The 69,759-nt window shown below is 54.2% G+C and overlaps 2 protein-coding genes across 2 annotated transcripts; both read right to left on the bottom strand.

The window, feature by feature from the left end:
* Nucleotides 1-13,814: 13,814 nt before the first annotated feature.
* LOC142076196 (olfactory receptor 14A16-like) lies at nucleotides 13,815-22,304 on the bottom strand. The gene is made up of 2 exons (XM_075138576.1): nucleotides 22,211-22,304; nucleotides 13,815-14,770 (listed from the first exon to the last, which is right to left on the bottom strand). The coding sequence occupies exons 1-2, from the start codon at nucleotides 22,302-22,304 to the stop codon at nucleotides 13,815-13,817; spliced, it is 1,050 nt and encodes a 349-aa protein (XP_074994677.1).
* Nucleotides 22,305-29,073: 6,769 nt separating this feature from the next.
* LOC142076197 (olfactory receptor 14I1-like) lies at nucleotides 29,074-42,710 on the bottom strand. The gene is made up of 4 exons (XM_075138577.1): nucleotides 42,266-42,710; nucleotides 32,226-32,332; nucleotides 29,210-29,297; nucleotides 29,074-29,156 (listed from the first exon to the last, which is right to left on the bottom strand). The coding sequence occupies exons 1-4, from the start codon at nucleotides 42,708-42,710 to the stop codon at nucleotides 29,074-29,076; spliced, it is 723 nt and encodes a 240-aa protein (XP_074994678.1).
* Nucleotides 42,711-69,759: the final 27,049 nt, after the last annotated feature.

The raw sequence follows: 69,759 nt of genomic DNA on the forward strand, positions 1-69,759 counted from the left end.
AGATTTGGCCCTCTCAAAAAAAGGGACGACAGGAGGGAAGTGCTAGCAGGTGGGGCCACTGCTTGGCAGCAAAGAGATAAAGGCAGGATCTATCCCACTTCCCAACCTTCATTGCTCCCAGCTCCATTTAGATATGCAATGTAGATGTGAAATGTATGAAAATAAACACGTCCTCCAAACACAGCTTCTCCATTCAAAGTGTTGGGACAAAATGTGGTTTTGGAAATGGCTGCATAAATCTATATTTACAAAGGAGGTGAGAAAGTTGTCATCAGCTTGCTGGTCCATGTCCACGTCCTATGAAAAAATTCATGAGAATTTACACCCCAGCGTCAAAAATCTGAAAATGAAGACTTCCTGACCACTTATTACACCGAGGCCTTTTCTGCACATGTTTCAACTTCTGCCTAACATCTTCATCCAGGGGCTGATTCAGTTGCTCACACAGAGGGGGCAACTTCCTCCAGGATACATGGGGGCAGCTGAAGCCTCCACAAGGGACTGGGAAATGTGACCCAGGAGCAACACGAGCCTTTCTGGAGCAGGAGCTGGTGGACAGACAGGGTAGGCCAGGGCATCTCAGTTGAGACAACTGATTTCTCTCCTCTGACTAGAAAGGGAAGCCTGGGCGATTGTACCCAAGGTGTCCAATGTTGTAGCAGATCACTCTCATCCCTGTCTTCACCTACAATGGAATCCCATGTAATTTACCCTGCAGCGAATGAAAGGTGAGTGGCGCTAGATGTTGCGGAGTCTACCTGAAGATGCTCCTGAAACCCTGACGTTTTGGGATTAGTGCAGTTTTAGCTGTCCAAAAGAGAGCATCTCATTCACTCTTGTGACTTCAACATGTGACTCACTGTGTGCAAAGAGCGAATATGGACAGAGTGCAGGGCAGGGCGTGTTTTGGGGGGTCTTGGGATCTGGGCTTGACGCACAAATGTGTTTTGTTTTAGTCTAAGGCCATCCAGAATGGAGAGTGCACTTCAGTGGAGGTAATGTGGACTTAACCTCCAGCTGAGGAATGTCTTTTGTTTCTTGAACTCTGCCTTCCTTTGTTTCTCTGTGTTGGCTATTAAGAAACATCCTTCTGTGTCAGCTCGTTCTCCAAGTAAAGCCCCAGGTGGGAACTGGTGCCAACGCGCAGAACCATGCAGCTACAGACTTCAGTGGAGAAAGCTCAGATTTGAACCGGCTGCTAAGTCCTAGTTGCCTGATGAGAGAAATGGTGGGGCTGGGACAAAGACTGTCCGTAGAGTGTCTGACATAAAGGGTTTTGACTTCTATATTCAGACTCCATGAGGAGACATTCAGGATCAATATTGTCTGGAGACTGCTGACATCACTTAATGTGTAAGAAGACAAATGAAGAAAAAATTAAAAAAGAAGGAATCCTATCTTGTTGCTGTTTAGTATTGAAATCTATTGACTTCTGAAATCTAATTAACCACATAAGAAGTGAGGAATTAAGGAAAACTATGCACAGAGACTTGGCTTGTTGGGGTGTTTTGCATGTTAATGAGCCCTCTAGTGCCAAGATCCTGCAGATCCTGAAAGACTGAACAAGCCTCTAGAGAAGTAAAAGTCAGCAGCAAACCTCCAAGTTTCTAAGGGTGTTAGCAGGCCCCACTGATGTCCATCACTGGAGAGACCTCGGAGGGAATGACCAGACAAGATTCCCGTCCCTGGGGACTGGTGAAGCAGGAAGTCAGAACCACTGGTTCCAGGTGGAAAATCAAAAGTGGAGGTGCCTCTGATGCACCTGTGATGCATTTCATCAATCAAGAGAGCAAAGCCCTGACCCCTGTTCCCTGGGAAAGGGGATTCTTCCCTCCTGGGAGTCTCAGGGCTTTTCCTGGGGGCAGTGAGAGGTGGGGGTGTGCCATGTGGAGTGCAGGACAGCGGTAGGACACCCCCAGCCTCCATGGAGGTGAGGAGGCAACAAGGCACTGGGAACATCAGGAACTGCTGTCCTCTCATGGGCCCCAGCGGAAGAGACAGCAGCCATAGCCGAGAGGACAAGGATCTCAGTTCTGTTGGGGGGGTGTCCCCGCCCCCCCATGGCCCTTGGTTGTCCCCACCACCGGCTGTCCTACACTGTCTTCTACCTGTGCTTGTTTCCTTGAAAACTTTAACCACCCCGTTGGTCGCCTGCGTCACTCTGACCCAGGATCTCCCAAGATTTACTGGTATTCCTCTATCCTCACTGGTTGTGTCTTCAAACGCAAAGTTTTCTGAGGATTTGCCAGTGCCTCTGAGTTTCTAACAACTCGCCCAGCTTCTTCCAAAGTTCTGCTAATGCTCCTCTGGCACCCAAGCTGTCCTAGCCCCCAGACTTGCTTGAATCTTCACTCCATATGCCAGCACTGATCTGTACATCCTCCTTCTTCTGCTGCCTCAAATTAAAAAAATCAACCTCTTTCAATTCAGCACGACACCCCCCCGCCCCTTGCCCATGCTGTTTCAGGTCTGCTTCGTACCTGTAGCACACTTATTGCTACACATACACCGCTCTGTTACCTGCACCCCCATGTGTCTCACAAGTCCTTCCCTCTTCCCCTGCAGTGATGGAACCTCATCCCAGGAGGTCTGTGCATTCTCCAGGCTCATGGATGTTTCCTGAGGTCCATCCAAGCGTGAGGAGTGAAGGAGGAAAAGACAGCAAGGTCCTTCTTGCCATATTCCCAGGACAAACATTCTTCTCGTCTCCTCTGCCAGCAGATGTCAACTGCCTTCCCTTTCTGGGCTCTGACATGCTTGTAAGGATTTGCTAAAGCCATCAGCCATCACTTTGATTCTCACTGGTGTGCCCCAACTCTCTCTCCCAGACCTCCACAGGGGCAATCACTGCTGCTCAAGGCTGCTTACTCTTCAGAAGAGGCCTTGAGCTTCCTGGATCTTCCTGGTGCTTATTAACTATCTTCCTGGCTCCCTCCAGAGCTCATGGTGAGCTTTCTTGTCCATAACAGGGCCCTTATGACCAGCTTTTATGAAATCATTTCCTTTTATGAACTGCTGTGCACAAAGAGTAGTCACAGAAAAGCATCAAATACACCAAAAGGGATGCCAGGTGAAGTGCCAGTAAGAACCAGGTGAGCAACACCCATGGCTGTGGCTTCCTTGCAGGGAGTCCTTGCTCAGAAGGGGACCCAGCCTCTGCCAATCTGGGGAGGGAAATCAGCAGTGGCCGTGCCACCTGGGAACACAAAGGGTGACTTTTGCAAGACCGCCCTTCAGCTGAACCGCTTTAGATGTGTACTTTTGGATTGGGTATCATGCTGTACAACGCAAATACTGATTCAATTGGCATTGCCCAAAGTGGCTACCACAGGTGCAGAGTGCTCCTCTGCAGGTGTTTATATTTAGGCAGATTAATGCTTTTGTGGTGGTGGTGGTTGTTGCAGATACTGATATTCTTGGGGAAATCAAACAAACACTTGAAGGATAATGGAAGGATTACCAACTTAGTGGCCCCCTGGTGAAGTGGTTCCTGTTTGCCAATGTCTCACTGTCACTGCACAGGGTCCAAACCTGGGCAAGTATTGTGGATGTGGTGTAAAAAGTGCTGAGCAGAGGGGGATAATCACTTCTTCTGGCTGTGGTCCTGCTCATAGGCCCAGGATTCTCTGCTGGGTCATGTTTTGCCTAATGAAACTCAAGGACCACCAGAGCCATTTCCACAGAGCTGCTGCCCAGCCACGCAGCCCCTGGCCTCTGTCACTGCCGCCTATAATTCCCCTGCTCAGGGCTTGGGTCTTTTTAGAAGACGTACGCAAGATTTGCCTTGTGCTTGCTCCAGTCATGATGACCTTCCAAAATGTATCAGAGCAGCCTTGCTATGACATTGGCCTGCTCTCTCAACATCCTTGGGTTCATCCCATCTGGTCCAATGCACTATTAAAGGTTGGCCTTACCTAAGAAACCCCTGACTTGATCTCCATCCACTGCTGGATTTCACCTGGGGTTCTCCCTCTTAGGCACATGGAACTGGGAGACCTTGCTGGTGAAGACAAAGGCCAAGAGAATCTCACACCTATCTACACCTACTCTTACTAAAGTCAGCAGTGGCCACACATTGTCTTCATTTCTTCTTTAACTGTTCCTGAAGTAGGAACATTGTGCCCTTGAACTCCCTTGCAAGTGTCAACTCTACGGGAGCTCTGGCTTTCCTAAAACCAATCGTATTTCTGAGTTCCTCCTTTGTTTCAATCCTTGCATCCACCTCTTGTACGCTTCCTTTTTTCCATGGAGCGTCCCCAGGAGTTTCCTGTTTCCCCAAGCTTCTGTTTCCCCAAGCTTCTCTCCTGACATCTCTGCTTGTTTTCCTGACTATTGGTATGCACACTCTCGCGCTTGAAAGACACTGTCCTTGAAGACCAGCTGTACTGAGCTCTGCTGCTCTTCTGTGTGCTCACATGGGGTCCCCCACTTAAAGTCGCAAGACTTGGCCAAAGTCTGCTCCTCTGCGGTCTAGCATCTGCACTCTTCTCTTCTCCTTTCCCTTGGGAGGTGAGACCCACTATTTCATGGTCACGACAGCCAAGGCTGACACTGCTTTTCCCATCCGTGTCCAGCTCTTCCTTCTTTGAGAGTAACAGATGCAGATCAGTGTCCTCAGTTTTGGCCAATCTGGCAGCTGTGCTATAAAGGCCTGTGTTCCAAGCTGTGTCCTAAGCCCCTCCAGAAACCTCCAGGACTGTTTGCACGCTGTTGTGGTCTCTGTCCTGTGAATGCCAGGGTAATTTATGTCCGCAAGGGGACTTCAGTGAGTTGTCTCCCACCATAAGGTCACCCTTACCAGTCTCTCCTCTGACCCTCACCCACAAGGGCTCACCCAATTCGTTCATCCCGAAGAGGAACTTAACACATCTAAGCAGCTTCTTCACATTGAGGACACCTCCCTCCTGATCCTGGCCTGTCTCTCTTGATGATCCTGTACCCACCCAGCACAGCACCCCAATCATGTGAGCTGTCCCAACACACCTCAGCTGTTATTCCCTGTCCCAACACACCTCAGCTGTTATTCCCTCAAAGTGGAATGAAGAGATTGCACGCAGAGCTCCAGCTCCTCCTGTCTGTGCCCCAGGCTGAGGGCATCGGTGCAGGTCTGGGCTGCAGCACCTCAGCTGTGGCACATTTGGGCTGAGAGCAGACTTGCAACAAGGAAACCTGCTACCAAGCCCCCAAGACCTCAGGTGTGCGGAGGCTTTGCTTCAGAGCAGAGACATGGTGGAGTGCACAGCAGATGGCAATGTAAAGAAGAAATGAGGTGCCCACAAGGAAGGCAAACCCTGCTCTCTGCAAGGCCAAAGAGAAACAGAGCTGGACTGTGCAGTCTGAGCAGGAGATGGGTTTGCTGTCTGTGGTGTCTCTGCATCCTCTGAGGGCTTGTGGTGGAGGTGAAGCTGATCTAGGAAGGAAGAGATGATGTTGCAAATGTTCTTGGGTGCGGACACCCTGTGGTACCGGCACGAAGAAAATCACTGGCCTGATGCATGATTGTGACATCGAGGGGATGGTTAAACAATGGTGGAGAGAAGAACTAGCAGCGATTGAGGGGGAATGCACACGAGTGGGGACCCAGGTGTGATGTGCTTGGTATTCATGCACTGCCCAGCATCTCCTGGGTAGAGAAGGGACAGACCTCATGTCACTGCAGTGGTGGGATTCAGTCATTGGCCCAAAGGCACCAAATCTGTGGTGCCTGTCACACAACCAGTCTGAGTGGGAATGGGGTTCTTGTATAGGACCTGTGCTGTCCATGTCAGCTGCACGCAGTTGTGCTGGAGCACCCTGGCATCTCACATAGCACAACAGGCCTGTACTTGGATATTAAATTAAGATTCAGCTGCCCTAAATTAGTTTAGACAATTAAAGTGCAAGGGATGCGCGTGACAAAACTGCCATTATACTCGAAGGACATGTAGGAAATACAGCTGATGGAGAACAGAAAGAGAGAGTGATGCCCCAAGAGTCGGGCCACTGAAGAACATCAAAACAACCAGCAGGTGGACCAGGCTGCTAAGATGGAAGTGGTTCAGGTGGATCTGGACTGGCAACATAAGGGTGAATTATTTATAGGTTGGTGGGCCCATGACGCGTCAGGCCATCAAGGAAGAGATGCAACATATAGATGGGCTCGTGATCAAGGGGTGGACTTGACCATGGACGCTATTGCACAGGTTATTCATGAATGTGAAACATGCGCTGCAATCAAGCAAGCCAAGCGAGTAAAGCCTCTTTGGTATGGAGGACGATGGTTGAAATACAAATATGGGGAGGCCTGGCAGATTGATTATATCACACTCCCACAAACCCACCACGGCAAGCACCATGTGCTCACCATGGTGGAAGCAACCACCGGATGGCTAGAAACATACCCTGTGCCTCATGCCACTGCCCGGAACACCATCCTGGGCCTTGAAAAGCAAGTCCTATGGCGACATGGCACCCCAGAAAGAATTGAGTCAGACAATGGGACTCATTTCCGAAACACCCTCATAGACACCTGGGCCAAAGAGCACGGCATTGAGTGGGTCTATCACATCCCCTACCATGCACCAGCCTCCGGGAAAATCGAACGATACAACGGGCTGCTAAAGACAACACTGAGGGCAATGGGTGGTGGGACATTCAAGCATTGGGACACACATTTAGCAAAAGCCACCTGGTTAGTCAACACTAGGGGGTCTGTTAATCGAGCTGGCCCTGCCCAATCAAGACTCTTACGTACTGTAGATGGGGATAAAGTCCCTGTCGTGGACATAAGAAATATGCTGGGGAAGACAGTCTGGGTTACTCCTGCCTCTGGCAAGGGAAAACCCATCCGTGGGATTGCTTTTGCTCAAGGACCTGGGTGCACTTGGTGGGTGATGCGAAAGGATGGGGAGGTCCGGTGTGTACCTCAAGGGGATTTGATTTTGGGTGAAAACAGCCAATGAACTGAATTGCATGATGTTAATTGTTATATGATATTGTATATCATTATTTCTATGGTTGCTATCAATGGTGTAGCAGTAAAAATCACCCAGATTAGTGAAGAATGAGCTAACTCCGATGAAACCGAGCAAAGTGCAACGATGATAGAACTGGATGAGCGCAGCAATACTGGAATCAGAACTGGCTTCAGGATGCAACAGCCCAACACCACACACCATCTCTCCGGCTCTGAAAGACTGTTATGACAGATGGAGCCCAAAGTCATGGACTAAATGAACTCAATGGACATTTTAGAGGGATGGCCCACAGACCAAGGGAATGATATCTGTGCGTGCATATATATATATGTGTGTATATATAAAGAAAGATAGTGGTGGTTAATTGAAATGTATTAAAAAAAGATGTGAGACCTAAGCACGACGTAAATGGTATAGAATAAGGGGTGGATACTGTCCTGGTTTCGGCTGGGATAGGGTTAAATTTCTTCCTAGTGCTGTGTTTTGGATCTAGTACGAGGAGAATGTTGATAACACACTGATGTTTTCAGTTGTTGCTAAGTGCCCTCCTAGTCCAAGGACAGCTCCCATGCCTACTGACTGAGCTAGGTACACAAGATGGGAGGGAACATAATCAGGACAGCCAGCCCCGCTGGCCAATGGGGTATTCCATACCATGTGACGTCATACTCAGTATATGAACGGTAGGCGTGATCCAGGAAGTACCGATCGCTACTTGGTTATTGGTCAGCACGAGTGGTGAGCAATTGCATTGTGCATCACTCATTTTGTATATTCTATCATTATCATTATTATTTTCCCTTTTTCTGTTCTATTAAACTGTTTTTATCTCAACACATGAGTTTTTCTCACTCTTACCCTTCCGATTCTCTCCCCGTCCCGCTGAGGGGCGGGGGGAGTGAGTGAGGGGCTGCGTGGTATTTGGCTGCCTGCCAGGTTAAACCACGACAAGGAGGAAAAGAGAGCAAGGTCAGCTCCTGGGGCATGACCGAGGATGGCCGCCCCCAGCAGCAGGCGTTCCCCGTCTCTAGGCTGAGGCGTGCACACAACATCATAGAAATGTCTTTGTCACCCCTGATTTGCACAAGAGGGCCTTCCCTCCTGACACCTTCCCAGGACAAACCTCCTCCTCTTCCCCACCCACAGACACCCACTGCTTTCCATTTGGGGCTCAGATGTGGTTTCACAATTTGCTAAAGCCATCAGGCATCACTTTGCTTCTCACTGACATCCCCCACCCTCTCTCCCAGACCTACCCAGGGCCAATCCCTGCTGCTCGGGGCCACTCATCTTCAGAAGAGGCCTTGAGCTTCCTGGTGCTTATTAACTACCTTCCTGTCTCCATCTAGAGCTCATGGCAAACTTTTTTGTCTATAGCAGGGCCTTTATGACCATCACTTCTGAAACAGTTGTCTTCTTATGATCTTCTGTGCAGAAAGAAGAGTCACGGAAAAGCATCAAACACACCAAAAGCGGTGCCAAGTGAAGTGCCAGTAAGAACCAGCGAGCAACAGCCAGGGCTGTGGCTTCCTGGCAAGGAGTCTGTCCTGAGAAGGGGATCCAGCCTCTGCCACCTGGGGACACAGAAGGTGGCTCTTGCAAGATCTCCCTTCATCTGAACTGCCCTGGGTATGTCACTGAGGGTGCAGTGTCATGACTTACATGGCAAATACTGACTCAGTTGGCACTGCCCGGTGTTGCTACCACAGATACAGGGTGTTCTGTTCCAGACGTTTATGCTGAGGCAGAATAATGTTTATTTTTGGTAAATAATGATACTCTTGGGGAAATAGAAAAAAAAAAAAAAACGCACCTGAAGAATTATTGTAAGATTATTGACAGAAGGCCCAGCAGATTTGATTCTCAAGAAATGGGACGCCAGAGCCCAAGGGAAGGATGCTTTTGACTCTTTCCTTGCATTTGGGAAAGTGAAACGTGCTGCCCTCTCCCCAACTCCCTGTTCTCCTCAGCGAGCTGTGTGAGAAACTCTGCCAACTAGGTCTGAACTCACAGATGTGTCAAGTAGTTTATGTCTAACTTCAGCCAATGTTGTCCCAACAGCTCAGGATCTGAGCTTCCATTTGAGTCCAAATAATTTCAGGTCACACTACCTGCAGCCTCCCTCTGAGGGTGGCTGTTGTGTGACACAACCGTCCTGGATCTCCAGGCAGGACGGGCAAAAATTTGATGCCTGAACCTTACTGGAAATGTGAATGCAGCAGGCTGTATTCAGAAACCAACCTTCCCACAGGACCAGCTAATAAAACATCCCACAGGCTGTGGGACTTTCTCTTTACTGACAGAGAGTTTGTGAGTCCAGGCGATACAGCTTCACCTGTTTTTTCCTCTCTCTTTGTAACTTGTCTCTCAGCATTTATGGATTTCAGCTGCTTTGCCACTTTGCAACACTCTCTGAAATGTTCTGTTTTTTTTTTTTTTTTCATCCCAAATGTATATGCAGCACAGAAGTGGGTTTCCATGTATGGAGCAGCTTTGCACACCGCGTGCTCCAAGAGGGGAAATATCTCAGCCTGCAATGGGAAATGGGTGAAGCTGTGGGGGATAAATGTGCTGCTTCAGAGTGTATTTGGTATGCATACAATACAAAAAGGTTGTGAAGGTGAATGTGCATGAAAGAAACAGGAAAACTGCCCATCCAATGGAGATTTGCTGAAGGGAGATGGAACAGTACATAGCATGAGGTGATACAAGTGTGATCAGAGAAGACTCTCGATGGGATGGCTGTGCGAAGGAGCACCCTGACTTCACCCGGCTGAGAAAATAGAGACTGGGCAGTGTGCTGAAGTGACGGGGAGAAGTGGCCTGGCACTGGAAAAGAGCGTGGATGAGAGAAGGTTGGAGAGACTTGGGTTGCGGAGATTTGAGGTAGTCCTTTCATGATCTGAGCAGGCTGAGCTTTGGATCTGAGGAAAAATAAGGAATCTCTCAAGGGTGTTTTGGAATTAGTGGTGCTATCACTGATGACAGTAACAGGACAGTGCCCTAAGGGAATTCTTTCTTATTCTCAGTGATGATGAAATAAAGGTCTTAAATTTCATCCCCAACTGTCATTCTTACTTGACAAAACAGCTGGATGTTTCCCAGTAGCTCACCTCCAGCATGAATTTTTTAGAACAATGTGTTTTCTCTCACTGCTAACGCTTTGTTATCATTTAAAGATTACCCCTCTTACACAGAATTGCCCTTACATCATCCCTCCTCCATATTTTTTCTCCCTATTTTGTGGAGGAGAGGGAGGTGGAATAGGGGGTTGTTTTGGTTTTAGCAAAGAAGACCAAGGGACATATCCCAGCGTATTGGGAAGGTACAAAGGAAGGCAAAACTTCCATGTGGGGTAGCCTGACCCAGCCCCTTTACCTGCATTTCCAGTCTCTGAAGTGCTAACTCTGCAGCAGGGATCGAGGAAGCTCTGAGCTCCCTTCACCTGCCCTGCATGTCCGCATGCAACATGAACCTCACCTCCTCAAAGAGTTGGTGTGGATTCTCTGCAGAGCCTAAAGCACCACACAGGCCAGGGGACAGGCCAGGCATCAGAAGAGGACTCACTCTTCTCTGCACATAAAGCTCAGGTGTTCCCAGGAACGTCAGGGGGCATGGCATGCCGATTCCTGGTTTCCAGGAGCCGGTCAAGTGCCTCCTTTCTATTTCTGTAATGGTGGCTTTGATCCCTGGCTCATGCTGACATCCATCGTAACTCCATGCCCTTCTCCCCAGGACTCTCCTCAGCCACTCAGGTCCCAGCCTGTCCTGATGCACGGGGTTATTCTGCCCCCAGTGCAGACCTTGACCCCTTCGCCTTGTAGAACTCCAGGGGGTTTCTCTTGGCCAAATCCACAAGTGTGTCAAGGTCCCTCCAGACTGAAACTCCAACACATCAGCAGTTAAGGTTTGTGGGCAGTGCCTCAAGCAAGATAAGAATATGGGGAATTGCAGGACACTACAGGGAAAGAAAGAAAATGATCTGCTGAATGGAATTGCTACCCAAGGTGGAAAATACCACAGAAACTATCTCAGAAATGCCATCAGAGGTCACAAAACAAGAACTGCATGGCCAATGGGGAAAGAATTAAGAGGGTAGGATGTTCTTTTTGGAGGGCATTACAACAGTAAGAGAGGAGATCTTGGGTAGGGGGAAATAAAAACAGAAGCAAAGGATGTGGTCAGGGCTGTTTGGGGGCACCTGTGAAGCAGCCCTGTGCCTGATATGCATTACTGCTCTGGTCAGGGAGAACCTGAGAGCTTTGCCTAATTTGAAACCATGAAGAGGAAGGAAGGACTGCATCATTGAGGCTGGAAGGGACCTCGGGAGGTGTCTGCACCAACCTCCTGCTCAAAGCAGGGTCAGACCAGATTACTCAGGGCTTTATCCAAACATGTCGTGGTCACTTTCTGGGATAGAGCCGATGCACACTCCCTGGGAAACAGCTTCCAGCATTTGACTATCCTCCTGTTGGAAAACTTTCTCCCTATAGGTAGCCTGACTCTCTCTTGTTTCAGCCCATTGCCTCTTGGCCTTGTGTCTTCTGTCACGGACATGAGCCTGACTCAGCCTTCCTGAAACAGTGCAACGCTGCTGCATGTTCCCCCCAAGATCTTCCTTCCTCCAGGCTGGACAAGCCCAGCTCCCTCAGCCTCTCCTCACAGGCACAGTGCTCCAGCCCTGACCATCTTGGAGGCCCTTTGCTAAACCTCTTCCAGTCTGGAGATCTGGACACGGTAACCTGCATCATCCCTTCCCTCCATCTCCTGGCCGTGCTCCTGGTCGTGCAGCCCAGGGCCCTGCTGTCCTCCCTTGTGCCAGGGCACACGGCTGCCTCCTGTCCAGCTCCCTGCCCACCAAGACCTTTCCCACAGGGCTGCTCCCAGCCAGGCAGCCCCCAGCCTGTGCCATTGCCAGGGTGAGTCCCCTGCCGGGGCAGACACTGGCATCTGTCCTTGTGGGACTTGATGAGGTTCCTGCCAATACGTGCTCTCCTCCTCCTTGAACCCCTTCATTGAGCACAGAGGCCTGGAGACCTTTTCAGTGAAGACTCAGGCAAAGAAGGCATTGAGTCCCTCAGCCCCACCTGTGTCTGCTGTTATTAAATCACCCTCCCCACTCAGCAGCAGCCCTGCATTTTCCTTGGTCAGCCTTGGTTTCTAACGCAGCAATCAAATTTCTCTTTTTGCGCTTGACATTCCTTGCAGGCACCAACAGCAAATGTCCTTTGCCTTTCCTTCAAAAGTGCCTCTACCACACAGGCAATATATAGAAGTTCCTTCTTTGCAGCCCGTCCTTGTTGTCACCTCCTGGCAGCTGCTTCATGGCCCCTGTAAACCCCCTCTCCTTGTGCTGACCCAGCCCTATGCCCCACACATGGTCCCACAGCCCCTCTGTGCAGGCACAGCGTGGGAAAGGGTACATTCCGGGGTGCGGAAAGTTCCCCCAGTTATGATTCCAAAGACAGCCTTCAGTTCAATGTCCCCCCAGAACCCCAACAAAGCATAACCCCATCACATAACTTTTGCAGCCTCCCCCAGTACCCGACCCTCTCCCAGCCCCAGCTATGTCCCACGTGGGGCTTTGCAGACAGCCCTGCCCTGGGGTCTTCTGGGGCATGGGCCAGGGGAGAGGCTGGGCAGGGCTGGCTGTTCCCCTGAACTGGCACTGAGCCCAGCAGGAGGATGGAGGTGGCTTTGCAGCAAGACTCACCCATGAACGTGAGGGGAGCAGCCAGTGCTGGACAGAGCTGCTGAGAGAGGCTGGGGGGTGACAGAGGTCCTGGGCCACCTCCCCAGCCTGTCCATGCCACCGAGAGCACAGACCGGCACCCTCTCTCCTGCGCCTGCATGTCTTTGGTCCCTTCCATGAGCCCTGGCTCTGCACCAGAAACCCCCTGGTGTCAGTGCTCACCCTGCATGCTCATGCAGCACAAGCTCTACACTGGTGATTTTCTCTCCCAGACACTTTCCTGCCCAGCCCAGCTCCTCCCCAGCTCTCCCCACCTCCACCGCCCCCTCCCCAGCCCCGCAGAGCAGCCGAGCCTGGGCTGGTCCCACGGCAGTGCCCACCGCAGGGTGCTGCAGAGCTCTGGGCACTCACCCCACGGCCCCAGCTCCTCTGAGGGGCACAGCAGCTCCTGGGGCAGAGAGGGGTCTCAGCCTCCGCATCAGCCCCAGGCCTGGGGCCAGCCATGGCACGAGGAGACGGAGGCCAGTGGCTCCCTGTGTCTGCTGCTCTTCTCTCAAAGAGATCCTTATTGCCCAATGGTGGCAGCCCCTCTGTGCCAGTCCCTCTACCGAGCACAAGACCCCTGGCCTGGGGTCTCCCCAGGCAGCTCCTGCTGCACCAGTGAGAGAAAAGCCTGCCCCAACCGGTGCATGCAGAAATAGCTCTGATCTTGTCCAGGGATGTCACCTCGGGCCATCCCTGAGCTGGCAGGGCTGCTCTGCAGGGCAGTGGTGCCTGAAAGCCACAGGGACACAGTCCCAGGTCAATCCCTGCGGATCATCCATCATTTCCATTGGCACTGGGCACCCACATGTGAAGGGTCAGCACAGGCCCATTCCCTAAGACATCGCCCCATGCCCTCCTGCCCTGAGCCCATGGAGAACCCAAGCACAGCATCACGGCTTCGTGGGGGCAATTTCTTCAGCCTATTCCTGACCTCAGCTTTGGAAGAAGAGCCCAAGCTCCAGACACAAGCACTGAGGAAATCCATTTTATTACAGAGATGCGACACAGGAGGCCAGCTGGGCCATCCTGCCAGACAGACGGACAAAGGCCCCTAGGTCAGACAGGCTGGGTCTGACCTTTGGTCTGACCTGGGTCTCTCACCTTTGGAGAAGTGGAGGGGCTTATTGCTGCTGAAAGACAAGTGATTGAATCAGCTTCTTCAGTGCGTCCTTGAGCTCCTGGTTCCTCATGCTGTAGATGAGGGGGTTCACTGCTGGAGGCACCACCGAGTACAGCACTGCCACCACTAGATCCAGGGATGGGGAGGAGATGGAGGGGGGCTTCAGGTAGGCAAATATGCCAGTGCTGAGAAAGAGGGAGACCACAGCCAGGTGAGGGAGGCACGTGGAAAAGGCTTTGTGCCGTCCCTGCTCAGAGGGGATCCTCAGCACGGCCCTGAAGATCTCCACGTAGGACACCACAATGAAAACAAAACATCCAAATAGTAAACAGGCACTAAGCACGAGAAGCCCAACCTCCCTGAGGTAGGAGTGTGAGCAGGAGAGCTTGAGGATCTGGGGGATTTCACAGAAGAACTGGTCCACAGCATTGCCGTGGCAGAGGGGTAGTGACAATGTATTGGCCGTGTGCAGGAGAGAAGTGAGAAACCCACTGGCCCAGGCAGCTGCTGCCATGTGGACACAAGCTCTGCTGCCCAGGAGGGTCCCATAGTGCAGGGGTTGGCAGATGGCAACGTAGCGGTCGTAGGCCATGACAGTGAGGAGAAAATACTCTGCTGAAATGAAACAGGCTAAAAGAAAGAGCTGTGCAGCACATCCTGCGTAGGAGATGTCCCTGGTGTCCCAGAGGGAATTGGCCATGGCTTTGGGGAGAGTGGTGGAGATGGAGCCCAGGTCGAGGAGGGAGAGGTTGAGGAGGAAGAAGTACATGGGGGTGTGCAGGCGGTGGTCGCAGGCTATGGCGGTGATGATGAGGCCGTTGCCCAGGAGGGCAGCCAGGTAGATGCCCAGGAAGAGCCAGAAGTGCAAGAGCTGCAGCTCCCGCGTGTCTGCGAAGGCCAGGAGGAGGAACTGGGTGATGGAGCTGCTGTTTCTTGGCATAGGGGTACTGTTCAAAACTGGAATAGACAAGGAAAAAGTATGACAGACTTCTTCGAGCAAAGCCACTCCTTTTTTCATAGAAATCCAGCCCCCCTAAAATCGAAATGCATTTCCTTCTCTGGTTTGTGCTGGCTGAGTGTGCTGTGAGGAGCTGGACCTCCGTCCACGGCCAAGGAGCCAGCTTTTCTCTGCTGCAGTGGGTACCTGGCAGCTGGTTTGTGACAGCTCCAATGTTCCCAAGGGATGTCACATGTCATCCGCCCTTAATGGAAAAGATCAGTATCTGCACTCATGACTCTCAAGAGCGTGGGCTGCAGAAGAGAGGCTTAGCGTGTCCTTATAAGAATTTTGTCTCTGTTTTTTATTTTCCACCATCACATCTGCTGAGTGTTCTTTTTAGGGGTAGAAATGCTCATTTCTATGACTGAAAATGTGAAGAGTCTTGAGACAGGAGAGGCAAAAGGGCTCAGCTCTCTGTGGCTTAGTGCAGTCAGGTGAGCTGCAGTGTCCATCAGTCTGTTACCCAGCTGCCCTGCTCTTTCCCTTGTGCTGCCTCAAAGATGACTTCACACACAAATTACTCATTAAAAGAAACCAAACCAAACCACTGGACTCTGATGAAAGCAGGGGAGCACTGTTGCAGAGGGCAGGTCTGCACACTCTTCTCTTCCCCACCCCAGAGGTGGAGTTGTGATGGAGAAGGACACCGTCCCACACAAGAGAAGCAAAGGACCCTGAGCGGAGAGTACTGACCTCCAAGGGAAAGCTCAGCCCTCCCTAGGATCCTGCAGGAGAGCTGTGCCTTTCTGGAGGGCAGCTCGCAAGCCCGGCAGGACAGGCAAAGCAGAGGGTCAGGGGTCCTGAAGATGGGATGTCCTAAAGGGAGAGTCAGCTCATTGCCCAGCAGACAATGCCCAGAAGACATCCACAGTGAAGGACCGAATGAGAGCTGCCTTAACGGAGCCTACGCCGGTGCTTGTTTGCAGCTTCCTCCCACCCCCTGCCCAGGTCTCTGCTGCCTGGAGCTGTCCCTGCCGAGAGCTGGTTCCCTGTCCCCACCTCTCCTCCCTGTCGGTGCTCACAGACCCCATCCCACCCGCTGTGTGCTCAGCTCTGCCCTGCAGACCCCTCCTGGCAGCCGGGCACTGCGCAATGTCTTCTCTGTCCATGCAGGCTCTGATGGGATCATCAGACCAACCCTGATGAGCCTGGAGAAGTTGTACTGCTGCTGTCTGTAAGCCATGGTGTGTTGATTTCTCATACTCCCTGCTTTATTCACCTCCAAGAGTAACAGATTTGGAAATTCAGTGCCTCCTCTTGACATGAAACATTAATTTCTATGTCCCATTGCCCACCCAGAAATCCCAGAGTAGAAGATAGAAAGAACAGGATACTTGCTTTTCAGGTAGCCCCTGCCTTGCTGTTCTTCTTTAAAAGTCTTCTGGGAATGTCCTGTAGTGATCTGAAGATGTGAGCAGGGCTGACCCAGGCAGCAGCCTCTCGACAGCCGAAGGACCCTGCCCTGCTGGGGCTCGCTCCTTCCACCCACAGCTTCTCCCCACAGCGCCGTGGGGAGCTCCCCGGGCAGGCTGAGTGCTGACCCTGGCAGGCGGCAGAGTCCCTGCCCCAGCACACAGCCCCTGGGGTGCAGGGACCCTGCTCGCAAGGACAGCCCTGGGCACCCCTGCCTGCACACCCCTGCAGTCCCCCCCAGCAGAAGGCAGCCCTCATGCCCTGTCCCTCTGACTGTGCAGCAGGGAAGCCCTGCTCTGCAACATGTCCTCCTCCTCCACACCAGAGAAGGTGGGAGAGACCTCCGGAAATGTCCCACAGGCTGTGGCATGTGCCAGCTTTTGGAGATCTCTCCAGGCACTGCAGCTTCTTTGCCCTGCACCCGGAGACTTACCGTGTCAAGGGCTGTGAAGGTGTCTCCTCCCGTTCATTCTCAGCATCCTCCCAGCCCAGGCTGCCTCTAACCTCTCTCTGCCTCGCTCCTCTCCCCTCGGTGCCTGCAGGCAGTGCCCCCAGCCCTGCTCCTGGGCAGAGCTGTCTCTCTGCAGCGCTGCCCGCTTGCCAGGAGCTCCCTCCATCCCAGGAGCCCAGCCCAGCTCAGCAGCAGAGGACCAGCCCAAGGCACCACTTGCTCTGCCCCCTCGGGGCTCCCTCCACGTGTCCCTGCGCCTCCAGGGAACCTGCTGGGAACAGCCTGAAGCCATCACTGATGGTCCCTCCCTCAGCTGCGGAGAGACACTTCTTTCCAGCAGGGGCATTTCTCCCATCTGAAGAAGAGTCAGCTCCAGGAATCACCTTTTCTTTGGCCCATCTGTAGACAGGACACCCGGACAGGAACAGGGAAGGACCTCATTTAGCAGTGCCGAGGGAAGGGATTCAGCCCCCATTCCATGGTTGTGGCCCTGGGGCTAGAAGTGGGCTCAGCTGCCCCCCACGCACAGCACAAGCCCACAGGAGGTGGGATTCCTCTGGCCTCAGCTCAGGTGTGCACACAGCAGACACCTGCATGTCAGCTCCTTCTCTCAGCTCCCTGCTAATTAATGGAGATGGAGGCCAGGGCTGACGTGGTCACATGCAAAGACCTGGGGACATCTGGAGTGCCAGAGGTGGTCCAAGATACCTGGAGCTAGCTGCAAGCTCTAGTGGAGCAATGCTGAGAGACAGGGCAGCATCGGGGGGCATCTTCTTGGAGGCTGGAGGTGAATCTTTCTGGCCAGTGGAAATGGCATCAGATGCCCACATTTAGGATGATGGAGCCTGTCTCTCTTCTTTATGTTCTGGGCAGCCTACGCAGGGATTCATCTGATGGAGTCATGTACCACAGGGAGAGCTCAGTTCCTCTCTGTCTTTCCCATCCGCCAGGTTGACTAGATCTCCATTGACTCTAATGGCGGTGGTGTCCTGAACATTCTCCCATTGCCCAATCAACTTCAGGGCAGTTATTCCATGTAAGGCCAGTTACAGGCCTGTAATGGTAGGTGAGGTGCCAAGGCTCTCACACACAGCGACATGCAGTTGGCAGGGACAGCGATGGTCCTACACAGGAAAGCCATCCCCATGCAGAGCGAGGGTGGGACAGACACCCAGACAGCATTGCGACAGATCCAGGGCCTTTGGGCCAGAAACTGATTGCCACCCCTGCAGCGTGGCAAGGTCCGTCCCTTCTCTCTCCAGTAGAGGTAGGGCACTCCATGGATAGGAAGCCCATCACACCAGGGCCACCACGCGTGTGCCTACACCTTCAGACTTCTGGTTTTTCTCTCCACCAACCTTCCCTCACCCCCTGGAGAACACAGTCAGGGACCAGACCAACAGTTGTCACAGTGGGCCTGTCAGGAGCACCTTGTCATTCCTGGAGATCAGCTTCACCTCCACCAAAGGCCCTCGGGGACAGCAGAGACCCCACCGACAGCAAAGCCATGTCTTGCCAGGGCTGCCCTTCCCAGCCCTGGTCCTCTCTGCCCTTGGGGACAGCAGGGTTTGCTCACCCTCTTGGCACCCAGGTTCAGCTTTATGTTTCCACCTGCTCTCCACTCTGGCATGTCTCTGCTGTGAAGCAAAGCCTTTGCACACAGAGGGGCTTAGACACTTGGTCCCAGGTTTGCCTAAGACAAGTGAGAGCTTGGCCTGGGGCTGCACCTGCAGTGCTACAGCCCGAATGTGCACTGATGGCCTCAGCCAGGGGCACAGCCAGGACGAGCTGGAGCCTGTGCTTTTTGACATGCATGGAGGAAGTGCCATGGCATGGTGGGACAAGTGACACAGCTTGGAGTGCTGCAATGGCTGGGTAGAGGCTTTTCAGGAGAGCCAGGCTGGAAGGGTCAGGAGTGGGATTCCCTCAAAGAGAAGAAGTTGTTTGGATGTCTGGAGGTCCTTTATGTGTCCAGTGAGATGTTGGGTGAGCCCTTCTGAGTGTGGGTCAGAGGAGAGGCCAGTAAAGGTGACATCGTTGTTGGAGATAAGGAACCCACAGTCAGGGTGGGGAAGTTGGCATAGTCTTTTCTAAGCACCCCAAGGAAGTCTCTGGCTGCAGAAGCCTGGGTCTCGTGGGGGACTTGAATGGCCTTGGCATCTTCTGGAAGGGGAACACAGCAGGATGCAAACAGTCCAGGCGGTTTATGTCTGGGGAACCACTTCTCAGCACAGCTGCCAGATGGGCCAACAAGGGCAATCCAAACCCGGATTTGAGACTCACAAGCAGTACAGAGCTGGTCAGGGATGTGAAGGTCGATGTAAGCCTTGGCCGTTGTGACCCTGAAATAGTGGAGTCCCAGCTCCCGAGGGGTGTGCGGAAGGAGAGTTAAAGACTGCACATGGTGGACATGGAGGAGAAGACTTTGGCCTGTTCCGGGGAGTTTTCGTGGGGATCCAATGGTCAGCAGCACCGAAGGGCAGCAGAGCTCAGTGCAGCTGGTCTTCAAGGACAGCATCCTCCAAGCTCGGCAATGGTCCATATCAAAACTCCGTTGAAACTTGAACGGGATTTCAAGGGCACCACGATGAGCTGTGACTACTTCAGGGGCAGGTCAAGAAGAATATGTGTGGCCACTGCTCCATTGAGTAAAGCAGGTGTGGATGGAGCTGAGATACTTGATGTCCTCTGTGCCTCAGTCTTCACCAGCAAGGTCTCCCAGGCCTCTGTGCCTCGAGGCAGGACTCTGGAGGGGAACAGTCAGGGCTGGATAGGAATCAAGTCCTGGCTTGCTTGAGCAACCTCAAACGTTACCAGTCCATGAGAATGGAGGGGCTGCATCCAAGGGTGCTGAGAGAGCAAGATGATGTCAGAGCGAGGCCAGTCTCCATCATCTTTGACAGGTCATGAAGACTGGGGGGACTCCCTGACGACTGGCAAAAGCAAAAGTTGCATGCCTGTTTCAAAGAGTCCCAGAGGATGAACTGGGGAGGGAAAGGCTGGTTAGCTTCGCTTTGGGTGAATAACATGTCCCAGAGGTTGTTCTGGATTGCATTTCTGGGGCGGACGAGCCCCTCCAAGTGACACAGCTTCAGGACTCCCTGGATGTCTTGCAGCTCTGCAGAATAATTTCTTCATTCAAAGCGTTGGGAGGAAATGTATTTTTGGAAATGGCTGTAGCAATCTATATTTCCATAGAGGGAGAAAAAGGGTCGTCGTCTTGCTTGTCCATGGCCATGGCCATGGCCTATGACAAAAGTCATGAGAATTTATAGACCAACCTCAAAGTTCTGAAAATGAAGACTTCTCAACAGTCAGTACACAGACCTCTTCTCTGTACATGTTTCAACTTTTGCCTAACATCTTCTTTCAGGGATTGATGCAGCTGCCAGCACAGAGGTGGCCACTGCCTCCAAGGTACATGGGGGTAGCTGAAGCCCTTCCGTGGGACAGGGAAATGTGACCCAGGACCTACAGGAGCCTTTCTGAAGCAGGAGCTGGTGGCCAGGCAGAGAAGGCCAAGGCACCTCGGTTGAGACACCTCATTCTCTCTCTGGACTAGAAAGGGACCTCTCAGCAGTTGCACTCGAGGTGTCCAACATTAGAGATCACTCTCATCCCTCTCTTCACCTGCAGTGAAGTCATATGTAATTTACCTGCAGGCAATGAAAACTGAGTGGGTCTAGATGCTGCAGAGTCTACTTGAAGATGCTCCTGTAAGCATTACAGGTTCAGATTTATGCCGATTTCCATGTTCAGAACAAAGCTTTTCATTCGCTTTGTCTCTCTGCTTCTCCCTGTGGCTCGAGGGAGTTTGTGACTCCAGTGTGTGACTGACGGGGTGCAAAGAGCAAATATGGGCAGAGTCAGGGGCAGGGAGTGCTTTGAGGTGTCTTGGGATGTGTGCTGGAGACAATAATGTGTTTTCCACTGGTGTATGGTCATCCACAGTGGGAAGTGGACTTCAGTGGAGGTAACATGGACTTGATATACAGCTGAGGAATGTCTTTTGGGTTTTTAATGAGCTGTGCTTGACTTTGGTTCTGCTTGTTGGCAATTAAGAAACACCTTTCTGTGCCTGTGTGCAGGTCGTTCTCCAAGCAAAGCGGGTGGGAATTGGTGCCAACGGGCTGAAACGCGCAGCTACAGACTGTAGTGGAGAAAGGTCTGATTTGAACAAGGCTGCTCTAAATCTCAGGTGGGTGATGGGAGAAATGGGGGGGGTTGGGGTAGGGACAAACACTTCCCATGGAGTGTCTGACATAAAGGGCCTTGGCTTCCCTGTATGTCCATACTCAATTAGGAGATGCTCAGGACCAGTATCAATTGGGACTGCTGATATCCCTTAATGTGGAAGCAGAAAAAGGAAGAAAAGTTGAAAAAGAAGAAGTCCTTTCTTATTGTGATTTTTTATAAAAATCTTTTTACTTTGACAACCCTTCTGAAATCTCTCTGATTAACCACATAAAAATTGAGGAATGAAGGAAAATTATGCCCAGAGACTTGGCTTGTTAGGGAATTTTGCATGTTCAGGAGCCCTCTTGTGCCAAGTTCCTGAACTGCAGATATTGAAAGCAGATTGAACAAGGCTCTCGAGATCTAAAAGTCAGCACCAAGCCTCCAAGTTTCTGAGGGTGTTAGCGGGCCCCACTGAGGGCCATCACTGAAGAGACCATGGAGGGAACGACCAGACGAGGTGACTGTCCCTGGGGGCTGGTGAAGCAGGAACTCAGAGGCCCTGGATACAGGTAGAAAAATGAACGTGTAAGTGGCTGTGAAAGGCCTTGATGTGTTTCCTTAAGGAGGATGGCCAAGGCCTGAGCCCAGTGCCCTAGGAATGGGGATTCTTCCCTCATGGGTGTCTCAGGGCGTTTTCTGGGGGCAGTGAGATGCGAGGGTTTGCGATGCTGAGTGCAGGTCAGTGGTAGGACCCCTCCCAGGCTCTACCAAGGGTGAGGAGGCAAGAAAGCACAGGGGCTGTATGGAACTGGTGTCCTCCCGTGGGCCTCAGCGGAAGAGACAACAGCCATAGCCAAGAGGACACGGACCTCAGTTCTGTTGGGGGTCCCAGCCCTACCAAAGTCCTCAGCCATGCCCACCACAGACTCTTTTACACTGTCCTATGGCTGTGCCAGGGTCCCTGCAGATTTCAGCCACCCTCCTGATCCCCTGACTCCCTCTGACCCCATGATGTCCCAAACTTTCCCAATTACTCTCTGTCCTCACTGACTATTTCTTCAAACACAAAGCTGTGGTTTTCCGAGGATTTGCCAATGTCTGTGAGTTCCCCACAACCCATCCGGCTACTTCCAAAGCCCTATTGTTCCTCTAGCACCCAAGACAACCTACCCCAGACTTGCTTGAATCCACGATTTCTCTTCATATCCCAGCACGGAAACGCACATCCTCTTGCTTCTGCGTCCTTCAAAGTCAACACTCAACCTTCTCCACCTCAGCATGACAGCCCCCCCACACCCAGCTGCTATTTCAGGCCTTGGTCCTGCCTTTGACACACTCACTGCCACACACGCACCGCTATCGCCCTGCACGCCCACGTGTCTCACAAAGCCTTCCCTCTTCCCCTGCAGTGATGGGACCTCACCCCAGGAGGTCTGTGTGTCCTCCATGCTCACGGGTGTTTCCTGAGGTCCATCAAAGTTTGGGGAGTGAAGGAGGAAAAGAGAGCGAGGTCAGCTCTGAGGTCCCTTCACCTGCCCTGCATGTCAGCATGGAACATGAAACTCACCTCCTCAAAGAGTTGGTGCGGATTCTCTGCAGAGCCTAAAGCACCACACAGGCCAGGGGACAGGCCAGGCATCAGAAGAGGACTCACTCTTCTCTGCACATAAAGCTCAGGTGTTCCCAGGAACGTCAGGGGGCATGGCATGCCGATTCCTGGTTTCCAGGAGCCGGTCAAGTGCCCCGTTTCTATTTCTGTAATGGTGGCTTCGACGCCTGGCTCATGTGCAGACTCTGCACATGGATGCTGACACTTATTGAGCAACGTGCTCAAACCTTATGGCTGGCCCTTCTTGGAACCAAAGGGAGGACTAGGGACCTCCTGAGCATGCACAATTGCTCCCGGAATCGTCCCCTGTGTCTCTGCTGTAGCTCCCCTCACCTCCAGCTGAACCCCTTCTCCTGGGGCACACTGCAAGGCACACGCTCGTGGAAGGTTTGTGGGAAAGGGTCTGCTGGGGTCTGCGGTCCAGCCTGCCAGCAAAGGATGGGGAATAACCAACCCTAGAGTCTGGCTGGCTGCGACTTTGTGGAGCTGCAATCTGAAAACCTCCAAAGACGGAGATCAAAGATCCTCTCTCAGTGTCTACCTGCAGTGCAGCACCACCCTCCTAGGCAGTTTTCCCTAATGCCCAGGGTGAAGCTCCCAGGAGGACGTTGGTGGCCGTTGCCTCTTCCATACCATCTGCCACCTCTCCAGGTGGGTGCCACCTGCTTTTAGAGTGCCCTGTGCCTCCCCTTCAGCAGACTAACGAGGCCCGGCTCCCTCAGCCTCTCCACACAGCTCATGTGCTTTAGGCTCCTAACCCCATCATGACAGACTTCCTCTGGGCCTTTCCAGTCTCCACATCCTCCTTTCAAAATGGGAAACCCACTGACTCATGTGACATCCATCGTAACTCCATGCCCTTCTCCCCAGGACTCTCCTCAGCCACTCAGGTCCCAGCCTGTCCTGATGCACGGGGTTATTCTGCCCCCAGTGCAGACCTTGACCCTTTCGCCTTGTAGAACTCCAGGAGGTTTCTCTTGGCCAAATCCACAAGTGTGTCAAGGTCCCTCCAGAGTGAAACTCCAACACATCAGCAGTTAAGGTTTGTGGGCAGTGCCTCAAGCAAGATAAAAATATGGGGAATTGCAAGACACTACAGGGAAAGAAAGAAAATGATGTGCTGAATGGAATTGCTACCCAAGGTGGAAAATACCACAGAAACTATCTCAGAAATGCCATCAGAGGTCACAAAACAAGAACTGCATGGCCAATGGGGAAAGAATTAAGAGGGTAGGATGTTCTTTTTGGAGAGCATTACAACAGTAAGAGAGGAGATCTTGGGTAGGGGGAAATAAAAACAGAAGCAAAGGATGTGGTCAGGGCTGTTTGGGGGCACCTGTGAAGCAGCCCTGTGCCTGATATGCATCACTGCTCTGGTCAGGGAGAACCTGAGAGCTTTGCCTAATTTGAAACCATGAAGAGGAAGGAAGGACAGCATCATTGAGGCTGGAAGGGACCTCGGGAGGTGTCTGCACCAACCTCCTGCTCAAAGCAGGGTCAGACCAGATTACTCAGGGCTTTATCCAAACATGTCGTGGTCACTTTCTGGGATAGAGCCGATGCACACTCCCTGGGAAACAGCTTCCAGCATTTGACTATCCTCCTGTTGGAAAACTTTCTGCCTGTATGCAGCCTGACCCTCTCTTGTTTCAGCCCATTGCCTCTTGGCCTTGTGTCTTCTGTCACGGACATGAGCCTGACTCAGCCTTCCTGAAACAGTGCAACGCTGCTGCATGTTCCCCCCAAGATCTTCCTTTCTCCAGGCTGGACAAGCCCAGCTCCCTCAGCCTCTCCTCACAGGCACAGTGCTCCAGCCCTGACCATCTTGGAGGCCCTTTGCTAAACCTGTTGCAGTCTGGAAACCTGGACACGGTAACCTGCATCATCCCTTCCCTCCATCTCCTGGCCGTGCTCCTGGTCGTCCAGCCCAGGGCCCTGCTGTCCTCCCTTGTGCCAGGGCACACGGCTGCCTCCTGTCCAGCTCCCTGCCCACCAAGACCTTTCCCACAGGGCTGCTCCCAGCCAGGCAGCCCCCAGCCTGTGCCATTGCCAGAGTGAGTCCCCTGCCGGGGCAGACACTGGCATCTGTCCTTGTGGACTTCATGAGGTTCCTGCCAATACGTGCTCTCCTCCTCCTGCAGCTCTTTCACCGAGCAGAGGCCTGGGAGACCTTTTTAGCAAAGACCCGGGCACTGAAGGCATGGAGCGCCTCAGCCTCATCTGGGTCTGCTGCTATGACCCCTCCCTCATCACTCACCAGCGTGTTCCTTGTTCAGCCTTTTACTGCAAACCCAGGGATTGAAGGTCTTCATTTTGCTCTTGGTGTTGCCTGCAGCCCCCATCAGCTCCAGGTGAGCTCTGGCTTTCCTAAACACATCCCCGCATGCTCAGGTCATGTTCCTGAATCCCCCCTGCATAGCCTGTCCTTGCTTCCACCTCCTGATGGCTGTGCTGGAGCTCCCACCTGTGCCTGAGCCAGTGCAGCCCCACTGCCCAGCACGTGCCCCCACATCCCCCTCAGCAGACACAGCACAACACAGGGTACGTTTGGGGTGGGGAAACGTTCCCCACCACAAGTCCCCGTGCCAGACCTCAGGGTCCATCCCCACCAGCCCTCCTTCTTTTGCAGCCCACCAGTGTCCAGCCCCAGCCGTGGCCCACGCAAGGCTTTGCAGAGAGCCCCACTCTGGGCTCTGCCAAGGTCTGGGCAAGAAGAGAGCCTGGGGCAGGGCTGGCGCTTCCCCCAACACAGGTACCAAGACCAACAGGAGGGAGGAGGTGGCCACAGAGCAAAAACACCCGTAAACTGGGATGAGTGGCCAGTGCTGGAAATGGCCAAGGGAAGAGGCTGGGATGGGGATGTGATAAATGCCCTGGGACACCTTGTTGCTCTGTCCTTGCCACCAAGGACACAGAGCAGCCTCCTCTCTCCTTCACCTGCCTGTCTCAGTTCCCTGCCAGGAGACCGGGTTCTACACCACACACCCACTGGAGCATGTCCCTGTCCTGCATGGTCACACAGCTCAGCTAACATCGGTGTTGTCCTCTCCCAGGCACTTCCCAGCCCAGCCCAGCCCTTTCCCAGCTCTTCCCATCTCCCCTGCCCTCTCCCCAGCCCAGCCCAGCAGAGCAGCCCAGCCTGGGCTGGCCCCACGGCAGTGCCCACCGCAGGGTGCTGCAGAGCTCTGGGCACTCACCCCACGGCCCCAGCCCCTCTGAGGGGCACAGCAGCTGCTGCGGGGCAGAGAAGGGTCAGCCTCCCCATCAGCCCCAGGGCTAGAGGCTCACCATGCCATGAGGAAATGGAGGTCAGCGAAACCGAAGAGCTCCTGGTCTTAGGTGCAGGAGATCCCCAGCCCAGGCTGCCTCTGGAGCTCAGTGCCAGCCCCTCTCCCCAGGCCAGCATCAGAGTCCTGGTCAGGGGACAGAGCAGCCTGCCCCGAGTGGGTGCCTGCAGAAAGACCTTTCTCTTTCTCAGGGATTCCTCCCTGCAGCACAGAAATGCTCCCTTGCTCTTCTCCCTGGATGTCCCTTGCCCCACGTGAGCATGTCCATGCTGGCCTGGCCAGCCTGTCTTGGTTACCACCCCATGCTCTCCACAGGGCCCTGAGCTGGCAGTGCTGCTCTGGAAAGACCAAGTCCTGCTGTCGTCCACGGCCATGGCTCCAGGCAAGCAGCAGCCCCATGTGAAGGTGGCAGCAAGGATGTGTCCACTGAGGCAGCGAGGGGCAGCCCCGAGGCCCACAAGTGCCTGCTCCTCCATGTGGCAGGGGGGCTCGTGGCTCCTTGAGCCCTCCTGTGTGCTGGGGCTGCACCCCCAGCTCCAGAGGAGATGGAAGAGATGGGAGCAGAGACAAATAATTTTCTGCTGCATTCTTTATTCCCAGCTCCTTTACCTGCACAGGGAGCCTGGCTCCATATGTACATGAGGTCTTTTGGGTCCAAAAAGACTGGTGGGGGTGGGAAAGACTAATATTATTTAAGTGGAAGTAATATATGATGTATAAGAAACAAAGAGAAAAACAAGACACACATGATCAAAAGAACATCTGAGCTTTTCCTGAGGAGGATGGACACCTTATTGATGCTGCAGTAATGCGTCTTCAAATAGTTTCCTCAGGGCATCCTTGAGCTCCTTGTTTCTCACGCTGTAGATGAGGGGGTTCACTGCTGGAGGCACCACTGAGTACAGCACTGCCACCACCAGATCTAGAGCTGAGGAGGAGATGGAGGGGGGCTTCAGGTGGGCAAACATGATGGTGCTGACAAAGAGGGAGACGACGGCCAGGTGAGGGAGGCACGTGGAAAAGGCTTTGTGCCGTCCCTGCTCAGAGGGGATCCTCAGCACGGCCCTGAAGATCTCCACATAGGACACCACAATGAAAACAAAACACCCAAATACAAAACCGACACTAACCACAAGAAGCCCAACCTCCCTGAGGTAGGAGTGTGAGCAGGAGAGCTTGAGGAGTGGGGGGATTTCACAGAAGAACTGGTCCACAGCATTGCCGTGGCAGAGGGGTAGTGAAAATGTATTGACCGTGTGCAGGAGAGAATGGAGAAACCCAGTTCCCCAGGCAGCTGCTGCCATGTGGACACAAGCTCTGCTGCCCAGGAGGGTCTCGTAGTGCAGGGGTTGGCAGATGGCAACGTAGCGGTCGTAGGCCATGACAGTGAGAAGACAATACTCTGCTGTGATGAAAAAGGCTAACAGAAAGAGCTGTGCAGCACATCCTGCGTAGGAGATGGCCCTGGTGTCCCAGAGGGAATTGGCCATGGCTTTGGGAACAGTGGTGGAGATGGAGCCCAGGTCGAGGAGGGAGAGGTTGAGGAGGAAGAAGTACATGGGGGTGTGCAGGTGGTGGTCGCAGGCTATGGCGGTGATGATGAGGCCGTTGCCCAGGAGGGCAGCCAGGTAGATGCCCAGGAAGAGCCAGAAGTGCAAGAGCTGCAGCTCCCGCGTGTCTGCGAAGGCCAGGAGGAGGAACTGGGTGATGGAGCTGCCATTGGACATCTGCTGCTTCTGGGCATGGGTACTGTCAAAGGAGAGAAAACAGAAAAATTCAGAGAAGCTTCTCTGAGCAAAATTTGATTCATTCATCGTGAATACCTCCGGGTGCTTTTCTTTCCTGGGGGACTGTTACGCAGCTCGGAGGCTTCAGCTCTGGTGGGTGCCGGCTGAGTGCGCTGTGCAGGGCTGTGCCCTCTACCCACGGGCTCCTGAAGGGTCAGCCCTGCTTTACAGCACTGACACATGGAAGGAGCAATAGCCCCGTGTGTTTGGGGGGAGGGTTCCTGGGGAGCAGTTCCCTGTGCTGCACTATAGCGGAGGGTAAAAAGCTTGAAAGGACGCTGCCTTCCACAGGGAAGGTGGGAAGTGAGGTGCAGCAAATGTGTCTCGTTACGCTGTGGTTAGTATTCAGACACCCCCACCCCAACTTGGGAAATGTTCTTGAAAGGGTAAAATTGCCCCCTTGCCCCGTTGCTCTCAGTGTAAACCTGCGTCAGTGCTGGCACCCAGGAGGGCTGCTCTGTCCCTCAGCCTGGTGCCCAGCTGCTCTGTGCTTGCACTGCTCTTGGCTGGAGGAGGGCTACACACAGAGGTTGCTCTGAAAAGGCACTGGGCTGGACTGGGAGCAGAGGGGTCCCGTTCAACGTGCAGATTTAAAACCACCTCTCCTTTCCAGCACAGCTCTGCAGAGTATGATGAAGAGGAGAGGACAAGGATGGTGATTCGCATGGGCAGATGAGGTGCTCTCGGACATCACAAAGGTCCTACAGGAGAGCTATGCCCTTCTGGAGTGATGCTCACAGCCCCGCAGGACTCCCTGTCCAGCATCATCAGGTGACGTCTGCTGAGGGTCTCATTGCCCAGCCACTGAGTGCAGTGTCTCGAGGCTGGAAAATTCAGAGAGGGCTTGGGCACCTTGGTTGCATGGAAACACCTCCAGGGCAGCACCTCCAGGGCAGTGTCAGAGCAGGCACTCAACACCCCCACCCCTTGCGCCACACCACAGCGGTTCTTGCCAGGGACCCCAGGAGCAGGAAGAAGAGCAGCACAACCAGGTGGGGAAACAAAGAAAAGCTCTGTGACTCTCCTCCTAAGGGAAGCAAGGAGAGGAGAGGCGGCCAGGCACTCAGGAAAGCCTTCTCCTCACCCAGCAGAGCACAGCACCTCCCAGTGAGCAAAATCCCAGGGCAGTGGCTCTCAGCCCCTTTGCCCTGCAGAGGGAAGTGGCCACGTGTCGGGAGAGACGCACCTCTGCTGCGCTAGAGCTCGGGCTGCAGAGGAGGCAGCTCCTGCCCTGGACCACACCGCCTTGAGGGCAGAGGCTCTGCTGGGTGGGAGACGAGACCCGGGGTCTTGCTCAGAGGAAAGGGTCTGCATTGGAGGGGATGACAGGGAGCTTCCCAAATTCTCCCTCCCATGCCAGTTCTGGTTGGAGCTCCGTATAGCTCTCTGCCCATGTCTCTGCTGCCTGGAGCTATCCCTGCCGGGAACTGTTTCTCTGCCCTCAAATGGTTCCCGGTCAGGGATCACAGCCCCCATCACCGACTCCCCTCTGCTCAGCTCTGACCTGAAGAAACCTCCCACTTCCAGGCACTCTCTAGAGGTACTCCCCCTTTGCAGGCAGTAAGGAGCAGGTCAGACAAACCCCGATGAGGACAACAAAGGTGATGCTGGTGCTTTCTGGAGCCAGAGGAGTAGATGAAAGCAGTTTACTTGGCTCCTACCAGACCTACTGATCTCTCGGTGGAGCAGCTCAGGACTCTCAGTCTCCCTCTCCAAAGGCAGCAGCGCCTTTACCCTTTTTCCTGAAACAGCAGGAACCTGAAAGCAGAGACTGAGGAAAGCTCTTTACCTTTAAGGTATCCCCTGCCTTGGTCTTCCTCTGGAAGAGTCCCCTCTGAAATGCCCTGGGCAGCTCTGGGTGCACAGCCTGGCTTCACCCCTTCACGCTTGTCTAACAGGAGCCCCTGGCCTGGGAGTCCTCGTGCCAGATCTTGCAGGCTGGAGGCTGGGATAGCTTTAGGAGACCCCTCCAGGAACCGCAGCTGCATTGCCCTGCACCAAGAGACTTACCGTGTCAGGGGCTGTCAAGCTTTCCTCCCTTCGAGCTCTCCTCTGTCCTCCCACTGCAGACTGCCTGGAACCTCTCTCTGCCCTACTCCTTCTCCCAGAGCCCTGCTGCGCTTTGCAGAGGAGTCGTTCCTGGGCAGAGCTGTCTCTCTGCAGCGCTGCCTGCTCCCCGTGAGCTCCCTCCATCCCAGGAGCCTGTCTCAGCCCAGGAGTAGAGGACCCGCCCAAGACGTCACTTCCTCTGCCCCCCACCCCGCCCTGCGCTCCCTCCAGGTGTCCCTGGGGCTCTCCAGGGACCTGCTTGGAAAGAGACTGAAGTCATCCCCAGTGTTGCCTGTCTCACCTCTGCAGAGACATGTCTTTCCAGCAGCGGCCTTTCTCCTCTCAGAGACACAGCTGGGTCTGAGAATCACCTTCCTTGTCCCACCATTGGTCAGGACCCCTGGACGCTGGCAGGGAGGGATCTCCTTTACCTCCTTTGCTGAGGGAAGGGAATCGGCTGAGTCAACGGAGGCATCTCACCCTGGGTCTGTAGTCCTGGGGCTGGAAGGGACCTCAGCTCCCTCCCACGCCTGCCACAAACCCACAGGAGGTGAGATTCCTCTTGCTTCAGGGGTGGTGTCTGTTAGAAATAGGCACCCGCACTCTTTTCCATGGTGCCGTGGTCATCGATGGAGATCATAGAATCATAGAATCATAGAATGGTTTGGGTTGGAAGGGACCTTTAAAGGTCATCTAGTCCAACCCCCCTGCCATGGGCAGGGACATCTTCAACTAGATCAGGTTGCTCAGAGCCCTGTCCAACCGGACCTTGAATGTTTCCAGGGATGGGGCATCTACCACCTCTCTGGGCAATCTGGTCCAGTGATTCACCACGCTCAGTGTAAAAAAGTTCTTCCTTAGATCTAGTCTAAATCTCCCCTCTTTTAGTTTAAAACCATTCCCCCTTGTTCTGTTGCAACAGGCCCTGCTAAAAAGTTTGCTGCCATCTTTTTTATAAGCCCCCTTTAAGTACTGAAAGGCCGCAAGAAGGTTTCCCAAAGCCTTCTCTTCTCCAGGCTGAAGAACCCCAACTCTCTCAGCCTTTCTTCATGGAAGAGAGTTCACACACAAACACCTGGTGACATTTGGGGTGCCAGATGTTGTCCACAATAATGGAGCAGAACTCAGAGACTGGGAAACATCTGGGGGCATCATCCTGCAGCCTGGTGAGGATGCCAGCTGAAATGACGGCAGATGCCCACGTTTAGGACATCACCACCTGCCCCTACTCACGCTGTTCAGGGCCACCTATAGAGGTGTTCAGCTGGCCAAACGGAGTTATGTGCCAGAGGGAGAGCGAAGTCTGTCTCTTTCTCCCCTCCGGTACCTGTATTTCCTAGCTGTCCATTGGCTGTAACAATAGGTGTCTCACACGTCCCCACGTAGCCAAACCTCCTTCAGGGCAGCTGCTCATTTCATGGCCAAACACAGGCCTGTAGTGCCATGTGAGACGCCAAGGCTCTCCACCAAAACTGCACGTGGCTGGCAGGGACAGCCCAGGCCCTGCAGGAAAGCCATGTCCACTCAGAGTGGGTGCGTGGCAGACACCCCAGGCGGCATCTCAGAGTAATTGGGTGCTTGTGTGAAAGTGGCTGATTCCCATCTCTCTCCAGTAGATGCAAGGCACTGCATGAATAAGCAGCACATTGCGCTGGGGTCTCCACTTGTGGGCCTACGTTCTCAGCTTCTTCTGGTTCTCCCTCCCCATCCTTCACTCACCCTCTTGATGATACGGTCTTCAAAGAGTCCAATGACTTCAGAGTGTGCCTGGATCGCAGGATATGCACCCCCAAGGACAATTTCAGCAGCACCTTGTCCTTCCAGGAGATCAGTGCCTCTCTCCACCAAAGGCCCTCCAGGGCTGCAGAGACGCCGCAGCCAGCAATGCCCTCTCCTGCCAGGGCTGCCCAGCCCAGCCCTCTTTCTCTCTGACCTTGGGGACAGCAGGGATTGCTCTCTTTCTGGGCACCTCATGTCTTTCTTACAACGCCATCTGCCATCCGCTCCAGCATGTCTCACGTACACGGGCTCTTGGGTGCTTGGTATCCCTGTTCACCATGACAGCTCTGAGCTTGGCCCTGGAGCCACAACTCAGGGGCTGCAGCCCAGATGTGCAACACTGTCCTCTGACTGGGAACGGACAGGAGGAGCTGGACCCCGTGGTCTGTCACAAGCTGTGACCCTGGTGGAATAACTTCCGAGGCACAGTGGGACACCTCACACAACTTGCTGCAATGGATGGATAAAGGTTCTTCACGAGAGACGGGCTCGGAGCATCAGAAGAGGAATACGTTCTGTGGGAAGGAGTTGCTGGGATGTATGGAGCTCCTTGCTGGGAGAGTCACCAGGTTGGGTGAGCCCTTGTGGGTGAGGATCAGAGGAAAGGCCAGTGAGGGCAACATTGTGGTGGGAGATAAAGAACCTGCAAACAAGGGGAGGAGGTGGCCAAGCTCTTACTTAAGCAACGCAAGGAAATCTCCAGATGAGCGACCTGGGGCTCCTTCTGGGGACTTTCATTACCCTGACATTCATTGGAGGGGGAACACAGCACTGTGAAAATAGACCAATAGGTTTCTGGAGGATGTTGGAGCAATTTCTTAGGAAAGCCACCAGAGGACCAACATGGATGATGCTCACCTGGGTCAGGTCCTTGCAAACCATGAAGAGCTGGTCAGGGAGGTGAAAACCAGTGTCATCCTTGGCTGTAGTGACCATGAAATAGGGGGGTCCAGCTCTTGAGCAGACTGAGGAAGGAGAGGAGCAGGGTGCAGGTGTCAGACCTCAGAGGGGAAGACTTTGGCCTATTCAGGGGGCTTCTAGTGGGGATCCCGTGGGCACAGCGAAGGGCAGCACAACTCAGTACAGCTTGTCTTTAACGACAGAATCGCCCACGAAGAGCAGGGGTGAGTACATAGCTCACAAGACCGGCTTGGGTGAAGAGGGAACTCACGAGGAAGCTCCATAGGTAATGGAAGCCTCCAGGAGGTGGATGCAGAGACCCACTTCAGATGGAGGGCTTTAGAAATAGGAACGGCTTTAGGAAACCCGTAGCTTCCCTAGAGATGACCCTTGCAAGGGAGTCCAAGGGGACCACAATGAGCTGCTACTACTTCAGTGACAGTTAAAGGATAAACACAGAAAACGCGGGGCCACCTCTGACTTCAGGGAGAGTAGATGCAGAGAGCTCTGACATCCTCTGTGTCCTCTTTCTCTCAGTCTTTCCCAGCAAGGTCTTCAAGGCCTTTGGACCTCGCGGCAGAACCCAAGGACAACAACCAGCAGTGGATGGGGGATGGAGTCAGGGGTTACTTGGGCAAACTGAGCCCTTCACAGTCAAGGGCACCAGAGGGGCTGCCTCCGCGGGTGAGGAGAGAGCAGGCCGATGTCACAGTGGCATCACTCATCATCACCTTTGAGAGGTTAAGGAGGTCAGGGGAACTTCCTGAAGACTGACAAAAAGGAAATGTTGCGAGCATCTTTCAAAAAGGCCCAAAAGATGAGCTGGGGAGCTAAAGGCTGCTTAGCCTCCCTTTGGTTGAGGAGTGCGTCCCTTCGCGTGTCCTCTTGGATCACAAGTTAGGACGTTGCATTCTGCATGGTTGAATAAGTTGATGGGTAAAGAAATGATTGGCTGGTTGGGCCTGGAGGGACGTGGTGACCTGGAAACTGAGCACACAGAAAAAGAAAAGAAATATAAAAAAATAAAGCAAAATAATTGTATTATTGCACTTTACAGATTTTAGAACTCCTTATGCCCTTATCCTCCCTCTTTCCAAACATTTGTCCTGTGGTGGGGCAGGAGGGCTGGTTTGTTTTGGGGTTGGTTTGTTTTTTGTTTTTTTTTAAGAACAATTTTGGACATCAGGGTGGCTTGAGTTACAGGAGCGCAGAGGCCTGGTGTCGCCCTCCATCTGCAGTCTCAGTTGGAGGGTCCTGGTCTCCCACAGCCCCCTGTGGTCACTACCAGTCCCAGGTGAGTGTGTCAGGCACACCAGGACCTCCTCAATTGGCACTGGAGGCTTCTGGTCAAGAACGGAGCTCGGCTTGCAAAGATGAGGACATTTTCTCAACATTTACGTAGTACGGGAACATTTTCACTTTTGAATACTTTTAATGGAGAGAGAGTGTTTCCCTGTGTTGCCATCAAGAAGTTTTCCAGGATGTGTACTGCTCTCAGGAGAAGAAACCTTGATCTTCCCAGCACTTGCTTGACCACTGCTCTGCCCAGTACAGAATGTACGGAATCTCACTAATCTTTTTGGTATTGCCACATGTCCTGATTACACTGACCATTTCTCAAGTCATCTCCTCAGCGGACTGTCTGCACCTTTGCATTTTCGAGTGTCCATCCCCTTTTCCCCCTCCGATTACTCTCCATTCACTCAGACCCCTCCCAAGTACCCAGGTGGGGATTGGGGGTGGGGGTGGGATGAAGAGCGTCTCTAGAACGTCTGACAGAAAGGGTCTTGCTTTTCCTACGTACTCATACCTCCTCGTGAGACACTCTGGATCAGTATGAATTAGAGATTTTTTATATTGTTTATTCTGTAAGCAGGAAAATAAAGAAAACTGGAAAAAGCATAAACCTTTATAAACCGTTATTTCTTTTTGAAATCTTCTCATTTAGACTATACTCCTGAAATCTCTCTAACGAACTACACAAGAATAGAGGAATTAAAGAAAACTGCGGAGAGCCCTGGCACGTTCGGGTCTTTGCATTTCAGTGAGCCCTCTGGTGCCGAGTTCCTGAACTGCAGATCCTGAAAGAAGATTGAACAAGTCGCTGAAGAAGTATTTAAAACCTGATTAAACTCTCCAAGGTTCTGAGGGTGTCAGTGGGCCCCCTGAGGACCATCACAGATGAAGCCATGAAGGGAAGCACGGGTGGAGGTACCCCTCCCTGGGGGCTGCCTTAAACTGGAAAGAGGTAAGCACTGGTTACAGGTGACAAAGGCAATGTGCAGGCGGCTCTGATGCCACGTGAGCCCTTGATGTGTTCCATCAAGAAGGATGGGCCAGCTCTGATCCCTGGGAAGGGAGATTCTTTCTCTCCTGCGTTGCTCAGGGCTCGTCATGGAGCAGTGTGATGTGGGGGGGGTGCGATGCCGAGTGCAGGACAACCCTAGGACTGCCTGAACTCCATGGAGGGATGAGGAGGCCACAAGGGCATGGGGCTGTAAGGAAATGATGTCCCCTCATGCTTCTTGGTGGCAGTGACGATATTCATAGCTGAGAGGACAGAGATCTTGGTTGTGTTGGGGAAGTCCCAGCCCCACCAAGGCTCTCAGTCATCCCCACCACAGGCTCTCCCATGCTGTCCCATGCCTGCAGCAGTTCTCCTGCAGACTTTGGCCACCCCCCACTACTTCCCCACCTCACTCTGAACCTAGGATCTCCCAGGCTTTACCAATGGCTTTTTGTCCTCCCTGCCTTTTCCTTCTAACACAAAGCTCTGGTTTGCTGGGGCTTTGCCAAACCTGTGAATCCCCAAGCAACACATCCAGCTTCTTTCAAAGCTAATGCTCCTCAATCACCTAAGATGTCCCAGCACCATACTTACTCATCATCGAATCATAGAATGGTTTGGGTTGGAAGGTGTCCTGGTTTTGGCTGGGATAGAGATAATTTTCTTCCTAGCAGTTGGTAAATAGTGCTATGGTTTGGATTTAGTCTGAGAATAACGTTGACAACACACTGATGTTTGAGTTGTTGCTGAGTAGTGTTTACCCTGGTCAAGGACTTTTCAGCTTTCCACTCTCTGCCAGGTGCACAAGAAGCTGGAGGGGGCATAGCCAGGACAGCTGACCCAACCGGCCAACGGGGTATTCCATACCATATGACATCATGCTCAGCATATAAGGCTGGGGGAAGAAGAAGAAAGAGGGGGATGTTTGGAGCGATGACGTTTGTCTTCCCCAGTAACCGCTATGCGTGATGGAGCCCTGCTTTCCTGGAGGTGGCTGCACACCTGCGCCTGGGATAGACTGACAGCCTGCAGTGGCAGGGGAAGGGGACTGCCTGGCTGGGGAGCAGCTCTGTGGAAAAGGCCCTGGTGGTGCTGCGGAACAGAAGGTAAAACAAAACCCAGTAGTGTGAGCTGGTGGCAGAGGCGGCCATCAGTATCCTGGAGTGTGTAAAGAGAAGCCTCACCAAAAGAGTGAGGGAAGTGATTGTCTCCCCCTGCTCATCACTCATTAGACCACCAGTGCACTACTGTGTCCACTTCTGGGCCCCTGGTTCAAGTGTACTGGTCTGGCTGGGATGGGGTTAACGTCCTCTGTGGCGCTGTCTTTGGCATTTGTGCCTAAACCAGTGTTGATAACACACCAGTGTTTTGGCTGTTGCTGAACAGTGTTTGCACAGCGTCAAGGGCTTCCCTGTTTCTGACTCTGCTCCCTCCCAGTGAGTAGGCTGGGGGTGGGCGAGAAGTTGGTCGGAGGACACAACCAGGACAGTTGACCTTGACTAACCAACTCCGTACAATATGACGTCATGCTCAGCAATGAAATCTGTGGCAGAGGAAGAAGGAGGAGGAGTTTTTTGTCGTTCAAGGTGTCTGTTGCTGGGAGACTGCTGGGCGTCAGTCTGCTTGTGGGAGGGGGAAAGTGATTGCCTCTTTGTTATGGTTTATGTTTGGGTTTACACTTTTTGTCCCCTATTATCTGTTTTGATCTCAACCCACAAGCTGCACAACAACTCCATGCGGCAGCATGGGTGGAGACCTGGCCAGCTAAGGAGTGCCCTGAGGAGAAGGGCTGGGCACCAGGACGATGCCATAGGAGCCAGTGGGCCTCCCATTTCAAAAGGAAAGTGGAGAAACTGGAGAGGGTGCGGAGGAGGTCTGCCAAGATGGAGCTAGGGGCCTAAAGCAGGAGCTGTGAGGAGAGTCTGAGGGAACTGGGCCTCTCTAGGCTGCTAAAGGAGGCATGGGGCAACCTAGGAAGAGCCTACAGCTACCTGGAGAGATGATGGAACCAAGCCTTTTTGCAGTGGCCAATGATATGACAGAGGCAACAGGCACAAACTGCCTCTTGGGAGCTTTAGGCTGAGCCTTAGGGAAAATAAAATGGCCTAGGCTGAGGGTTGCTGTGATCTCCTTTGGAGCTCTTCTTTGCTGGACTAGAGGCTGGACTAGAGACCCCCAGCAGTCTCTTTCCCACCAACCCTTCCATGAGCCTGTGCCTTGACCATGTGCCCTATGAGAAAAGATGAAGCTGGAGGTGAGGGTCTCTACATCCTGTGCTCCTAGGACAGTTCAGGGTGGAAGGGAGCTCAGGTGCTCTGTAGTCCAATGCCCAGCTCCAAGCAGGGCCAGCTCTGAGGTCAGACCAGGTTGCTCAGTAAATGTCAGCACCCACCGAGAGAGTTTACACATGAACCAGGCATCTGGGCCACCATTACAGAAATGGAGACGAGGCCTTTGAGCAGCTCCCTGAGCACAGCTAGGGGTACGCCATGCCTCCGGAGATTCCTGGGAACATCCACCTTCTTGTGCAGAGGAGTGTGGTTCTTCTGCAAGTTTCCTGGCATCTCTCCAGACCACGGGGTGCTTAAGGCTGGACACAGGATTGAAAGAAAGCCTCTGGCCTGGGTACTGTCAACTTAATTGCTAAAGGAGAGGGAGGTGGAGGGATCTCAGCATTTCCAGGTTCCTGCTGAAGATTCAAGGCCTCCGAGAAAGGAGCTGAAGAGAACACTTGTGAACTAGCATAGCCTTTAGATCGTTTCACATGTGAGGGCTCTGCTCCCCCATCTCAATCCTTGGCACCCAGAAACCTCACCTGCTTTTCCCCCCTCTCCTCCCAAAACCTGACCAAGTGATGGGAGGAAAGGCAGCAGAAAGGCCTTTGGCCTCTGTGAATCAGCCGGGGTCTGGCACCTGGAGGGCGATGGTGTCATTTCATTGGACACCCCATAAAGACTCAAGCTGGGGAGTGCCTCTGCAAGTCCGAACCAACAAGGTCCATGGCCAGGCAAGGCTGTGTCTCTGGCTGTGTCTGGAGACCCGAACACCTACAGCTTAGATGAAGCTGGGGCTGAACCTCAGGCCTGGGCTTCAGTGGTCTCCTGGGCCCATGGGCAGAGATGCAGGTGGAGGCCCCAGGTGATGCTGCTCAGGGCATGAAGGCCTATGGATGCTCTCAGGGCCCTGACACTGCCATATTGGACCCACCTGCCAGTGCCCTCACTAGCCCAAATTCTCACTCCCTGATGTGCAGGGTCTGCTCTCTGCTACTCTCCTTCCCCATGTCCCTGGGCATCTGGGAGACCACAATTTCATGGTCACTTCAGCCAAGGCTGACACTGGTCTTCACATCCCTGACCAGCTCTTCCTCCTTTGGCAGTACCAGGTCCAGGTGAGGAGAAGACTGGGTGGCCCATTCAGAAGCTGACCCCCACACAAGCCGCCATCTAACCTGTTACGTGTCCCATAGAATCACAGAATTATAGAATCATTAAGGTTGGAAAAGACCTCTAAGATCATCGAGTCCAACCGTCAACCCAACACACCATGCCCACTACACCATGTCCCTAAGCGCCTCATCTACACGTCTTTGAAATACTTCCAGGGATGGTGACTCCACCGCTTCCCTGGGCAGCCTGTTCCAAGGCCTGACCACTCTTTCAGTAAAGAAATTTCTCCTAATGTCCAATCTAAACCTCCCTTGGCGCAACTTGAGGCCATTTCATATATCCCTCCATGTATCTGAGATGAGACCCTCCATATATCTGAGCTGCCCTGACACCACACAAGGTAGCCCCCACTCCTCATCTTCCCCATCAGTCTCTCCTAAAGATATTGTACCTCCACCCACCACAAAAGCCGTGGGAGCTGTCCTTCCCCACCTCAGCTCTTATTCCACTGAAGTCACAGCTCTGTGATGACACCCGGGGTTCCTGCTCTCTGTGGCCCAGGCTGGGGGCTTTGGTGCCCATTTGGGCTGCAGCCCCTCCGATGGGGCACCAGGGCCAAGGGCAGACTTGTCCCATGCAAACCTGGTCCCCAGAGATGGGACCCCGTGTGTGGAAAGGCTTTGCTTCCCAGCAGAGGCATGCTGGAGTGGGTGGCAGGTGGCCACAGAATGGTGGATGAGGTTGCCACCCCGAGAGCAAAAGCTGCAGAGCCCAAGGCCAGAGAGAAAGAGGCGAGGGCTGTGCAGCCCCGGCAGGAGAGGGGTTTGCTCTCCCAGGTGACTCTGCAGTACCATGGGGCCTGTGCCAGAGGTGGGGCTGATCTCCACGAAGGACAAGGTGCTGCTGAGAATGTCCCTGGGGGAGGACAGCCTTTGATCCAGTCACACTCTGGACATCATGCTGGGGGCCAACCAGCTAGACAGCAGCTCTGCAGAGAAGGACCTTGGGGTCCCAGAGGACAAGCAGCTGAGCAGGAGCCAGCAGTGCACCCCCGCAGCCAAGGCCAACAGCCTCCTGGGCTGCATTAGGAGAAGCATTGCTGGCAGGTGGAGGGAGGTGACCCTTCCCCTCTCCTCAGCACTGGTGAGGCCCCATCTGCAGTGCTGTGTCCTGTGCTGGGCTGCCGAGTGCAAGACAGTTGTTGACCTACTAAAGCAACTCCAGCCAAGGGCCACAAAGCTGCTTTAAGGGACTGGAGCATCTTTCACAGGAGGAAAGGCTAGGAGATGTGGGACTGTTCAGTCTGGAGATGAAAAGGCTTGGAGGGATCTTATTAATGTATATAAAATTGCACCTGAGCCCAAGAAAACTTTTTGACTGTGAGGGTGGTCAATCACTGGAACAGGTTGCCCAGAGAGGTTGTGGAGTCTCCATCCATGGAGATATTCCAAACCCACCTGGACAAGGTGCTGAGCGACCTGCTCTAGCTGACCCTGCCTCAGCTGGGGGGTTCAACCAGATGATCTCCAGAGGTCCCTTCCAATCTCAACATTTCCATCATTCTGGGAGTATAAAGGAGAAAAGACAGACAGAAAGAAACGAACAACACATAGCCCGGACCGCAACTCTGGTGGGATCTATGGAGAAGACCCAAGCTGAAGCAGGGCAGAAGTGTGAGGAGAAAGGAGATGAAGTGATATTATTTACTGACTCTTAACCCCCTCTTCACCTTCCTCCTGGGGTTGGGGTAGATAGATGAATTAGGAACAATGGAGTAATTTAATCCTGGGAGAAAGTGTGAGGAGAATGGTCTTCAGTATTTTTGTCATGGTTTCTCAGAATCCCAATCTTTTTTAATGGGCAATAAATTAAATTGATCCTCGGGAAGTCAACACGTCTTTGCCCATGCCACTGACCTCCTTGACTTTGTCTTCACCCATGACATTTCTGGTTTGTTTGCTCCCTTTGTCCTATTGAGTCAGGCGAGTGAGTGAGTGAGCAGCTGGGTTGGTATCTGGCTGCTGGCCAAGGCTAACCCATAAGAGGACCGCATCTGGACTGCAGCGTCTAGTTTGGGGCTCCCCAGCACAAGAAAGACCCTGACAGACTGGAGTGAGTCCTGCAGAGGCCAGAAGGATGGTTGGGGCCTGGAGCACATTTTGGCCAAGGAGAGGCTTAGAGAGCTGAGTTTTTGAGAAATGCCAGAGAGCCAAACACTGGAGCAAGGACCCAGGCCAGTTGGTGGGATCTCAATCAATGGAGATTTTCAATGTTTGTTGAGACAAGGCCATGAGCACCTGATCGAGCTGGGGCTGCCTGAGGAGGGTCTTGGCTGAGAGACCAGCTGTGGCAAGAGCTCTGGGACTTGTGTGTAAGAAGTGTCAGTAGGAAACTGGTTCCCTTTTTGTTAATAATGGCAGTGGAGTTGGGTATCAGTGAGCCCCGGAGGAGAAGGACAGAGGTGACCATGCAGCAAAGGTCCCTCCTCAGGGCTGGGGTGTACGACCAGTCATGGGACTGGCCGGTGTGTGGGACTGATCTCGGATGGTTTTCCCAGGACAGCTTCCCCGGGTTGTCCAGGGAACATGGCACAGACTGGGCCTCTCTCTTGTGCACCTTTGGTGCCTTGCTTCCTTCTCCATGACGCCTGACTCTGCACTGTGAGCACCCTGCTGTGTGCCCCCACCCTGCACACTCACACAGCTGAGCTCTACACTGCTGCTTTCCTCTCCCGGGCACTTCCCAGCCCAGCCCAGCCCCTCCCCAGCTCTCCCCACCACCCCTGCCCTCTCCCCAGCCCAGCCCAGCAGAGCAGCCCAGCCTGGGCTGGTCCCACGGCAGTGCCCACCACAGGGTGCTGCAGAGCTCTGGGCACTCACCCCACGGCCCCAGCCCCTCTGAGGGGCACAGCAGCTGCTGGGGGGCACACAGGGAGCTCAGCCTCCCCATCAGCCCCAGGGATGGTGCTGGCCCCAAGGCCACGAGGAAATGGAGGCTACTCACGCGCTGGCTCTCCTGAATTCATATTGCAGGTGATGCCCAACCCTCACTGAATTTGCCCCCTCCTCTGCTCCCACCAGCCCCACTCCCCACGACAGCACGACAATCCTGGCCCTGGGCCTCCTCCGGCACCTCCTGCATCTCTCCAGTCTCCCCTCCCTCTGCCTGCTGGGTCCCCACTCACTCCCATGGCACTGCAGAGTCCTTGTTCATGGATACGTCGATTTGGTGCTTTACTTTTGGGGGACTTGACCTTGGAGGGTGTTTCACCTTCTGAGTCTCCATTCATTCCAACCCCAGGGCACGGGGTGAGTCCCCATCCTCTCCTCTCCTCACCCCTCCAAATTCATTTCCAGAGACTCTGGTATGTGCCATCAGTCTTGGCATCCATGAAGGAACCTGAGAAGATAATGGGAGCTCATGGACCATCTGCCCTGCCATTGGACACCAAGAAGAGAGCTCTTAAATCCAGACCGTTTCGGCCAGTGGAACCCAATGGTAGCATGAGCTTAACTCCCAAAACATTGAGAACACAGGGAGAAAAGATTGTTTAAAAGACCAATTCCTTAGACATTTTCGTGGAAGCAACTTTGGGCGAAGAGCCCAGCCTTCAGGCACTGCACCTGGGAGATCCCCTTTTATTGAAGAGCTGCTATTGGCCTTGCCACATCTGACACAGTGTTGGGCAAGAGACAGATGCAACAGGATCAAGCCTCAAGACAAGGAGTATAAACCCAGAAAATTATATATAAGCAGGATTATCACAAGAGAAAAAATCAGACTTGTGGCCTAAGATAAACTCTGGGGAATGTGCAGAGAAGGGGAGGCAGGTTATTGTCGGTGAAACAGCGTCCACTGGGCCAGTTTCCTTAGGGCATCCTTGAGCTCCTGGTTCCTCATGCTGTAGATGAGGGGGTTCACTGCTGGAGACATCACTGAGTACAGAAATGATACCACCAGATTTAGAACGGGGGAGGAGATGGAGGGGGGCTTCATGTAGGCAAACATGGCAGTGCTGACAAAGAGGGAGACCACGGCCAGGTGAGGGAGGCACGTGGAAAAGGCTTTGTGCCGTCCCTGCTCAGAGGGGATCCTCAGCACGGCCCTGAAGATCCGCTCATAAGACAGCACAATGAAAACAAAACACCCAAAGACTAAACACACACTAACCGCAATAAGTCCAACCTCCCTGAGGTAGGAGTGTGAGCAGGAGAGCTTGAGGATCTGGGGGATTTCACAGAAGAACTGGTCCACAGCATTGCCGTGGCAGAGGGGTAGTGACAATGTGTTGGCCGTGTGCAGGAGAGCATTGAGAAACCCACTGGCCCAGGCAGCTGCTGCCATGTGGACACAAGCTCTGCTGCCCAGGAGGGTCCCGTAGTGTAGGGGGTTGCAGATGGCAACGTAGCGGTCGTAGGCCATGACAGTGAGAAGACAATACTCTGCTGCGATCAAGAAGAGAAAGAAAAAGACCTGTGCAGCACATCCTGCGTAGGAGATGTCCCTGGTGTCCCAGAGGGAATTGGCCATGGCTTTGGGAACAGTGGTGGAGATGGAGCCCAGGTCGAGGAGGGAGAGGTTGAGGAGGAAGAAGTACATGGGGGTGTGCAGGCGGTGGTCGCAGGCTATGGCGGTGATGATGAGGCCGTTGCCCAGGAGGGCAGCCAGGTAGATGCCCAGGAAGAGCCAGAAGTGCAAGAGCTGCAGCTCCCGCGTGTCTGCGAAGGCCAGGAGGAGGAACTGGGTGATGGAGCTGCCGTTGGACATTTGGTCCCTCTGGGCATGGGGACCTGTTGGAGGAGGAAATCACAAGAAGTTAGGGGAGACTTCTCTGAGCAAAATCCAAGCCATTTCCCACAGCCCCTCCCCCTGCTGCACACCCCCCTTTGCATTTTCCAGGAATCCTTCCTCAGCTGCGGGGCTGGAGCTCTGGTGGGTGCTGGCTGAATGTGGCGTGAGGAGCAGGGCCTCTGCCCGCTGGCTGCCGAGGAGTCAGCCCTGCTCTGCAGCAGTGGGTTCCTGGGAAGGGTGGGGGCAGGGGCCAGTGCTGGCGTTTGACTTGGTCAGATGGAACCGCTCCTAACGCAGAAGGGCCTGTCAGCACCTGCACTCCCCGTGCTGAGGAACTGAGGTGGCAGAAGGCACTTGGAGAGGCTTGGGGGTTTTGACAGCTCCCCCCATCTCCCCTGGGGAGTGTTCTGGGATGTCAGTAACCCTCAGCATTTCTGCTGCACTCAGGAGAACAGAGTGAGTCCTGCGAGGCAAGAGGATTGCCTGTGGCTCAGAGCGCAGTGAGGGGAGCTGGTCTGTCCCCGGTCTTGTTCCCAGCTGCCTTGGGCTTGCACCTTCCTGAGATGGAGGGCGATCACATTCTTATGTTCTGTCATGCAACCAGACACTGCTGAGAGCAGAGGGATCCAGTGCAGAGCACGAAATGTCTCACCCTTTCTCAAGGTCTCAGCACCCCACTTCTAGCCCAGGACACTCGTGGCTCATTTCACCAACCCCACAGCATCTCCTCAGCCAGAGAGTCTCTGCGTTTCTCCGTGGGGCTTTCAGAGAACACAAGGGTGCTATGGGACAGCTTTGCATGCTGGCAGGCAGCTCACAGCTTGGAAGGACACCCCAAGGAGATAGCCAAGTGTCCGAATGTTGGCAGCTCAGGAAGAGACAATTGACTCACTCCCCAGCCCCACAGGCTGCGTTGCCCACAGCCCCTCGGGTTAGAGGAAAGCTGGGACACTTGTTCCCATCGACATGCCCGCACGAATGGACGAACAAGATCAGGGTGTGACTCTGCAGCTGAAATTCCCATCCCCAGGCAGTCTGGCAGCAAGAACAAGATAACGTTAAAACAGGCACAGGGAGAAAGAAGGAAAAAGACAGTCAGGGTCTGGCTGAGCGAGGCAAGGGCCGAGGCAGCCGGGCACTCAGGACAGCGTTCCCCTCACCCAGCTGTGCAGCCACCTCCCAGGCAGTGATAATGCAGGACAGTTGCCCCCAGCCCCATTGCTGGTCAGTGGGAACTGGGGACGTGGCAGGAGGGATGCCCTTGGCCTCTTCTGCTGGTCTGCTGGTCAGAGAGGTGACTCCCAGCCTAGACCCCATGGCCGGGAGGGCCGAGGGCTGTGCTGGGTGGGGGAGATGAAGGGGGTTGCTGAGGGAAGGCATCTGCACTGCAGGGGTGGCCAGGAGGTGCCCACATCTCCCCTGCAACAGGGCTTCCATTAGCAGGTCCTTCCTTTGCTGCCCATCTCTCCTGCCTGGAGCTGTCCCTGCCAGGAGCTCTTGCTCTGGCCCCACGGCTCTTCCCTGCCAGTGCTCACAGACCCCATCTCAGCCCCTGGGTGCCCAGCGCTGCCCTGCAGCCTCTCCGTGTGCGCAGGGGGTAAAGAGCAGGTCCCACAACCCCCGATGAGACTGGAAAGGGTATGCTGGTGCTATCTGTACCCCCCAGAGCGAGAAACTGAACACACAGACTCAGGAAAGCTCCTTATCCAAACAGTGATCCCTCCTTTGACCTTCCAATTGAAAAGTGCCCTTGGAAATGTCCCACTGCCCACCCAGCCAACCAAGAGGAGAAACCTCCAAAGACAGACACCTTCCCTTTCAGGGAACTCCGTCTTGAAAAGTCCCCTCAGAAATGCCCGGGGCTGAGCTGGAGCTGTGAGCAGCCCTGACCCCGGCAGCACCCTCTCGACAGCAGAAGGACCCTGCCCTGCTGGGGCTCGCTCCTTCCACCCACAGCTTCTCCCCACAGCGCCGTGGGGAGCTCCCCGGGCAGGCTGAGTGCTGAGCCTGGCAGGCGGCAGAGTCCCTGCCCCAGCACACAGCCCCTGGGGTGCAGGGACCCTGCTCGCAAGGACAGCCCTGGGCACCCCTGCCTGCACACCCCTGCAGTCCCCCCCAGCAGAAGGCAGCCCTCATGCCCTGTCCCTTTGACCGTGCAGCAGGGAAGCCCTGCTCTGCACCATGTCCTCCTCCTCCACACCACAGAAGGTGGGAGAGACCTCCGGAAATGTCCCACAGGCTGTGGCATGTGCCAGCTTTTGGAGATCTCTCCAGGCACCGCAGCTTCTTTGCCCTGCACCCGGAGACTTACCGTGTCAAGGGCTGTGAAGGTTTCTCCTCCCGTTCATTCTCAGCATCCTCCCAGCCCAGACTGCCTCTAACCTCTCTCTGCCTCGCTCCTCTCCCCTCGGTGCCTGCAGGCAGTGCCCCCAGCCCTGCTCCTGGGCAGAGCTGTCTCTCTGCAGCGCTGCCCGCTTGCCAGGAGCTCCCTCCATCCCAGGAGCCCAGCCCAGCTCAGCAGCAGAGGACCAGCCCAAGGCACCACTTGCTCTGCCCCCTCGGGGCTCCCTCCACGTGTCCCTGCGCCTCCAGGGAACCTGCTGGGAACAGCCTGAAGCCATCACTGATGGTCCCTCCCTCAGCTGCGGAGAGACACTTCTTTCCAGCAGGGGCATTTCTCCCATCTGAAGAAGAGTCAGCTCCAGGAATCACCTTTTCATTGGCCCATCTGTAGACAGGACACCTGGACAGGGACAGGGAAGGACCTCATTTAGCACTGCCCAGGGAAGGGATTCAGCCCCCATTCCATGGTTGTGGCCCTGGGGCTAGAAGTGGGCTCAGCTGCCCCCCACGCACAGCACAAGCCCACAGGAGGTGGGATTCCTCTGGCCTCAGCTCAGGTGTGCACACAGCAGACACCTGCATGTCAGCTCCTTCTCTCAGCTCCCTGCTAATTAATGGAGATGGAGGCCAGGGCTGACGTGGTCACATGCAAAGACCTGGGGACATTTGGAGTGCCAGAGGTGGTCCAAGATACCTGGAGCTAGCTGCAAGCTCTAGTGGAGCAATGCTGAGAGACAGGGCAGCATCTGGGGGCATCTTCTTGGAGGCTGGAGGTGAATCTCTTTGGCCAGTGGAAATGGCATTAGATGCCCACATTTAGGATGATGGAGCCTGTCTCTCTTCTTTATGTTCTGGGCAGCCTACGCAGGGGTTCATCTGATGGAGTCATGTACCACAGGGAGAGCTCAGTTCCTCTCTGTCTTTCCCATCCGCCAGGTTGACTAGATCTCCATTGACTCTAACGGCGGTGGTGTCCTGAACATTCTCGCATTGCCCAATCAACTTCAGGGCAGTTATTCCATGTAAGGCCAGTTACAGGCCTGTCATGGTAGGTGAGGTGCCAAGGCTCTCACACACAGCGACATGCAGTTGGCAGGGACAGCGATGGTCCTACACAGGAAAGCCATCTCCATGCAGAGCGAGGGTGTGACAGACACCCAGGCAGCATTGCGACAGATCCAGGGCCTTTGGGCCAGAAACTGATTGCCACCCCTGCAGCGTGGCAAGGTCCGTCCCTTCTCTCTCCAGTAGAGGTAGGGCACTCCATGAATGGGAAGCCCATCACACCAGGGTCACCACGCGTGTGCCTACACCTTCAGACTTCTGTTTTTTCTCTCCTCCAACCCCCACTCACCCCCTGGAGAACACAGTCAAGGACCAGATCAACAGTTGTCACAGTGGCTGGTCAGGAGCACCTTGTCATTCCTGGAGGTCAGCTTCACCTCCATCAAAGGCCCTCGGGGACAGCAGAGACCCCACCAACAGCAAACCCATGTCTTGCCAGGGCTGCCCTTCCCATCCCTGGTCCTCTCTGCCCTTGGGGACAGCAGGGTTTGCTCACTCTCTTGGCACCCAGGTTCAGCTTTCTGTTTCCACCTGCTCTCCACCCCGGCATGTCTCTGCTGTGAAGCAAAGCCTTTGCACACACGGGGGCTGGGAACCTTGGTCCCAGGTTTGCCTAAGACAAGTGAGAGCTTGGCCTGGGGCTGCACCTGCAGTGCTACAGCCCAAATGTGCACTGATGGCCTCAGCCAGGGGCACAGCCAGGACGAGCTGGAGCCTGTGCTTTTTGACATGCATGGAGGAAGTGCCATGGCATGGTGGGACAAGTGACACAGCTTGGGGTGCTGCAATGGCTGGGTAGAGGCTTTTCAGGCGAGACAGGCTGGAAGGGTCAGGAGTGGGATTCCCTCAAAGAGAAGAAGTTGTTTGGATGTCTGGAGGTCCTTTATGTGTCCAGTGAGATGTTGGGTGAGCCCTTGTGAGTGTGGGTCAGAGGAGAGGCCAGTAAAGGTGACATCGTGGTTGGAGATAAGGAACCCACAGTCAGGGTGGGGAAGTTAGCATAGTCTTTTCTAAGCACCCCAAGGAAGCCTCTGGCTGCAGAAGCCTGGCTCTCATGGGGGACTTGAATGGCCTTGGCATCTTCTGGAAGGGGAACACAGCAGGATGCAAACAGTCCAGGCGGTTTATGTCTGGGGAACCACTTCTCAGCACAGCTGCCAGATGGGCCAACAAGGGCAATCCAAACCCGGATTTGAGACTCACAAGCAGTACAGAGCTGGTCAGGGACGTGAAGGTCGATGTAAGCCTTGGCTGTTGTGACCCTGAAATAGTGGGGTCCCACCTCCCGAGGGGCGTGCGGAAGGAGAGTTAAAGACTGCACATGGTGGACATGGAGGTGAAGACTTTGGCCTGTTCCGGGGAGTTTTCGTGGGGATCCAATGGTCAGCAGCACCGAAGGGCAGCAGAGCTCAGTGCAGCTGGTCTTCAAGGACAGCATCCTCCAAGCTCGGCAATGGTCCATATCAAAACTCAGTTGAAACTTGAATGGGATTTCAAGGGCACCACGATGAGCTGTGACTACTTCAGGGACAGGTCAAGAAGAATATGTGTGGCCACTGCTCCACTGAGTAAAGCAGGTGTGGATGGAGCTGAGATACTCGATGTCCCCTGTACCTCAGTCTTGACCAGCAAGGTCTCCCAGGCCTCTGTACCTCGAGGCAGGACTCTGGAGGGGAACAGTCAGGGCTGGATAGGAATCAAGTCCTGGCTTGCTTGAGCAACCTCAAATGTTACCATGAGAATGGAGGGGCTGCATCCAAGGGTGCTGAGAGAGCAAGATGATGTCAGAGTGAGGCCAGTCTCCATCATCTTTGACAGGTCATGGAGACTGGGGGGACTCCCTGACGACTGGCAAAAGCAAAAGTTGCATGCCTGTTTCAAAGAGTCCCAGAGGATGAACTGGGGAGGGAAAGGCTGGTTAGCTTCGCTTTGGATGAATAACATGTCCCAGAGGTTGTTCTGGATTGCATTTCTGGGGTGGACGAGCCCCTCCAAGTGACACAGCTTCAGGACTCCCTGGATGTCTTGCAGCTCTGCAGAATAATTTCTTCATTCAAAGCGTTGGGAGGAAATGTATTTTTGGAAATGGCTGTAGCAATCTATATTTCCATAGAGGGAGAGAAAGGGTCGTCGTCTTGCTTATCCATGGCCATGGCCATGGCCTATGACAAAAATCAGGAGAATTTATAGACCAACCTCAAAGTTCTGAAAATGAAGACTTCTCAACAGTCAGTACACAGACCTCTTCTCTGTACATGTTTCAACTTTTGCCTAACATCTTCTTTCAGGGATTGATGCAGCTGCCAGCACAGAGGTGGCCACTGCCTCCAAGATACATGGGGGTAGCTGAAGCCCTTCCGTGGGACAGGGAAATGTGACCCAGGACCTACAGGAGCCTTTCTGAAGCAGGAGCTGGTGGCCAGGCAGAGAAGGCCAAGGCACCTCGGTTGAGATACCTCATTTCTCTCTCTGGACTAGAAAGGGACCTCTCAGCAGTTGCACTCGAGGTGTCCAACATTAGAGATCACGCTCATCCCTCTCTTCACCTGCAGTGAAGTCATATGTAATTTACCTGCAGGCAATGAAAACTGAGTGGGTCTAGATTCTGCAGAGTCTACTTGAAGATGCTCCTGTAAGCATTACAGGTTCAGATTTATGCCGATTTCCATGCTCAGAACAAAGCTTTTCATTCGCTTTGTCTCTCTGCTTCTCCCTGTGGCTCGAGGGAGTTTGTGACTCCAGTGTGTGACTGACGGGGTGCAAAGAGCAAATATGGGCAGAGTCAGGGGCAGGGAGTGCTTTGAGATGTCTTGGGATGTGTGCTGGAGACAATAATGTGTTTTCCACTGGTGTATGGTCATCCACAGTGGGAAGTGGACTTCGGTGGAGGTAACATGGACTTGATATACAGCTGAGGAATGTCTTTTGGGTTTTTAATGAACTGTGCTTGTCTTTGGTTCTGTTTGTTGGCAATTAAGAAACACCTTTCTGTGCCCAGTACCCTAGGAATGGGGATTCTTCCCTCATGGGTGTCTCAGGGCTTTTCTGGGGGCAGTGAGATGCGAGGGTTTGCGGTGCTGAGTGCAGGTCAGCGGTAGTGCATAGCCAGAGGCAGTGATTCTCTTCCTCTGCCTAGCACATGGTAGACCACATCCAGAACACTTGACCAGGTTTTGGTGCCCCACAGTGCCAGAGAGACATTGGCCAAGTGGAGCCAGTTCAGTGGAGGGCCAGCAAGATGGTCAGGGCTAGAGCACTTGCCCTGTTAGGAGGGGCTGAGGGAGCTGCGCTTGTTCCAACTGGAGAATGGAGGGCCTTTGGGGGAGGGGGTAACAGCCTTGCACTGCCTATGGTGCGCTTCCCAAGAAGACACTGTAGTGCAAGACGCAAGGGCAAGAGGCAATGGGCCTCCTTGTTCCTGGGGAAGAAGAGAGGGTCAGGCCTGATACAGGAAGAAACTTTGGACGCATGAGGACAGTCAGACATGGGAAGACTTTTTCCAGAGAGTGTGCGCTGCCTCCATCCCTGGAAGTTTCAAAGACCCACAGGGATAAAGCCCTGAGCAATCTGGTGTGACCTTGCTTTGAGTAAAAATGTAGGCATCTTGCAAGGTCACTTCCAGGCTGAATGAAACTTTCGTTCCTTCCCCTTCATGTCGTCAGCATTAGGGAAATCACTCGGGTTCCCTCTGAGTGTGGAAATAATTCACATTGGGTGCAGGGCTGCATCACAGGAACCCCACACAGCCCTGATGACATCCTTTTCCTCGCCTTTCATTCCCTGCTTCCCTTTTCCCCACTCTACAGTTCTTCACTATTTTCCCCCTCACACCCTCCCAAAACAGGAGCCTCCCCTGTTGTCCTGGCTCTGGCTGGGCTGGAGTTAATTTTCTCCATAGCAGCCGTGTGGTGCTGTGCTGTGGATTTAGGACCAAACCAGTGTTGATAACACAGCGGTGTTGTAGCTATTGCTGAGCAGAGCTTACACAGCGTCAAGGCTTTCTCTGTTTCTCACACCGCTCCACCAGCGAGTAGGCTGGGGGGTGCAGAAGAAATTGGGAGGGGCTACAAGCAGGAGAGCTGACCCCAGCTGAGCAAAGGGTCATTCTGTACCATATGATGTCATGCTCAGCAATAAAAAACTCAGGGAAAGGAAGAGGAAGGGGGAATATTTGAGTTTATGGCATTTGTCTTCCCAAGTAACCGTTACGCATGATAAAGCCCTGCTTTCCTGGGAATGGCTGAACATCTGCCTGCAAGTAGTGGGAAGGAGTGAATTCATTCCTCATTTGCTTTGCCTGCCTGGGCAGCTTTGCTTTACTTGTGAAAATGTCTTTCTCTCAACCAATGAGTTTTTTCCCTTTTGCCCTTCTCATTCTCTCCCCGATCTTGCTGTTGGGGGCAGTGAGCAAGGACGGGGCAGGGGCTGAGGTGCTGGCTGGGGTTTACCTACCATACCAGTTAATCCTTTCACCATTGGCCATGCTTTTCTTATGTTCTACCCTCCTTTGGTGTTTCTGAGATGGTTGCTGAGGTGTTTTCTACCTTGGGCAGCAAATCCATGAAATAAGTGCCCCCTTTCATTACCTGTAGCATTGTGCAATTGCTCGCGTTGCTGTCTTGATAGAGGACCAGGCATCTGCCCACGTACTGAAACATCTTAGCCTGGGCCTTTCAGTGTTGCCCAAGGAGAAGGGATTCAGCTGAGTCCGAGGGCGAGAATTCAATCACTGGCACGCAAGAACTTCACCTTTATCAATTTCCTGTCTTCCCAAAGCCTGAACAAGGGGTGGCAAAAAAGGATGAAATGAGAGGGGGTCATCACAGGTCTGTCAGTCCATACACAGCTGAGTTTTGTCCTAATAGGTCAGGTTTAATTCAGGTTAATTTTGCTAGCAAGCGTGATTTTTGGAAAGTGTTCAGATATTGTGTGCTTCTCTTTTTGAGGGCTAAAGACTGTCTAGAAAGCATCACCAAAGATATATAGCCATACTGTAGCCATCTGTGGAGAACAGGTGAATTTGACTCATGAAGATTATGAATTAAGGAGTGCAACACCTCCAAATAAGGTGAGGGAACTGAGGAGGGGACACAGGGAGACACTGGCCTCTGTCTCCTCATGCCCCCAGCACCTCAAGGAGATAAAATCTGGGGTGAAAATAACCCATCATTTCTGTTGTAGTATGCCATAGTGGTATGATACCGTAGCTGTATGATGTCATAGTTGTACTGCAGCAGAAGCCACCCAAAAGAATGGGGGATGAACCTCCTAAGGAACGGGACAAGCGCAGTGGCGATCCAGCCTGATCTGGTTTCAGCGCCCAACAGTCCAACACAAGCATCTTGCCTGTCCTGGTTGACCATCACAACCCCTGGAGCCCAAGTCGAGGACTGAATGAACTGAATGGACATTTGAGTGGGCATGGCCATCACCTGGTTTTTTACTGATCTACTCATCCACCCATCCCAACAGCAATGTCCTAACGTGGAGACAAGGATATGGTGGGGAATGGTGTTGAAAGCCCTCAAGAACTCCAGGTAAATGAAACCCACCACTCCTCCCGTACCAGGAAATGCAGTCCTTCCATCTCAGAAAGCAATGAGGATGGTCAGGCATGATCTGCCCTGGGTTCATCCAGTCACCTTCTCTTTCGGACTCACAGAAATGGAATCCAAAAGACATGCTCTCTGACGCACTCCTCACCAAAGTGAGGCTGAACAGCCTCTGGTCCCCAGCTCGTCTTCTGCGCCTTGTGGAAAGATGCACACAGCATACTTATTCCAGGTTGTTGGGAAGTTTCCCTGATCTCCATGAACTTGCAAAGACAATACAGAGTGACCTGGCTGTGACATCAGCTGGCTCTCTCAGCACCCTTGGATGCAGCCCCGCCAGTTCTGTGGACTGTTAACATCTGAGCTTGCTCCAGTAACCCCTGACTTGATCCACAGCCACTGCTGGTTTTTCTCCTCCAGAGTCCTGCTTCAAGACACAAAGGCCACAAAGAGGACAAAGAGTGCCTCCCTCCGCTCTCTTACAGCTGCTGCACTCTGGTTTTTATCCTTTCTTCAGTGGTATCACAGAGGTGCCACCAGAATTGCTTATTGGCTCAGCTTTGGGCAGTGGCTGGTCCATTTTGGAGCCAGCTGAAATTGGATTTATCCGACATGGAGTCAGCTCTTGAGCGCTTCTCACCTAAGCCCCCCTGCAGCCACCCTCACCACTGCCAAAACCTTCCCATGTAAACTCAATGCACAGGGTCGTTAAAGTCCCCAGTAAGACGTGAGGTCATTGGACCCAACACTTCCTCAGGCTGGTTAAATAAGACTTCGTCCCCTTCCTCTCCCTGCTTATAGGTTCTTTCTGTCAGAGCAGAGATGTGCTGGACCTCAGCCGCGGCACCAGGGCCGAGCTCAGATGTGTAACCAAGAAAGCTGGTACCAAGCGCCCAAGCTCCCACGCAAGCAGAAGCTTTGCTTCAGAGCATGCTGGGGTGGCTGGCAGGTGGCAACGTAAAGAGGAAATGAGGTGTCCCTAGGGAGAGCAAACCCTGCTGTCCTCAGGAGCAGAGAGAAGCAGGGCTGGACTGTGCAGCCCTGGCAGGAGAGGGCTTTGCTGCCTGTGGTGTCTCTGCAGCCCCGGAGGGCCTGTGCTGGAGGTGAAGCTGATCTCCAGGAAGGACAAGGTGCTGTTGAAAGGTGTCCTTGGCTGGACAGGAACACTGTGAAAATCACTGGTCTGTTCCTTGGTTGCCTCATCAAAGGGATGACTAAAGGATTGAGAGAAGCACTGCCTTTACTGGGTAGATATGGTACAGGACTCGCTTCACTGCAGTTCCGTGAACGAAAGCACTGAACGTGTCTGGTTCTGCTGGGGTCGGTTACATGCTCTGAATGGGGACGGTGTTCCTGCAGGTCTTGTGCTGTCCCTGCTGGCTGCACGCGCTTGTGCTGGAGAGCCCTGGCATCTCAGGTAGCACCATAGGATGTAGGTAACCTTTAAATTGAGCAGCTGCTCTGAAGTAGGTTAGGCATTGTGGGGGTGTCGAGGAGAAACCTGCCATAACTGTCAATGGAGATGTGGTAAACACAGCTGATGGAGAAGAGAGCGAGACTTAGCTCTCCAATGGCAATGACCCCATCTGCGCAGAGGAATACCTCTATAGGCTGCCCTGGACATAACGACCAGGTTTCATTGTCCTAAATGTCAGCATCTGCTGTCACTTCAGCTGGCCAAAGGAATGCCCCACCGGCTTCCAAAATGATGACCCCAGGCGCTGCCCTGTCCCTCTGAAATGCTCCATCAGAGCTTACAGTGACATGCATGTGTCTTGGACCACCTCTGGCACCTCAGATGTCACCTGTGGTTTGCATGGGCAGAGGAGGTACAGGAGATTCCTCCCTTTCCCTGGCTGGGTGTCCTGTCTCATAGTAGGACAAGGAGAGGTGATTCTTCGACCTAACTCTGTCTCTGATAGGTGAAATGCCCCTGCTGGAAAGAAGTGTCCCTGCCCAGTGGAGGGAGGAAACATCAGTGATGACTTCAGCTTGTTCCACAGTCAGTTCCCCAGGGACATCCCTGAGGGAGCCCCGAGGGGGCAGAGCAAGTGGTGCCTTGGGCTGGTCCTCTGCTGCTGAGCTGGGCTGGGCTCCTGGGATGGAGGGAGCTCATGGCAAGCGGGCAGCGCTGCAGAGAGACAGCTCTGCCCAGGAGCAGGGCTGGGGGCACTGCCTGCAGGCACCGAGGGGAGAGGAGCGAGGCAGAGAGAGGTTAGAGGCAGTCTGGGCTGGGAGGATGCTGAGAATGAACGGGAGGAGAAACCTTCACAGCCCTTGACACGGTAAGTCTCCGGGTGCAGGGCAAAGAAGCTGCAGTGCCTGGAGAGATCTCCAAAAGCTGGCACATGCCACAGCCTGTGGGACTATTCCGGAGGTCTCTCCCACCTTCTCTGGTGTGGAGGAGGAGGACATGGTGCAGAGCAGGGCTTCCCTGCTGCACGGTCAGAGGGACAGGGCATGAGGGCTGCCTTCTGGTGGGGGGGACTGCAGGGGTGTGCAGGCAGGGGTGCCCAGGGCTGTCCTTGCGAGCAGGGTCCCTGCACCCCAAGGGCTGTGTGCTGGGGCAGGGACTCTGCCGCCTGCCAGGGTCAGCACTCAGCCTGCCCGGGGAGCTCCCCACGGCGCTGTGGGGAGAAGCTGTGGGTGGAAGGAGCGAGCCCCAGCAGGGCAGGGTCCTTCTGCTGTCGAGAGGGTACTGCCTGGGTTAGCCCTGCTCACAGCTCCAGCCCAGCCCTGGGCATTTCTGAGGGGACTTTTCAAGATGGAGTTCCCTGAAAGGGAAGGTGTCTGTCTTTGGAGTTTTCTCCTCTTGGTTGGCTGGGTGGGCAGTGGGACATTTCCAAGGGCACTTTTCAATTGGAAGGTGAAAGGAGGGATCACTGTTTGGATAAGGAGCTTTCCTGCATCTGTGTGTTCAGTTTCTAGCTCTGGGGGCTACAGATAGCACCAGCATCCCCTTTCCAGTCTCATCGGCATTTGTGGGACCTGCTCTTTACCCCCTGCGCACACGGAGAGGCTGCAGGGCAGCGCTGGGCACCCAGGGGCTGAGATGGGGTCTGTGAGCACTGGCAGGGAAGAGCCGTGGGGCCAGAGCAAGAGCTCCTGGCAGGGACAGCTCCAGGCAGGAGAGATGGGCAGCAAAGGAAGGACCTGCCAATGGAAGCCCTGTTGCAGGGGACATGTGGGCACCTCCCGGCCACCCCTGCAGTGCAGATGCCTTCCCTCAGCAACCCCCTTCATCTCCCCCACCCAGCACAGCCCTCGGCCCTCCCGGCCATGGGGTCTAGGCTGGGAGTCACCTCTCTGTCCAGCAGACCAGCAGAAGAGGCCAAGGGCATCCCTCCTGCCACGTCCCCAGTTCCCACTGACCAGCAATGGGGCTGAGGGCAACTGTCCTGCATTATCACTGCCTGGGAGGTGGCTGCACAGCTGGGTGAGGGGAACGCTGTCCTGAGTGCCCGGCTGCCTCGGCCCCTGCCTCGCTCAGCCAGACCCTCACTGTCTTTTTCCTTCTTTCTCCCTGTGCCTGTTTTAAAGTTATCTTGTTCTTGCTGCCAGACTGCCTGGGGATGGGAATTTCAGCTGCAGAGTCACACCCTGATCTTGTTCGTCCATTCGTGCGGGCATGTCGATGGGAACAAGTGTCCCAGCTTTCCTCTAACCCGAGGGGCTGTGGGCAACGCAGCCTGTGGGGCTGGGGCGTGAGTCAATTGTCTCTTCCTGAGCTGCCAACATTCGGACACTTGGCTATCTCCTTGGGGTGTCCTTCCAAGCTGTGAGCTGCCTGCCAGCATGCAAAGCTGTCCCATAGCACCCTTGTGTTCTCTGAAAGCCCCACGGAGAAATGCAGAGACTCTCTGGCTGAGGCGATGCTGTGGGGTTGGTGAAATGAGCCACGAGTGTCCTGGGCTAGAAGTGGGGTGCTGAGACCTTGAGAAAGGGTGGGACATTTCGTGCTCTGCACTGGATCCCTCTGCTCTCAGCAGTGTCTGGTTGCATTACAGAACATAAGAATGTGATCGCCCTCCATCTCAGGAAGGTGCAAGCCCAAGGCAGCTGGGAACAAGACCGGGGGACAGACCAGATCCCCTCACTCCGCTCTAAGCCACAGGCAATCCTCTTGCCTCGCAGGACTCTCTCTGTTCTCCTGAGTGCAGCAGAAATGCTGAGGGTTCCTGACATCCAAGAACACTCCCCAGGGGAGATGGGGGGAGCTGTCAAAACCCCCAACCCTCTCAAAGTGCCTTCTGCCACCTCAGTTCCTCAGCACGGGGAGTGCAGGTGCTGACAGGCCCTTCTGCGTCAGGAGCGGTTCCATCTGACCAAGTCAAACGCCAGCACTGGCCCCTGCCCCCACCCTTCCCAGGAACCCACTGCTGCAGAGCAGGGCTGACTCCTCGGCAGCCAGCGGGCAGAGGCCCTGCTCCTCACGCCACATTCAGCCAGCACCCACCAGAGCTCCAGCCCCGCAGCTGAGGAAGGATTCCTGGAAAATGCAAAGGGGGGGTGTGCAGCAGGGGCAGGGGCTGTTGGATTTTGCTCAGAGAAGTCTCCCCTAACTTCTTGTGATTTCCTCCTCCAACAGGTCCCCATGCCCAGAGGGCCCAAATGTCCAACGGCAGCTCCATCACCCACTTCCTCCTCCTGGAGTTCGCAGACACGCGGGAGCTGCAGCTCTTGCACTTCTGGCTCTTCCTGGGCATCTACCTGGCTGCCCTCCTGGGCAACGGCCTCATCATCACCGCCATAGCCTGCGACCACCGCCTGCACACCCCCATGTACTTCTTCCTCCTCAACCTCTCCCTCCTCGACCTGGGCTCCATCTCCACCACTCTCCCCAAAGCCATGGCCAATTCCCTCTGGGACACCAGGGACATCTCCTACGCAGGATGTGCTGCACAGCTCTTTTTCTTTCTCTTCTTGATCACAGCAGAGTATTGTCTTCTCACTGTCATGGCCTACGACCGCTACGTTGCCATCTGCAACCCCCTGCACTACGGGACCCTCCTGGGCAGCAGAGCTTGTGTCCACATGGCAGCAGCTGCCTAGGCCAGTGGGTTTCTCAATGCTCTCCTGCACACGGCCAATACATTGTCACTACCCCTCTGCCACGGCAATGCTGTGGACCAGTTCTTCTGTGAAATCCCCCAGATCCTCAAGCTCTCCTGCTCACACTCCTACCTCAGGGAGGTTGGGCTCCTTATGGTTGGTGTCTGTTTAGCATTTGGGTGTTTTGTTTTCATTGTGGTGCCCTACGTGGAGATCTTCAGGGCCGTGCTGAGGATCCCCTCTGAGCAGGGACGGCACAAAGCCTTTTCCACGTGCCTCCCTCACCTGGTCGTGGTCTCCCTCTTTATCAGCACTGGCATATTTGCCAACGTGAAGCCCCCCTCCATCTCCTCCCCAGTTGTAAATCTCGTGGTATCATTGCTGTACTCAGTGGTGCCTCCAGCAGTGAACCCCCTCATCTACAGCATGAGGAACCAGGAGCTCAAGGATGCCCTAAGGAAACTGGCCCAGTGGACGCTGTTTCACCGACAATAACCTGCCTCCCCTTCTCTGCACATTCCCCAGAGTTTATCTCAGGACATCAGTCTGATTTTTTCTCTTGTAATAATCCTGCTTATATATAATTTTCTCGGTTTATAATCCTTGTCTTGAGGCTTGATTCTGTTGTGTCTGTCTCTTGCCCAACACTGTGTCAGATGTGGCCTGTCCAATAGCAGCTCTTCAATAAAAGGGGATCTCCCAGGTGCAGTGCCTGAAGGCTGGGCTCTTCCTCCAAAGTTATTTCCACGAAAATGTGCAAGGAATTGGTCTTTTAAAAAATCTGTTCTCCCTGTGTTCTCAATGTTTTGGGTGTTAAGCTCATGGTACCATTAGGTTCCACTGGACCAAATGGTCTGGATTTAAGAGCTCTCTTCTTGGTGTCCAATGGCATGGGAGATGGTCCATGACCTCCCATTATCTTCTCAGGTTTCTTCATGGATGACAAGACTGATGGCACACACCAGAGTCTCTGGAAATGACTTTGGAGGGGTGAGGAGAGGAGAGGATGGGGACTCACTCCGTGCCCTGGGGTTGCAATGAATGGAGACTCAGAAGGTGAAACACCCTCAAAGGTGAAGTCCCCCAAAAGGAAAGCACCAAATCGACGTATCCATGGACAAGGACTCTGCAGTGCCATGGGAGTGAGTGGGGACCCAGCAGGCAGAGGGAGGGGAGACTGGAGAGATGCAGGAGGTGCCGGAGGAGGCCCAGGGCCAGGACTGTCGTGCTGTCGTGGGGAGTGGGGCTGGTGGGAGCAGAGGAGGGGGCAAATTCAGTGAGGGTTGGGCATCACCTGCAATATGAATTCAGAAGAGGCAGCGAGTGAGTAGCCTCCATTTCCTCGTGGCCTTGGGGCCAGCACCATCCCTGGGGCTGATGGGGAGGCTGACCTTCCCATTCACTTCTATTCACTACTTCCCATCGGCAGGCAGGTGTTCAGCCATCTGCAGGAAAGCAGGGCTCCATCACGCATAACAGTGACTTGGGAAGACAAAGGCCACTACTCCGAACGTCCCCCCCTTCCTTCTTCCCCTAGCTTTTAATTGCTGAACATGACGTCATATCATATGGAACATCCCTTTGGTCAGTTGGGGTCAGCTGTCCCAGCTGTGTCCCCTCCCAACTCCTTGTGCACCCCCAGCCTGCTCGCTGGTGGGGTGGGGTGAGGAGCAGAAAAGGCCTTGACCCTGTGTAAGCCCTGCTCAGCAGGAACAAAAACAGCCCTGGGTTATCAACACTGTCTTCAGCACAAATCCAAACCACAGCCCCATACTGGCTACTATGGAGAAAATTAACTCTATCCCAGCCAAAACCAGCACACTGCTCAGCCCCCAGCATGATGTCCAGAGTGTGGCAGGATCAGAGGCTGTCCTCCCCAGGGACATTCTCAGAAGCACCTTGTCCTTCGTGGAGATCAGCTCCACCTCTGGCACAGGCCCCACGGTGCTGCAGAGTCACCTGGGACAGCAAACCCCTCTCCTGACGGACTGCACAGCCCTCGCCTCTTTCTCTCTGGCCTTGGGCACTGCAGCTTTTGCTCTCGGGGTGGCAACCTCATCCACCATTCTGTTGCCACCTGCCACCCACTCCAGCATGCCTCTGCTGGGAAGCAAAGCCTTTCCACACACGGGGTCCCATCTCTGGGTACCAGGTTTGCATGGGACAAGTCTGCCCTTGGCCCTGGTGCCCCATCGGAGGGGCTGCAGCCCAAATGGGCACCAAAACCCACAGCCTGGGGCACAGAGAGCAGGAGCCACGGGTGCCATCACAGAGCTGTGACTTCAGTGGAATAAGAGCTGAGGTGGGGAAGGACAGCTCCCACGGCTTTTGTGGTGGGTGGAGATACAACATCTTTAGGAGAGACCAGTGGGGAAGATGAGGAGTGGAAGCTGCCTTTTGTGATATCAGGGCAGCTCAGATATATGGAGGGTCTCCATGAGACACGTAACAGGTTAGATGGCGGCCTGTGTGTGGGTCAACTTCTGAATGGGCCACACAAACTGCTGCTCACCTGGGTCTGGTACTCCCAAAGGAGGAAGAGCTGGTCAGGGATGTGAAGACCAGTGTCAGCCTTGGCTGAAGTTACCTTGAAATTGTGGTCTGCCAGATGCCCAAGGACATGGGGAAGGAGAGTAGCAGAGAGCAGACCCTGCACATCAGGGAGTGAGAATTTGGCCTAGTGAGGGCAGTGGCAGGTGGGGTCCAATATGGCAGTGTCATGGCCCTGAGAGCATCCATAGGCCTTCATGGCCCTGAGCAGCATCACCTGGGGCCTCCACCTGCATCTCTGCCCATGGGCCCAGGAGACCACTGAAGCCCAGGCCTGAGGTTCAGCCCCAGCTTCATCTAAGCTGTAGGTGTTCGGGTCTCCAGACACAGCCAGAGACACAGCCTTGCCTGGCCATGGACCTTGTTGGTTCGGACTTGCAGAGGCACTCCCCATCTTGAGTCTTTATGGGGTGTCCAATGAAATGACACCATCGCCCTCCAGGTGCCAGACCCCAGCTGATTCACAGAGGCCAAGGGCCTTTCTGCTGCCTTTCCTCCCATCTCTTGGTCAGGTTTTGGGAGGAGAGGACGGAAAAGCAGGTGAGGTTTCTGGGTGCCAAGGATTGAGATGGGGGAGCAGGGCCTCACATGTGAAACGATCTAAAGGCTATGCTAGTTCACAAGTGTTCTCTTCAGCTCCTTTCTCGGAGGCCTTAAATCTTCAGCAGGAACCTGTAAATGCTGAGGTCCCTCCACCTCCCTCTCTTTTATTAATTAACTTGATAGAACCCAAGTCAGAGGCTTTCTTTCAATTCTGTTTAGAGCCTAAAGCACTGTCTTGGCAAGGCTCCTCTTTACACACTCCAGGACACTGCTGGCCACCTCTGCCACCAGCTCACACTACTGGGTTTTGTTTTGCCTTCTATCCCCAGCACCACCAGGGCCTTTTCCGCAGAGCTGCTCCCCAGCCAGGCAGTCCCCTTCCCCTGCCACTGCAGGCTGTCAGTCTATCCCAGGCGCAGGACCTGGCCTTTGTTTTTTGTTTATCTCATGAAGTTCCTGACAGGACAGTTCTCCTGCCTGTCAGCTTTCCCCTGAAAGGCGTCCCTAAGGCACAAGAATGGTCCTCCCAAGATGGTATCATTGAAAAATGTGGTGAGAGTTGCCTGCTCCGGGTCGTGGATACAGGTGTTAAACTGCACAGGGCTCAGCAGAGTCCCCTGTGCCGCCTCACCAAACCCCAGTACGTCCCCTGGCCTCCAAGTAGAGCATGGCCCCTTCACCACTGCTCTCTCAGCCTCATCATCCAACTGGTGTTTTGCTCATCTGTTTGTCTCCCTCTCCAGACTGGAATGGCCTAACTTGGGTACAAGAATATTGAGGGAGACCACGCCAAAAGTCTTGCTGAAGTGGAGGTCAATGACATCAGCTGTTGTCCCCTCACGCACAAATGCAGCTACTTCATCATGAAGGCAACCCGGTTGGCGAGGCATGATTTACCCTTGATAAGTCCATGGCCATGCTCTTCTCTTTCAGGTGCCCACAAATGTCACCCAGGAGCACTCATTCAATGGCTCACCCCCCCACCAAAGTGAGCTTGTGCAGCCTGTGGTTCCCTGGATTGCACTTTTGGCCACTTTCAAAGATGAGTGCAACTCTTGCTTGTCCTCACTCACAAGAGACCTCTACCAATCCAATGACCTTTCAAAAGGGATATTCCAAAGAAATATTGGTCTTGCCCTGTAACGTCATCATCACTGTTCTTCCTCTTATACGGTGTATTCAGTTTCTTTAATCTTTCATATAATTTCACCTGTCCTGATACAATGACCATTTCTGATGTCGCCTTTGCAGATGCAGACTCTCTAGACAAAGGCCCATTCCATCAGTCTCTACTTTTCTCTGGATGTTATTCTTTGTTCATTCAGATAACTCTCACCTACTCAGTTGCTGCTTTGAGCTTCAGGGAGTTAAAAGCTTGCCTGTCTTTCAGTAGTCTCATTGGCTCTTTAGCCAATTCTTTAATTATGGTTATAGCTAACTTTTTTGTATCTATCTCAAACATTTCTCATAAGATTATCCCTTGTAGAAAGACAACTTCATTAGAGACAGCTTGTACTTAGCATATGGTTGAGGAGTGTGTTTTATTGTTTATGAAACTTTATCATGCTTTGCTTTTCTCTCTTTGCAAATAGAAAATATTCTTATGTGGCCTGTGTGCAGCCAGTTCTCTGAGGAGAGCAGGTGGGAGTTGGTGCCATGGAGCTGTAACACCCAGCTGCAGAGATCAGTGGAGAAGTCTGATGCAAGGAAGAGTGATGTAAGTCCCAGATGGCCAATGAGAGAAATGGTGAGGTTTGGGAGATGAGGAGCAAAGTTCTCCATACAGAGTCAGACCTCAAGGGACTGCTTCTCCTGCCTGTCCAGACCTCCTGAGGAGACACCCTGGATCACTATCACTTGGAGAAGGCTTCCATCACCTCTTCTCTAAACTGAAAACTAATAAAATAGAAACTTTAAATTAAAAAAAATATTTTTATTAGGTGCACTTTGAAATCTTCCTCTTTCACTACACTATGAAATGACTCCAGTTAGCTGTACAAGCCTGGAAGACCTTAAGAAAACTACAGGAAGAGAAAGAGCTCCTTAAGGCTTTCTGTATTTTCATGAGACCCATGGTGGTTTTGGTGCTGAGTCCTTGAAGCTCCCATGATGAGAGGAGAAAGAACAAACCTCTCAAGAAGTCAAAGTCAGAAGCAAAACTCAAAGTACCTTGAAGTATTAATGGGTCCCACTGAGGGCCATTACTGACAAAGCCTCCCCATGGCCTCGTTAGAGCAGATCATTGGAGGCCATGCTTGCAGGTAGGCAAAGGCACTGTGCAGGTGGCTGTAATGCTGAGAAAACCCTTGGTTTGTTTTAGGAAGCAGAAAGGCCAAGCCCTCACCCCCAGGCCCTGGGAAGGCAGATCCTGTCCCTCATGCGTGGCTCAGGGCTCTTCTTGGGGGCAGTTGGATGTGAGGGTGAGCAATGCCAAGGGTAGGAAAATTCTATGGTACCTCCCGGCCTCCCAAAGAAGGGGCAAGGAGGAAATGAAGTCCAGAGCCTCAAAAGAAAGTTTCTCCTGGTAGGCCTCGGTGGCAGACGCAACTACCTTAGCCAAGGGGACAAAGCCCTTGGTCCTGTTGAGCCTTTTGGCCTTGACAGAGCCTTCAGCCATCTCTGCTGCAGGCTGTCCTACACTGTCCCATGCCTGCACCTCTTGCCCTTCAGGCTGTAGACACCCATCTTGCTTTCCCACCTAGCTCTCACCCCAGCATTTCTAGACCTTCACACATTTCTCTCCACCCTCACTGGCTTTTCCTTGAAACACAAAGCCATGAACTGATCCAGACTCCCTCTGGGTGACCTCTTACACCACAAGGTTACCCTTTGAGTCAGAGTTCTTTCTCCTCACCTCCAGTCTGAACCTTCCAAGCTGCACTTTGTGGAGGTTTCCTTGTCTTCCCACTACCAAGAAAAGCTCCATCATCTCGGAAACCACCCTTCAAGTAGTTGCAGGCTACTACTGTGGTGCCCTGAGCCTGTACTTCACCAGGCTAAAGAAGCCCAGGTCTCTCAGCCTCTCCACAGAGGCCTCAAACCCCATCCTGGCAGATCTCTTGAACCTCTCCAATTCCGCCCATTCCTCCATACTGAGGAGCCCCACACCTAGGCACACTAGTCCAGATGTGGCTGCAGCAGTGCTGAGTCAAGGGCGATGATAACTCCCTCGTCTGGGTGGCCACGCTCCTCCTAATGCAGCCCCATATGCAGGTGGCCTTACTAACCTTGAGCATGTGCCACTGGCTCTGATGGCATCCCTTGGAACGCCAGGCCCTTCTCCGCAGGGTCACTGCTGAGCTGTTCAGGTCCCAGCCTGCCCTCGTCTATGGGTTTGCTCCTCACACCTGCCGCTTCCATGGTGTGTGATGAGAGGGACAGGCCAGAAAGGCAGGGGAGGGGGATGCAGCAGACAGGGGCAGTTGCAATGAGCCTGTCCAAAGGCAGGGAGATGAATGTAGCTGGGACGGTGGGGGTTGTTCCTGGAGTGGCACACGGAAACGTCAGGGCTCGGGGAGGTGTCCACACCTGAGCTGGCCTCACGCACTCCTCACACACACAGGGCTGTTCAGAGACAGGAGTCCTTCCCTTGCACACGCACCGGCAGAGCACTGCAGCACTCACAGTGTCCCCCCGGCCTCCTGCTGCCATTCCCAGCGGCTGGCAGGCACCTCAGCCCTGCGCTGTGCCGCCCTGCTCCGCACTCCTCTGAGATGCCCCACAGCACGAGGCGTGGACACAGGGACCTGTTCAAGGAAGCACATCCCGGGGCTGCATTCAGGTGGTTTCCCAGGGGACGTCACTCCCAACGTGAAGTCCCCTCAAGACACTGTCTGTCCCACAGACCTCCATGGCACCCCCAGGGGTAGATGATGGCATTTGGGCTCACTCGGATTCGTATTACAGCACACACACGATGTGCATGCTTACATCTCGTCTGTACAGTGCAAAGGTGGACTTCTGACCTCGTCATTCGGTGTCCCCATGGAGGGACAACCAACCTCTCTGAGCTGGGGTGAGAGGCCAGTGCTGGAAGTGGAGGTTGTTACTGGCTGGTCGGTGACAATTGCCCTGGGGCAGCTTCCGCGGGGTGCCCAGCGCACACGGGCACAGCCCCTGCTCTGCTGGTCCTTTATGTCTCTGCCAGGAGCCTGGCTGTGCAAGGACACTGTGGTGTCCCCCCGCCCTGCACCCTCACACACTTTCCAGGTTCAACTGGTGGTTCCCTCCCTGGGACTCTTTCCAGCCCAGCCCAGCTCTCCCCCAGCTCTCCCCACCTCCCCGCTCTCACTCCAGCCCAGCCCAGCGGAGAAGCCCGCTCTGGGCAGGCCCTGCAGAAGGAAATGGAGGAAAGGGCGGGCAGTGACAGTGTCTCTCTGGCGGGCATGCTCAGGATGTCCTGACGCCAGGCAGCCCGCAGCCCCCGGGCCAGGCCCGCTCCCAGCACAGCACAGAGTCCTGGCCCTGGGGCTCCCCAGGCAGCTCCTGCTGCCCCAGTGACAGGACAGCCTGCCCCAAGCTGGCACCTGCAGCAAAGGCTTTCTCTTTCTGTGCCTCCCTGCTCTTCTCCCGGGACATCCCGTCTCCCCACAGAGCCTTTCCCCAGGGGAACACGTCTGCGCTGGCCTGGCCGGCCATTCCTGCACCCTCTCCCCAGGCTCCCCACAGCCCCCGAGCTGGGGGTGCTGCTCTGCAGAGCACGTGGGCTCTGGTGCCCAGGGCCACGGGGGGACTCTGTTGGGCTCTGCTGGTCAAGCTGGGAGCAGACCCAGCTGATGATGGTCACAGCCGCTGACCGCCTCCCACACAAGCTCTTATGTGGCCATGGAGGGTGCCCAGAGGTACCCTGCCTTATTCCAATGCTCTGAGATGTGTTTGGGTGCCGCACTGGATCCAGCCTATGAAAGTGCACTGAGGGTAAAACGAATCACTCGCCAGACTCCTTCTCCTGTGCCTGCTGTGGCCCCTGGGGTGGCAGAGCTTTCGTTTGCTGGTTCACACCCAAATTTAGGATATTATCTCTGGGTGGCACCACGATGGACAGGCTCGTGTTCAGTGGCCTCCAGTCACTGCTGACTCCCTGGCACACGCTGTCCCTGCAGATCCCCGTGCTCTCCTGGCAGCTCCCAAGTCCCTCCAGAAAAACATTCACCTGCCATCAGCCCTGTCACATGCTGTGGAGCCCCAGGAAGGTTAATTGGAGACCATTCGTCATCTGCATGGGTGCTGGCCACCAACAAGCCAAACCTGAACCAGCCCTAAGTCCCTAGAAGGCCATACTGGGACCCTCACCTCATCACACTGAGCCCATGGAGATACAAGCAAAGCAAGGAGTCTCTTCAGAGTCTATTCCTTGGGCAGGTTCTTGAGAGAAACTTTGGAAGAAGACCTGAGCCTTCAGGCACTGTACCAAGGAGATCCCTTTCATGGCTGAACTGCTGTTCTGGAGGCCAGCTCTGTCACAGAAGTGCCCATTGCCTGTCCCTGCCTGCGGTCACAGGACTGCCACACCACAGGGCTGTGACCAAGCTGCCAGAGCACTCAGGCCTTGCACCAACACAAGGGCTCAGGAGGAGAGTGTGGAAATGGAAAAAGAGCAACTCTGGAAAGACCAGGCGCTGGTGCTCCCTGGCAGTGCTGCTGTGACGGGACTCTTTTCCCCTCCACCTCTGCACACAGGAACTGCCCTGCAGCTCCAGAGAAGGTCTCACGGGAAGGATCTCAGAGAAACAAGTGGCTACAGGGTCCGTAATTTTGTTTAAATGCAGAGAGAGCACGGTTCTTCATCTACAAAGTCTGTAACAGCTAGACAGAGAAGTAGAAGTGGGATGAATAATAACAGTTCGTTGTGCACAACATCATTATCACAAGAAAAACAAAAAACCCCACGCCCCCCCCCACCAAAATCTTCTGAAGGCAGGCTGGGGCTGTAATGAGTTACATTATCAATGCTATGCAGAGGAAAACGGGCAGTTTGTTGCTTCTGAAAAACATCCAGTCATGATTTTCCTCAGTGCGTCCTTGAGCTCCTGGTTCCTCATGCTGTAGATGAGGGGGTTCACTGCTGGAGGCACCACCGAGTACAGAAATGACACCATCAGGTCCAGGGATGGGGAGGAGATGGAGGGGGGCTTCAAGTAGGCAAACATGGCAGTGCTGACAAAGAGGGAGACCACGGCCAGGTGAGGGAGGCACGTGGAAAAGGCTTTGTGCTGTCCCTGCTCAGAGGGGATCCTCAGCACAGACCTGAAGATCTCCACGTAGGACACCACAATGAAAACAAAACACCCAAATAGTAAACATGCACTAACCACAAGAAGCCCAACCTCCCTGAGGTAGGAGTGTGAGCAGGAGAGCTTGAGGATCTGGGGGATTTCACAGAAGAACTGGTCCACAGCATTGCCGTGGCAGAGGGGTAGTGACAATGTATTGGCCGTGTGCAGGAGAGAAGTGAGAAACCCACTGGCCCAGGCAGCTGCTGCCATGTGGACACAAGCTCTGCTGCCCAGGAGGGTCCCGTAGTGCAGGGGGTTGCAGATGGCAACGTAGCGGTCGTAGGCCATGACAGTGAGAAGAAAATACTCTGCTGTGATGAAAAAGGCTAACAGAAAGAGCTGTGCAGCACATCCTGCGTAGGAGATGGCCCTGGTGTCCCAGAGGGAATTGGCCATGGCTTTGGGGAGAGTGGTGGAGATGGAGCCCAGGTCGAGGAGGGAGAGGTTGAGGAGGAAGAAGTACATGGGGGTGTGCAGGCGGTGGTCGCAGGCTATGGCGGTGATGATGAGGCCGTTGCCCAGCAGGGCAGCCAGGTAGATGCCCAGGAAGAGCCAGAAGTGCAAGAGCTGCAGCTCCCGCGTGTCTGTGAAGGCCAGGAGGAGGAACTGGGTGATGGAGCTGCCGTTGGACATCTGCTCCCTCTGGGTATGGTTATCTGTTGAGGAGGACAAGGCAGTACCGAGTTAGGGCAGACTTCTCTGAGGAAAACCTATCGCATGTCTCATTGCAACCCCACACTCAGACTCTTTTCAGGAAGAGCTCTCTGCAGCTCCTGCACTTGAGCTCCGGGTTTTGCTGGCTGAGGGGGCCACTGGGAGCAGGGACTCTGTAATGGGCTCCCGAGGAGTCCTTCTTGCTGTGCAGCGAGAGGGATCTAGGAACACAGGCTGATCTCAAATTCAATGCACTCAGATCTAGCAAAGAGCTTTTTGGCATTGTTGGTTGGAATTTGCCCAACTGCAGAACAGAGCTGAGGGCATTTGGGTTTGTTTCTTTTCTTCCAGTTGCACCTCTGCCACATTTAGGAGTGGTTGTGGATGGTTGAAATCCCTGCCATTTCTAATGCACTCCAGGTGAAATCTTGTGGGTCCTGAGAGGCAAAGGGAGGGTCCCTCAGTGCAGGGAGAGGAGAGCTGCTCTGCCCATCAGCCCTGTGCTCAGCTGCCCTGTGCTGGCAGCTGGGAGCTGGAGGATGGTCCCACTCAGGTGGTCCCCTTAAAAGAAACGAGACCCTGCTGAGAGCAGAGGAATGTAGGTTCAAGGAGGAGATGAGAGGCCCCTTGCCTTCTCTCAGGGTACCTGAGGAGGATCTCATCTCCCCCCTCCCAGGCTGGGACACCGAGGGATCATTGCAGCTGCCCACCCACAGCTGCCCAGCACCATTTCCACGGCCTTAGCACTGGGTGTCTTCTCCATGAGGTGTCTTCTCCATGGGGATCCTAGGTAGCACAGAGGTACTACAGGAGAGCTGTGCCCTTCTGGAGGGCTCCCTGCAGCCCAGCAGGATGCCCCAGGGAGATAGCTCAATGTCCCAAAGCTGCCTGGAGGACACTTGGGCTCTTTGCTCCCATGGACACGTCTGCGTAGCAGGACCCAAAGGGTGGGTGTCTGAACAGGAGCTGAACCTGCCACCCCCGATGCCCACCCCCTACACTGACTCAGCCAATCCAACGGGGAGAACAAGGGCAGCACAGGCAGGAGGGGATGGCAGTGGAATGCCACAATGCTCCTGCCAAGGGAGGAGGGACACGCAAAGACAGATGGAAATCAGGGGTTTGTCCTTTTCTGGACTCTGGCTGCTGCAGGGGCAACGCATGCCCGAGACACACGGGCCTGGGGGTAGAGGCTCTGCTTAGGGTGGGAAAGGAGACCAGGGAGAGGTGTCTGCACCGCAGGGACGGCAGGGAGGTGCCCACATCCCCCTCCCCAGTGTTTCTGGCAGCAGCTCCCTCTCACCCCTGCCCATCTCTCTGCTGCTTGGATCTGTTCCTGCCAGGAGCCTTCTCCCTGTCCCCAGCTGTGCTGGTTTGGGCTGTTGGACAGTCCTGGGCACCCCTGGCTGCACATCCACCTTCACAGCCCTGCAGGCGTCCCCGGGAGAAGGGAGCTGTCTTGCCCCGTCCCTCTGAGGGGGCAGCAGGGAAGCTGCGTGCTCTGGAGCACGTCCTCCTCCTCCACCCCAGAAAAGCCAGCAGAGCCATCCTGACAGCTCCTATCAGCCGTGGCGTGTGCCAGGTCTAGGAGACACTTCCAGGAACTCATCTGCATTGCCCTGCAGCCAGAGACTTACCGTGTCATGGGCTGTGGTGTGCTCCCAACTGCATTGAAAGTCTGACTGCTCTTGTCTGCCCTCGGTGCCTGCAGGCAGTGCCCCCAGCCCTGCTGCGCTTTGCAGAGGAGCTGCTCCTGGGCAGAGCTGTCTCTCTGCAGCGCTGCCCGCTTGCCATGAGCTCCCTCCTTCCAGGAGCCCGGCCCAGCTCAGCAGCAGAGGACCAGCCCAAGGCACCACTTGCTCTGCCCCCTCGGGGCTCCCTCAGGGATGTCCCTGGGGAACTGACTGTGGAACAAGCTGAAGTCATCACTGATGTTTCCTCCTCCACTGGGCAGGGACACTTCTTTCCAGCAGGGGCATTTTCCCTATCAGAGACAGAGTTAGGTCGAAGAATCCCCTCTTCTTGTCCCACTCTGAGACAGGACACCCAGCCATGGATAGGGAGGAATCTCCTCTACCTCCTGTACCCATGCAAGCCACAGGTGACATCTGAGGTGCCAGAGGTGGTCCAAGACACATGCAGGTCGCTGTAAGCTCGGATGGAGCAATTCAGAGGGACAGGGCAGCGCCTGGGGTCATCATTTTGGAAGCCGGTGGGGCATTCCTTTGGCCAGCAGAAGTGACAGCAGATGCTGACATTTAGGACAATGAAACCTGGTCGTTCTGTCCAGGGCAGCCTATAGAGGTATTCCTCTGCACAGATGAGGTCATTGCCATTGGAGAGCTAAGTCTCGCTCTCTTCTCCATCAGCTGTGTTTACCACATCTCCATTGACAGTTATGGCAGGTTTCTCCTCGACACCCCCACAATGCCTAACCTACTTCAGGGCAGCTGCTCAATTTAAAGGTTACCTACATCCTGTGGTGCTACCTGAGATGCCAGGGCTCTCCAGCACAAGCGCGTGCAGCCAGCAGGGACAGCACAAGACCTGCAGGAACACTGTCCCCATTCAGAGCATGTAACCGACCCCAGGAGAGCCACAGACATGTTTGGTGCTTTCGTTCATGGAACTGCAGTGAAGCGAGTCCTGTACCATATCTACCCAGTAAAGGCAGTGCTTCTCCCACACCCTTTAGTCATCCCTTTGATGAGGCAACCAAGGAACAGACCAGTGATTTTCACAGTGTTCCTGTCCAGCCAAGGACACCTTTCAACAGCACCTTGTCCTTCCTGGAGATCAGCTTCACCTCCAGCACAGGCCCTCCGGGGCTGCAGAGACACCACAGGCAGCAAAGCCCTCTCCTGCCAGGGCTGCACAGTCCAGCCCTGCTTCTCTCTGCTCCTGAGGACAGCAGGGTTTGCTCTCCCTAGGGACACCTCATTTCCTCTTTACGTTGCCACCTGCCAGCCACCCCAGCATGCTCTGAAGCAA

Source organism: Calonectris borealis, unplaced genomic scaffold, assembly GCF_964195595.1.
Source record: "Calonectris borealis unplaced genomic scaffold, bCalBor7.hap1.2 HAP1_SCAFFOLD_35, whole genome shotgun sequence".
Lineage (NCBI taxonomy): Eukaryota > Metazoa > Chordata > Aves > Procellariiformes > Procellariidae > Calonectris > Calonectris borealis.

What these genes read in the sequence shown, in the direction of transcription:
- LOC142076197 (XM_075138577.1), bottom strand. Translation starts at nt 42,710, where the DNA reads ATGTCCAACGGCAGCTCCATCACCCAGTTCCTCCTCCTGGCCTTCGCA. An exon ending in TTTGCAAGGACCTGACCCAG is followed by an intron (nt 29,298 to 32,225) that starts GTGAGCATCATC and finishes CTCTGCTTTCAG; the next exon opens with GTTCCTGCTGTTTCAGGAAA. An exon ending in GCTGCTCCACCGAGAGATCA is followed by an intron (nt 29,157 to 29,209) that starts GTAGGTCTGGTA and finishes CTCTGGCTCCAG; the next exon opens with AAAGCACCAGCATCACCTTT.
- LOC142076196 (XM_075138576.1), bottom strand. Translation starts at nt 22,304, where the DNA reads ATGGAGGACACACAGACCTCCTGGGGTGAGGTCCCATCACTGCAGGGG. An exon ending in GGGCGTGCAGGGCGATAGCG is followed by an intron (nt 14,771 to 22,210) that starts GTGCGTGTGTGG and finishes TGTCTATTCCAG; the next exon opens with TTTTGAACAGTACCCCTATG.